Raw genomic sequence first — 72,089 nt, forward strand, 5'->3', positions numbered from 1 at the left:
GGAAGTGATGAGAAAATTTGTCCTTTTTTCCTTTGCGAAACTATGAAAAAATGTGCAAAACGGTGAAAAATTAGCGAAACTCATGTGCCGAACGTCTTTTTTGCACCCATGACTTTTTCTGACGCACCCACACACTCTTTTGATTCAACCGTGCCTATTTTGCCGCACCCGCGTCTTTTTTTTTTACACGACCCAGAATTTTTGTGGCGGAAAATCGCAGAAGTTTTGCAACACAATTCGCCAATGCGAAATTTGCTGTGAATCCATGCCAAAAAATTCGCTCATCACTAGTGGCAATATGTGGCTACCCATGTAACCTCAGTGCCAGAGGTCAATACTCCTATTTAATGTTGGGGAAGCAGTATGACTGCCTCTAAAACTAAGGGTATTTTGTGAAAGGTGCAGGATTTGCATGGGAGTGGGCAAGGTTGTGGATCATGTGCATGGTCTGACATGCAAGGGATATTCTTTTCATTGGGGGCCAATTCTACTGGTCCCAGTTACCAGTAAGCTAATAACTGGGTCCTCCATGATAACTGATACAGCGCTGTTGGCCTATATGCACCAATAAATTAGGGATGCACTGAATCCATTATTTTAGGGTTTGGCCAAACACTTAATCCTTCTCCAAAGATTCAGCTAAATACTTAACCCCTGAAATTGCATGGTTAAAAATTTCAACTTCCATGTTTATAGGACAAAGAGTCACATGATTTTAAGAATTCAGATTTGGATTCGGTGCATCCCTACAATAAAGTTATCATCATGGTAAATTACACATTTGAAGGATTTGAATTGAAGGAGTTACTTGATTTATTAAAAGGAGCAGTAACATTAAAAACAAATTCTTTTGTATTAATACACCAGCTATATTAACTTTGTGTGCGTAATAATATTTTGGGTTTTTTGTTTTTTTTTGTTTAAAAGTAGTCTTGGTTTTTATTTCCACCCACTACAACCCCAAGAAAAAGTTGGGGCACTGTGTAAAATGTAAATAAAGACAGAATAGGATGACATGCAAAACATATACGTTTAATTGCAAATTGTTCAAAGGCAACATATTTCATGTTTAACCTGTGAAATGCTATAGTTTTCTGAAAAATATTTGCTCATTTTGAGAATTTCAGGATCATCTGGCACCATTTATGGTGAATGATATATACAGGTTTCAAGATAACACATGCTGGCATCCAGTCAACATCTTTTTCAGGGAAGGCCTTGCTTATTTTAGCAAGACAATGCCAATGCTAATCTGGCCTGCCTGCAGTGCAGAACTGTTACCCACTGAAAACATTTGGTGCATTATCAAATGGAAAAAATATGACAAAAGAAGACCCCCAACTGCTTTCTTATATCAGGCAAGAATGGGACATTGCTTTCAAAACTACAGCAACTGGTCTTCTTGTTCCCAAACGGTTGGTGATGCAACACATTGGGAAACCCATGTGCCAACTTGAACACTTGTTGCTGGCATCAAATTTAAAATAAGCCAATATTTTTCAGAAGACAGCCAATGTGTACAAATGTTTGCTGCAAACACACTACAAGGTAGTAGCTGTTTTTCCACCTAGCATTACAGCAGGTGGTCTATATCCGTTGCTTTTTTCTCCCCCCCCTCTGCACACAACCCTAACCTATTTAATTCACTACCAAAATTCCAGTTGTTATATTTATGGGTTTGCCTAAAAACATTAGTTTCCCCCCAGAAAAAAAAATTGAACAATGGCTGTGCAAAGTTCCATGACAATAACTAGAAAACCAGAGTATATTTGGGCCTCCCTAATAAGGTTGTGCACAAGTTACGAAACATTGGCTCATCTGAACTAGAGAAAAAAAGTTTGCCATGATGTAAGCTGGTGAGCAGGGTTTCTATTTGCAATGAAATTAAATTAATCTCAGTTGGTTTGTACTCACGTGGGGTAATGTACTATCATCTTTACATAATTAAAGTGATGCACAACCTCTGTATTTGCTTTGACCACCCATTATTGTGTTGGGTTGAAAACCCCAACATACTGTTCTTCGACTTTGGCTTATTCTTCCGCTTCTTCTTATTATTATTCTTAGCGCCCCCCATTTTCTAAATGCTACTCCTCCTACAGTTATAGGGGTACAACACCCAAACCCCCCACACATCTTCGCCCTATAGCGGAGCAGGTTGCTTGTGCTTTTCTAAGCGATCCCGCCCCCATCTTTTTGTGGCGCCGCTCCGAACCCCTCAATTTTCCCATTGACTTTGACAGGGAAGATTTTCAAACTGCTGCCACACTTACAGCTTTGAAGCTACACCCCCCAAACTTGAATAACATAATAATGGGGTCACCCTGAATGAAACAGCAACATTTGTTGCATGACCCAAAGTGGGAGGGGCCAACAACAGTCAATCAAATTTCACCTGTTGACTTTAATGGGGAAATTGAAACTGCTGCCAATCTTACAGCTTTGAGGCTACACTCCCCAAACTTGAATCACACAGTCTTGGGCTCAGCCTGAATGAAAATATGATGATTGCTGGATGCCCAAAAGTGGGCGGAGCTGTGAACAGCCAATCAGATTTTACCTATTGATTTGGCGGAAATTCAACCTGCTGCCAGTCTCACAGTAATAACACCAGGGTCCCCAAACTTTTTACACTTGGTCACTAGGGGACTGCAGTTATGGATTTGAAAAGTGGGCGGAGTCACCAACAGCCAATCAAATTTCACCTATTGATTTTTATTGGTTTGATGCCAGAGTTCCCAAACTTTGCACAGTCAGTCACTGGGTGACTACGCATTCAAGTTTTTTTTTTTTTTTAAAAACCACAAAGTGGGAGGGGCCAACAACAGCCACTCAAATTTTACCTGTTAACTTTTATGGGAAAATTGAAACCGCTGCCAATCTTACAGCTTTGAGGCCACACTCCCCAAACTTGAATCACATAGTCATGGGCTCAGCCTGAATGAAAATATGATGATTGTTGGATGCCCAAAGGTGGTAACGCATTTAAGGTTTTTTGTATTTTTGTAAGTGGGTGGAGCCACCAACAGCCAATCATATTTTACCTATTGACTTTACATGGGGAAATTCAACCTGCTGCCATTCTCACAGTATTAACACCAGGGTCACCAAACTTTTCACAGTTGGTCACTAGGGGACTGCAGTTTTCGTTTTGAAAAGGTGGACGGGGCCACCAACAGCCAATCAGATTTCACCTATTGAATTTTATTGGTTTGATGCCAGGGTTCGCAAACTTTGCACAGTCAGTCACTGGGTGACTTCATACTCAAGGTTAGAAAAAGTGGGCGGGGCCGCCAAAAGCCAATCACATTTCTTTCATTGTTTTCAGTGGGGAAATTGTAACTGCTGCCATTCTCACAAGTTTAATGTCAGAGTCCCCAAACTTTGCACAGTTTATCACTGGGTGACTATGTTCCAAGTTTAGAAAAGGGGGCGGGGCCAACAACAACCAATCAGATTTCACCTATAGACTTCATATGTTTAAATTTAAACTGCTGCCATTCTTTAAATATTAATACTAAGGTCTCCAAACTTTGCAGAGCTAGTCACCTGGTAACTGAGGTTCAGAGTTATAAAAAGTGGGTGGAGCCACCAACAGCCAATCAGATTTTAACTATTGATTTTCAATGGAGAAATTCAACCTGCTGCCATTCTCACAGTATTAACACCAGGGTCAGGTTTTAAAAAGTGGGTGGGGCCACCAACAGCCAATCAGACTTCACCTATTGAATTTTTTTTTGTTTAAATTTAAAATTCTGCTTTTCTCACACTATTTATGTCAGGGTTCCCAAACTTTGCACAGTCAGTGACTGGATGACTACATATTCAGGGTTAGAACAAGTGGGAGGAGCCACCAACAGCAAATCCATTTCCACCCATTAGATTTGATTGGTTTATATTTAAACTGATGCCATTATTTAAATATTAATTCCAGGGTTGTTAAAGTTTCCAGAGTTAGTCAATGGGTATTTGCCGTTTCAAGTTAGAAAACAGTGGGTGGAGCCAATAAACAGCCAATAACATTTCACCTATTTACTATGGTAATGGTACAATGGGGAAGTGTAAAATGCTGTCAGTCTCACAATTTTATGCCTGAGTCCCCAAAATTTGCAAAGTTGGTCACTGGGGTACTGCAGTTCAAAAATAGGAAAAGTGGGTTGGGCCACTAACAGCCAATCAGATTTCATCCATTGAATTTTATTGGTTTAAATTTAAAATGCTGTCATTCTCACACTATTTATGCCAGGGTGCCCACTGTTTGTCACTGGGTGACTTCGACTCAAGGTTAGAAAAAGTGGGCGGAGCCGCCGAACCACCAATCACAATTCACTTATTGACTTTTATTGGTTTAAATTTTAATTGCTGCCGTTCTTTAACTATTAATCCTAGGGCCCCTAAACTTCGCAGAGTTAGTCACTGGGTTACAGGTTAGAAAAAGGGGGTGGAGCCACCAACCGCCAATCAGATGTTGTTGACGTTCAGTGGGGAAATTTAAGTTGCTGCCATTCAGACACTATTAAAACCAGGGTCCCCAAACTTTGCACAGTGGTTTTTACTGTATAACTGTGCTCCAAGGTTAGAGAAAGTGGGCAAAGCCCATTCAGTGACTTCATGTTTTTCAACCCAACATGAAGTTTGCTCAATCTTCCCTTTCTAGTTATTATTACTCTTAGCACCCCCCATTTTCTAAACACTCCTCCTCCTACAGTTTTAGGGGTACAACACCCAAACTCCCCACACTTCACCCTATAGCGGAGCAGGTTGCTTGTGCTTTTCTAAGTGATCCCGCCCCCCGTCTTTTTGTGGCGCCGCTCCAAACCCCCCAATTTTCCCATTGACTTTGACAGGGAAGATTTTCAAACTGCTGGCACTGTTACAGCTTTGAAGCTACACCCCCCAAACTTAAATAACATAATCATGGTGTCACCCCGAATGAAACAGCGACATTTGTTGGATGACCCCAAAACGGGAGGGGCCAACACAACAGCAAATCAAATTTCACCCATTGACTTTTATGGGAAAATTGAAACTGCTGCCAATCTTACAAGCTTTGATGCTACACTCCCCAAACTTGAATCAAACAGCAATGGGATCAGCCTAAATGAAAATATGATGATTGTTGGATGCCCAAAAGTGGGCGGAGCTGTGAACAGCCAATCAGATTTTACCTATTGATTTGGCAGAAATTCAACCTGCTGCCTTTCTCACAGTAATAACACCGGGGTCCCCAAACTTTTTACTCTTGGTCACTAGGAGACTGCAGTTTTAGTTGTTAAGTGGGTGGAGCCACCAGCAGCCAAATCAAATGTCACCTATTGATTTTTATTGGTTTGATGCCAGAGTTCCCAAACTTTACACAGTCAGTCATTGGGTGACTACGCATTCAAGTTTTTTTTTGTTTTTTTTTTAAACTGCAAAGTGGGAGGGGCCAACAACAGCCAATCAAATTTTACCCATTGACTTTTATGGGAAAATTGAAACTGCTGCCAATCTTACAGATTTGAGGCCACACTCCCCAAACTTGTATCACATAGTCATGGGGTCAGCCTGAATGAAAATATGATGATTGTTGGATGCCCAAGTGGGCAGAGTTGTGAACAGCCAATCAGATTTTTCCTATTGACTTGGCGGAAATTCAACATGAAAATTGAAACTGCTGCCAATCTTACAGCTTTGAGGCTACACTCCCTAAACTTGTATCACATAGTCATGGGGTCAGCCTGAATGAAAATGATTGTTGGATGCCCAAAAGTGGGCAGAGCTGTGAACAGCCAATCAGATTTTACCTATTGACTTTCAATGGAGAAAAGTCAACCTGCTGCCATTCTTACAGTATGAACACCAGGGTCCCCAAACTTTTCACAGCTGGTCACTAGGGGGCTGCAGTTTTAGTTTTTTAAAAGAGTGAGCAGAGCCACCAACAGATCAGATTCCATTCAGTGAAAACTGTCAGTGACCACGTTTTTCAACCCAACATGAAGTTTGTTCTCAAACTTCCCTTTCTAGTTTACATTGCAGCTGTATTGTAAATTGCTCACTGTACTGTGGCAGAAATGCCTTTATAAGTTAACACAAAAGCACACTATTATAAAGCTAACAAGAAACCTCTCCTTGACTTGTGCACACTGAGCTGAGAGGATGCTGGAACTGGGCATAAATATGTACCGAGTGTTGTATAGGTCAGAGCTATCTACTTCATATTACTATTTTGTTCTTTTGAACCTCTTACATAGATATTATATTAAACAACCAAGACCAAAAGTCAGTCAAGCATAAATGCTTTTGTTGCAGTTTATATTAACATGGAAAATCAGATCAGAAACAAACTGAAAATATTAAAAACCAGCTGTCTTCTAGACAGCATCTTTATTAAAAAGATATGTAGCAGCATTCATTTTAAAGTTAAAAAAAAATAAAATGGCAACAATCTATGCCAGATACTTTAAAAAAAGAAATTGCACTTTGATGAGCCCATCTGAAGTCCAGCTACAGTCTCCCTAATATGGTAGGACAATCTGTTGTTTCTCTTGGCCCTGAGCAGTTGATCTCCATCAAGAAGCATCCTCCATAGCAGCATTGTGATCATGTGATCTTTTTCATGTTCCCCCTATAGCCTCTCTTCCAAATCACTGTGTAAAAGTGGCATCTCAAGTTCATAAAAGCTTATAGTTTCCATTTAAAGACAAAAGTGATGGAATCACAGTCAGAGAAACGTTAGTCTGCTGGATCAGATTTCTGTTTCTTGTTACTCTGGGGAGGAGTCAGAACACCACTTGGTATTGGCGAGGCCCTATTCTGCTCCTCTAACAAAGCCCGGTTGATGTGAACCTTTTCCTAAAGGAAGAAAAAAACAAAACATCATTGATTTTACTTTTTTTAAGCATCAGCATTACTGGGCCTACTGCCTGCCCCCCTCTTTACAAATTCATGTCAGTACTACTTGACTATTTTAGTCTATCAACAGGACAAGCCACCATTATTACTTTTGAATATTTCTGCCTCTACACTATTTAAGCAATGTATTTGTAAAAGGAGAAGGAAAGTTAATCACTTGGGGGTGCCAAAATATTAGGCATCGCCCCCACCCACCCAGTGACTAATCACTAACCTGAAACCCCCGGCCGGTGCTCCCGTTAGGAGAAAACTGCACCACCAGGGGTGTATGTGAGCAGAGCGTTCCTCTTTCTCCTTCGGTTTTTGCACATGTGCAGTAGCATGAAAATTTTTTATTTTTTTTTGCCCTGGGATCGCTTCTAAAAGAGAGGGAAACAAGAGGTTCGCTTACCTGCATTTACCCCGACCGGTGCAGTGCTCTCCTAACAGGAGCACTGGCCGGGGTTGCAGGTAAGTGATTACAATCACTGGGGGGTACCTAACGTTTTGGCACCCCCTAATGATTTAACCAGTGATTTAGCCTTTCCTTCTCCTTTAATGAAAATTTAGGGCAGGAACTAGCATTCAACTGAGAATGAACAAACACACTGCCAAATGGTGATGAGAAAAAAGTGGTTATCCTGGTATTACTTTAATAATATGGCATATATTCGAAGCTTTATGCAGTCAGTAAGACAGAAATCTTACCATTAGTTCCAAACAACCAGTGTGCATCTGTATATTGTGTACATCTTCAATATCAACACCTTTAAAAAATTTTAACTTAGATTTTCCACCATCTTTAATGGCCATTGCAAAAGGAACAAGCCATTTTATGCAGCCTTGTAACTCTGTTAGCTTAAACCCTAAAAAACATAAAATGATAAATAAAATATATGATTATAAAAATACATGACTAATCTAAAAAGCAAACTAGTGTTCAGGGACTGTTTTACCACAGCCCAATGACATAAGGAGTGTGAAAAATGACATGAATTCAGCCGAAAGAAGCTCCAAACACTCCGAAAAATGACATGTGATGCATATATCTATAAATCCATCAATAACACATCTATAAACATGAAAGGGTGATAACTTAGAAGCTAAACAGCTTTTAAGGGCTAAAGTCAAAAGCTTTTACTTAAAACACCACAGTATAAAGCTGGATAGTACAAGCCAGATTATATATTAAATAATATGTTGTATTATGTTTATGTACAGTTTTCTTATGTGACGGAAAGATATTTTTTTCACATACCTGAAACTTTTTCCACTAGTTCAGGACAAGAAAAATGATACAAGGCAGAAGCTGCAAGAACTCCATATGGATACTCAAGGCAACAAATATCAAGCACACACAAATCCAGCAGCTAGAAGAGACAGAAGAGAATTTATACTTTTAATCACTGTAAGAGGCATTTCACATATACTCTACAAAAACATATGGGGGGGGGGGGGGGAAGTAATTTTTTTTTTTTTTTTTTAATAGCTTACCTGCACTATCTGTATATAAACTTCCTGAGGGAACTGTGGGAGCAGGAAGTGCTGCAGTTCCCTTATATATGCAACTTGCAAGAAGACATTAAACCAAGAAACCACAGTCATTGGACTTAAGCACCAATCAAGATCCTTCAGGGGGGCGGAGAGGGGAAAAAAAAAAATACACATTTAAATACCCATCTCAAAAAATCATACATGTATGAAAGCGAATATACAGAATATGTGAGACCTGGTGTTTTCTTTAATTCAGATCATAGCTTAAAAGGGAACTCTACCCAAACACAACTTAAACTTTTTGAAAAGTAAATATAATTTCATGCAACTTTGCAATATACATCAATTAAAGCCTTATGATTTTTATGTAAAAATATGGTTTGGAACAGTTACCTAAGCCTGGCCCCCTGTTCTACTGCTGATCTGGCCGACTACTTTGAGACCCCCCAAAAAAATAAATAAAATAAAGTGTAAGTCTACTTTCCTCTGCATCCTCCAAATACCACAATTCCCTGCACATGCAATAGCAAAAAAGAAGGAAACATCACTGTGCAGTGCATTGTGGGTTATGTAGTTCCTGCATGCTCCCTGTAAGCTGTGAGGAAGCTCAATGAACTATTCTGCAGCTGGATTTCAGCATATAAAAATGGATTTTATTCATACTTTTTGAAGGAACAAATTACAGTGATAGGTATATTAGTGGTTTCTGTGGTGTGTGGAACTAAGGTATTTCCTGTATGCATACACTGTGGATGGCAGGTCCAGGTGCAATTATGCCCACTGTCGTCATGTTAAATATACCACTGGTCAGCTTCCACAGCAACTCTGCAGAAATGTACACTGCTCAAAAAAATTAAGGGAACACAAAAATAAGACATCCTAGATCTGAACCAATGAAATATTCTTATTAAATAGTTACATAGTTGAATGTGCTGACAACAAAATCACACAAAAATGATCAATGGAAATCAAATTTATCAACCCATGGAGGTATTTGGAGTCACACTCAAAATTAAAGTGGAAAAAAACACTACAGACTACTGATTCAACTTTGATGTAATGTCTTTAAAACAAGTCAAAATGAGGCTCAGTAGTGTGTGTGGCCTCCACGTGCCTATATAACCTCCCTCCAATGCCTGGGCATGCTCCTGGTGAGGTGGCGGATGGTCTCCTGAGGGATCTCCTCCCAGACCTGGACTAAAGCATCCGCCAACTCCCGGACAGTCTGTGGTGCAAAGTGGCGTTGGTGGATGGAGCGAAACATGATGTCCCAGATGTGCTTAATTGGATTCAGGTCTGGGGAACGGGCGGGCCAGTCCATAGCATCAATGCCTCGTCTTGCAGGAACTGCTGACAAACTCCAGCCACATGAGGTCTAGTCTTCCAGTCTAGTTTCTTGTCTTGCATTAGGAGGAACCCAGGGCCAACCGCACCAGCTTATGGTCTCACAAGGGGTCTAAGGATCTCATCTCGGTACCTAATGGCAGTCAGGCTACCTCTGGCAAGCACATGGAGGGCTGTGCAGCCCCCCAAAGAAATGCCACCCCACATCATTACTGACTCACTGCCAAACCGGTCATGCTGATGATGTTGCAGGCAGCAGAACATTCTCCACGGCATCTCCAGACTCTGTCACATCTATCACATGTGCTCAGTGTGAACCTGCTTTCATCTGTGAAGAGCACAGGGCCCCAGTGGCGCATTTGCCAATCTTGGTGTTCTATAGCAAATGCTAAAGGTCCTGCACGGTGTTAAGGCTGTAAGCCCAACCCCCACCTGTGGAAGTCGGGTCCTCATACCACCCACATGAAGTCGGTTTCTGACCATTTAAGCATGTACATTTGTGACCCGCTGGAGGTAATTTTGCAGGGCTCTGGCAGTGCTCCTCCTGTTCCTCCTTGCACAAAGTCGGAGGTAGCGGTCCTGCTGCTGGGTTGTTGCCCTCCTACGGCCTCCTCCACGTCTCCTGATGTACTGGCCTGTCTCCTGGTAGCGCCTCCATGCTCTGGACACTACGTTGACAAACACAGCAAACCTTCTTGCCACAGCTCGCATTGATGTGCCATCCTGGATGAGCTGCACTACCCGAGTCATTTGTGTGGGTGCATGCCGAGGCATTGTAGGGAGGTCATACAGGCACGTGGCCACACACACTACTGAGCCTCATTTTGACTTGTTTTAAGGATATTACATCACAGTTGAATCAGCCTATAGTGTTTTTTTTCCACTTTTGAGTGTGACTCCAAATCCAGACCTCCATGGGTTGATAAATTTGATTTCCATTGATAATATATGTGCGATTTTATTGTCAGCACATTCAACTATGTAAAGAGTGAAGTATTTAATAAAAATATTTCATTCATTCAGATCTAGGATGTCTTCTTTTTGTGTTCCCTTTATTTTTTTTGAGCAATGTATTATTCCTAAAACCCATAAGGCTTTACCTTCATTATTATCAGCTCCATACTTGTAATCTCATCTTCTGTACAGGCGCCATCTGTGATAAATGCAAACTGATGCAGCTTTGGAGGGTATATTTCCTGCAATAAAGTAAAGAACTCACTTTATGGTAAGTTGACCATTATAGCTCTACCCAAAAAGAAAGTAAAAAACTTTACCAACCTCCAGCTTAGCAGCAATGAACAAAGATGTGATTCCAATAAGTTGCAGTCTACTTTTAATTACATTTTTTTGAGTTGCCATAAACCGATCAAAGAAATCTTGTCCTAGGTAAAATGTTTCTCTGTGAAGTTTGTACACTTCACAAACCTGAGGGGGGGAGAATACAATTAATATTTTATATATGCAAAACAGCTGCACTTGCTTTTAAATTTAAAAATGCCAGAGTATATGAAATAAAAAAAATGTGCAAGTCCTGCAAGTGCTTGTGGGAGTATAAATTTACATTATAAGGCTTATTCAGAAATGACTGCAAAACTTTACACTGAAGATTAATATTTCAGCCAGACAATTCCTAATTGAACACTTCACAGTATTAAGTGCTTTTACCTCATTTGTGTCTAATTTTGGTACTGTATGATGTGGCCATATGCCTCTAGAGGTAGCACTACCAGAAAAAAAAATGGCACTATTAAGTTAAGGAAGTGCTTCCAAAAAGACTACTGGTGTATCTAGTACCTCTTCCCTTGCCAGCTCTCCAGGGTGTGTTTTTTTCAAAGAAAGTAATGCCGTGGCAAAAAGATAACCTATGACATCTTTTCCTTGAAGGAAAACCTCCACCTGCAGAGACCATCTCAAAATTTACCAGTTCAAGCTGTAGGGGCAGTCATCAGTGCCTCTCAGTACCCCCAAACCAGGTAGTTATTTTTGAATTCCTGATTTGGTGGCAAGTTTTGGTTGAATAAAAAAAAAAAAAAAAAAAAAAAAAAAAAAAAGATTTACTACCAAATAAAGCCTCCTGTAGGCTGATAGTGTGCATAGAGGCTACCCAATAGCCAATCTTAGCCCTTATTTGGCAACTTTTATGATGCTTGTGTTGCTCTCCAAGTCTTTTTACATTTGACTGTGGCTCATGAGTAAGAAATGTTGGGGACCCCTGCTGTAGGGTATTGTTTGGGTCATTCATCCTGCTGTGACTTTGAAGCCGCCCTTCATTTTATTTCACTCAATTTTTAGTCTTGCCAGCAAGCTCCAGTTATTTAGGAATGGATTTAAAATTTTGAAATGCACAGTTATACACAATCACTGTACATATGCTAAACCCTCTTATCCAAGAATACCAGCTAAACAGTACTGCTGTGAAAGAACTGTTTGGTTGGTATTCTTTGGCTGGGTTTTGCGTATGTGCAGTGATTGTGTATAACTGTGCATATTTTTTAACTGGCAAAGTTTGCCATGGAGCAGTAACCCATAGCAAACAAGAGGTTTGCTTTTAAACAGGTGACCAGTTGATGCTACCTACTGATTGACTGCTATAGGTGATTAGGTGTAGCAAGTGTTGTACCCCATATTACATAATCTTTGGTGTATTATATCAACTAGACTAATCTAAAATACAATCCCAAGCAGATCATTCTGGAATCAATCAAGATCTCCACTCCAGCTTTCATGATTAGAGGAAGAGGAATATTCAGAAATTCTCACCACCTTACAAGGTCTTATCACATTGTCACTGCAGGACCTTTGCACTCTACTCCAATAAGCAGCGCCATTTAAATCAATGGTCTTGCTTAAACTATTGAAGGTGACTTTTTCAAGTAAGGTAGAGTTTTGAAGGCTAGTTAAAAAAAGGGAAAAAGGAAAAAACAGTACTCACTTCCATAAGCCAATCAAGGAGAATAGCCCTCATATTAGGTTGCAACTGAGGGTGTTTTTGAAAAAAATTCTTGTCCCTCAGGTAAGTTCGGTCTTTGTTCAACATGTTTCTCCAGACATCATCTTGATTCGCCCATCTGCAAAGTAAGATTGTACTTAATACAGAGCTAGAACATCTGAATTGTATGATTAAGAACAGTCATTAAAAGCAGAGGACATAAAAAACATGTTATAATGTAGAAAGTTGTATCCTTGGACCATTGCCAATGAACTCCCCCCCCCCCCCCCCCCCCAACCACTTTTCTTGCCATTTTTTTTTTTTTAAATATAAAAGGCAATTTATTTAAAACCAGAAAAAAAATTCTGATTTGTCTCAAGAGATCAAAATCCCAGGTTAATATTCCTAAAATGAATAGACCCCCATTATTATAAATTTAGAAGTAATTTTTTTTTTCTCATTTTGGTGAGATTAATGACTAAGTGCACAAGACTGATGGAAAGAATATGCACGGTTTTAAGATACATTTAGGGCCTTTCCTGGTCCTTTATCATGTCTCTTATGAGAAACAGTCACCTTACAATGTATTCACAGCACACAAGTCATTAAGGGAAGTTTACAAGTGCTTAAAATAACTTCCATATAAACATTATAGAAATGATATTGACTGACAGAAGCTTGATAAAGCGTACCCCTTCCTGCTGTTGGCCTTTAACAAGCAGGTGCCAGCCAGCCAGGCTTTTAGTTTTCAGAGATCAGTTCTGATCAAATCGTATCAGAGGGCAATTTCTCAAAATACAAAACCAATGGCCAACACATGTATCAACTGGATGACTAAGGACAGTAAGCCCCCAGGTCATATTACATGCAACTATGATGCAGAATCTTTACTTGGAAAAAGTCTGATACCTGCTGTGACATAGATAAGGTCTTCTTTATTCTCCAGTAATAAGATTCACTGTAATGAATGCTGTTTGCATCACACAGGAACAGGCCAGTCATTTCTTTAAATGAAAAACTTGCAGCATTCTTATTATGGGACACTAATAGCCAAAACTGTAAATGCTATGGGACAAAGGATGGGTTTGGTTCTGACAAAAAAAGCTGTTGTACGTGGATAAACAATAGCCGACTGATGCTACCAGCCCCAAAATATTTGCTAGCTCTAGTTTCATAAGGGGTAGTAAAAATACAGTTTATAATTCTGCAAACCAACACCAGAATCAATGCATCACAGAAATGTCTGCCACAGGAAACTATTTATAGTGAATATAAGTACTAGCAAAGACACCTGGGCCATGTAAATGTCCTTCCTTATACTGTATTGTAGATCGCAACTACTATTGCCAAACTGCCCTTGTACTAAATGTCTGTCTGAAAAGTAAAGTGTTACAGATTCAATTGTGCTATAACACCACCAACGGAACAGTCAAGTTACACAAGGCATGTACCCAAGACGTGGAAGAGGAGAAACGCTGACTGGACTGAACCGGAGAGAAGCAAAGTGCGGGTAGCTGGTAGGGTTTTGTTCGTGTTCCTCTTTTTCAGGTGTAGGGATCAATTTGTGGGGGCTTTTGCATATCATTTCATTGCTCCATGGTCCCTAATGATAGAACAAGAAGTGTATAAAGGCAGAAAAACTACCAGACTATTATGATTAACACAACAAATAAACAGTAATGCATGTCTTTTAAATAACTCTTTATTGATGTACTGGGATATAATTACATTTTCAGATGAAATTTGTCAAATAAAGTACAAAAGTATTCCAAAGCTAAAAAATCAGAGTCACTGGTTATTTGGTTAAACAACAATTACCAAGAAGTGGTACACAAAAACAAACTATAGATACATTTAAATTGAAAGATACCACCTTAGATTATTTAATGCCCTTTAATAGCTGACAAATTCTAAATTCTTCCTATGTAGTGAAAGCCACAAACCGAGAAGCTGTAATTATGTTTAAAAAAAAAAAAAAATGCAATATGTAGTTTATAAAAAAAAAAAAAAAAATGCAGAATCATGCACATCTATTATGCAAAGCAAGGCAACTGTATGAAACCAAAACCTGGCAAAAAAAAAAAAAAAAAAGACTTCAAATGTCCTGAACTCTTATGAAACTTCTAGGGCTGATTGTGTATTTAATAAATGCCTAAGTTTAGACTTTAGGGCTGTATGTATTAAATGTGACATTAACAAAAAGCTTGATTTTACTGCATCTTACTCTTAAATGGCTTTTACATAAAACAGATTATAAGTCAACTTAGTCACCAACTAGAGTTTAATGATGAAATCATAGCTTGATCTTTATCAGTTGTACTAAACAACTAGATGTCTATGACTTCTTCCCTCATTAGTACTGAATAGGGGGCCTATGCAATAATATCAGTTTGTTAGCAACAGTGATGATACACAAATTTATGAGAGAGAATAATATGAAAAGCAGCAAGTGGTAAAGGCCCTTATGTTAATTACCCTGTCTTGATATTGTTTTTTCTTTGTCATTTCCAAGCAATCCAAGGTCTCATCTGGATCTTGCAAGTACTAAAAAGGAATAGAAGAAACAAGTTGAGAATGCCAGAGCAGAGTTAGTCACACACACAGTGTCCAAAACTGCACATGGCCCTTTGTATGAACTTACAATAGCCACATCTGCCTTTCTCTTTCTGGAGCGCACAGAACAGCTTGCCCTCTCCTCTCCCTTTGTGCCTTTTTCAACTGGAGGATTGCTAGAAAAAGAATATTATTAGAAATAATAATATCAGGGAATGTAAAGTTTCACCTCTCTGACATGTGCTGGTAGGTTAGCCATCTTTGTACACTTACCTTATCACGGGCATTTCAGGACTTTTTTTGAATGAAGGTTAACCTTTCTTACCCTGAAATTCAAGAAAGTGAAGGTTAAATTTAAGGCAAAACCCGGATTTAATTGAGAAAATGTTAGTAATGTGTTCCCCTGCCCCCACTAATGCTTTGGCGCCGGGAAGAAGGTGGAGGAAGGGAGGGTGGAGATGCAAAACAAGGCCTGAGACTTCCCTGCTTGTTACTGTAGATAATGTATAGCAGCACCCACAAAGTGTCACCCCGTACCCCGAGATCTTGTGCATGCAGCAGTCACAGCCAAGTGAAAGTAGGCTGAGAAGATGGCCGCACAACTTGTACTTAGTGGGGGGAAGGGACTAGACGTGCTTCCATCCCCCCCTAAGTCTTAAAAGAAGCAATTATAGTCGATTAATACACTCACAACAGTATCCCTCATTACAATACCTTCCGTAGACACAATATTTAACCCCTTTTGTACAGGCTATGAACTTTTGCAAAGCCGTAAAGCACGGATGTCCAACATGCAGCCCTCCGGCTGCTGCTTTAAAGTTGAACCCCTGAAACTTTGCCTGCCCAGAATCTTGTTGGGCAATCGGGAAAAGCGTGAAATGGACGTGTCCGTTGTGGGCCTTTAGGTGCATCGGTAAGTAGGTCAGAGACTTACCCACACACTGGATCCAATGGCGAAATGCTCGAAGATGGACAGAAGCAGATGGGAAGAGGCGAAGGCTAAAAGTTCTGTATGGGACAAGAGTATAAATATATAGCAGCGAGGGATGAATAGCAGGATATTGGGGAGACTTTGGCAATAACTTAGCCGTAAGTTAGGTGCATAAATAGATATATATTAGGTTCTTGTTGGGTAAAAGGAATAAATAGGACTAGCAATATACAGCTCGTTGCTGTAAGGCGACTTTGTGCTGTGCTTGGGGGTCTGTACAATGTGCAGCGAGATAACAGGGAGAGGGGGCCTGGGTGCACGCCGAGCCTGCAGCTGCTCCTGGCTCCGGATGGCCGCACTGAGCTGGCGGGTTCAGCCTTTATATGACAAGCGGCGGCACATTCAAACTGCAGCAGGCGCGCTAGCTTCCCTCTTTCGCCAACATCACCCCCAGGCTGCCACTTGGAAATGACCTCGTCTCCCCTCAAACTGAGGCCAAGTAAAAAGTTACAGATGCAGACCAAAGCCGGCCTCCCCACCACCTCCCGGGCCGGTTATAAACACAAGCAGTGCAGACACCGGCAAGAGGGGGCGGGGAGAAGCAAGTTTGGGGGCGTGTGGAAAGAACTAAGGGGCGGGCATCCGGAAGTCGGAAGAGCCACGTGGTTTGCTGAAGCTGGATGTAAACAAGAGGTTCCTGGGAACTGGGGGGACCGGCTTTTGGTAAGAAAACCTCTATTTTGAAACGTTATGGGTTTCTTTAGCGGACTAGCTGTGTTTGAATATCTCTTCTACGCAATTCCTCTGCTGAATCCCACACGCCGCTTATATTTATTGCCCTAATAATATCGCGATGCCTTTTAATAAGGACATTCTAAAGTCATGCATGTTTGTTAGATGTCCACTGTCCGACATAATGCTCGCATGTGATGTTATTAGTGTGCTCAGTTAAACTGAGGTTCTTTCTGTAGGTTATTCTGTGGCATGTCCAGGTGCCTTTGTTATCTGACAGCTTCATTACAGGAGTTTAGTATTGTTCTTGTTGTCAGTTACCCTCTCCCTTTCATTCCATCTAGAAAGGGCATCTGTTATGTATTATATACACTGCATTATATGTTGTTTAGCAGTCGGGGGAAGGTATGTGGGTATACAAACTACATTTTACAGATTATTACATTAGCCATATAATAAGGTTCTATGTGAGACGTGAGCATAATGGAGCCAGTGTCCCATGTGCAGCAGCTACTAAGCAGCAGTTACTCATTTTTTTAATGCAAGGCTACCTAATTGATGTATACTTGCAGTACCTTTTATTATTACCCTTATGAGAAATGCAAAAAATAAGCCTCAGACTTACGGCAAACACAAAGACTTATTTAAAACAAAATAAAGGTGACCAGGCCATTGAAGATGTTTTAATAGTCTATGGACAGATTATTTTCTTTTTTTTTTCTTTTTTAAAGCAATGACAAAGCAAATAGTATACAAACCCCTCAAAAAAACATAACAGCGCTGTATTCTGTTTGCTCTTCTGCAGTGGTATTAGGATGGGTTGTAATGAATCCATTGCAATGGAGTTGACATACTTGTTGATACGTGACCGCATATGATAGTAGAAATGAAGCACCACAGGTGTGTGTGTATATATTCAGTTTTAGCAGACACCTACAAAACAGTAAACACTGGAGTTACTGCACAGTCTGGTTCTGTTTAGTCTGTCAGGGTTGACATCAACAAAGTAAAAAGAACAGAAGCAGAAAAAAGGTTCTCTAAACTGCCATTTTGTCTGACACATTATTTTGTCACTGTAGTTTCTGGTAGGAATCATAATGGGACGCTCATTTATAAATCTCTTGAGTGGTGCAAGTTGCAAACTTGGCCATGCTATTTAGAGCTTTGACCTTCTTGCACCAACCACACCAAAGTTAATATGCCAACAAAACTACAGTGCAAAGTTAAAGGACATTGAAGAAATTTACTGGGAGTGATAATATGTTAGACATCAGGGCAGGCACTCCTCTTTGGTAGAAAATGCACCAGCCCAGTGAATAAACTAAGCAACTAAATTCACTGTGACCTGAGTAACTTATTGCTGCTCTAAATTTAGCTTTTCTTCAATGAAGTTTTGATGTTTAATTCACAGCAACAACAACTCATGAATGTTGTGCAAAATGCCTGCTAGACAAAATCTGCAGCTATTATATTGAAATACATTTAGCTACTAGGCATTTGTGAAGACCAGTAGCAAATGCATTTAGTGATTTCCCCTTGCATGAGCAGCATAGCAGAATAGAATACAACTGGAAAGCATGTTGGAGAATGCCCACAGAGATGCAAATGCATTTTTTGTTGAGATTCTGGGCCAGCATTGATGCTGTACTAATTTGAAGTGCATGCATTGGACCCTGGAGTTCAGGGTTCAGACAAAGAACAATGGGTAAAAACTTTGATGATTGCGCCAATTTAGCATCTTGCCAGAGTTTATTATTGACACATTGGATGTGTATTTCTGCATATATCATTGGCTGCTTGGATTTGAACAGATCTTAAATACACAGACTCCAGAGAGATTGGTATTACACATACTACCAAAATGTTGTGTTTCACTGTGTGCAAGCGCAGAAAAGCTGCACCTGTTTGCCTTTGTATAACATAAAGGAACCGTAACAACAAAAAATTAAAGTTTTAAAGTAATTAAAATATAATGTACTGTTGCCCTGCACTGGTAAAACTGATCTGTTTACTTCAGAAACACTAATATAGTTTATGTTAGCAAGCTGCTGTGTAGCAATGGAGGCAATTCAAGGGCTAAATGGCACAGATTAGCTCTGTTGAACACCATAATTTTCTACATATCTTATTTGCTATGTAACCTGTCCCTTTTCTCCTTTCAGTGGCTGCCCCTTTGGCGACACAGCAGCTTATAAACTATAGCAGTTTTTCGGAAGCAAACACACCAGTTTTACAAGTGCAGTATATTATAATATATTATATTTTAATTACTTTAAAATACTTTAATTTGTTATTGTTACTGTTCCTTTCAGTGCATCGTGGCATACTGTTATCACACTGGCAAGTAGACTGCTGGGCAACACTGGGACTCTTCCGGATCTGGCTCAATCAAGTAAATGGTCAACACAACATCAATGCATGCTGTGGCCTTTTGTAACTAAATGTGCAATTTGGAACTTTCCATAGGCACTATTTACATCAGTCAACAATTATGTTAGTGCATTTAAACTGGAATGTACACTTTAATCACATATTTATTTTGTAAGTGCAGGTGGGACTGTGTCACCTGTCAATAAAACAATGAGTTTGTCATAATCCTATGTTGATTTTTTTTTTTAATTGACATTTTCTAAAATAGTTTACTTGCCCTGTGGCTCAGTAAGGTGATATCTAAATCAGTAATAACAAACTGGCTGAACATATGTGTGTATGCATGTAGAAACAGGCAATGCTAAAGTGCACAGTTGCACATAATATTGCATTTTCATGCCTGTGAAGAAAAATCATTAGTAATTAAACGCCCACCTTTAAAAAAAAAAAAAAAAGTCCTACCACTGTGGTAGAGCTTTGGTAAATAAACCTTTTTCAAAATATAATGCATTAAAGGACAATGAAAGGTTAATATAAATTAAAAGTAAGTCTAAAGTCTAAATTCTTTTTAAGTACTTACTGCATATCTAAATTCCCAGATCCCTGCTTGCTTCTCTGAGATATGGTGCTGGCAGCCTACAGCAGTGTGAAGACTACAGTGACATCACTGAAATCGCTCTGTCCTTCCTGTAGGTGCCAGCGGCAGCCTTCCTATTCTCTGAGCATGTGTGTAACTTGATCCTGTCTCCTGTTCTGAGCTACACATGCCCACCAGCCAATCAGAAGCGGATCTGGCAGAGGGGAGGGGAGGGGGGGAGGGAATGAAACACATGTGCAGTATGAAGCAAGGAGGGAAAGGAAGGGAAAATACCTTTTTAGAGATGGCTGCCTGTTCTAGAAAATGTGAAGTAAGTGTGACTGAGTAAATATTTGATTAGGTGAGCCAAAAGTGTGGCGTTTTTACTAAACAATTGGGCAGTGTGGGCAGTGTGCTTTTTAAATTTTGACTTGCATTCTCCTTTAACAAAAATGGCTATTTTACTTAAATCTGATTACTCTGTTTTTGAATTTATGCTATCTCCTTGGAAGGATGGGGTTGCTGGTCACTTCCTCTACTACAAAGGTCTAGAATTTGTCAGTGTGGAGTGAGAATCAGCACAGTGGTGCTCAATTATTAACAGTGGGTAAATTTGCCCAGTTTGTCCTATTTTGTAAACTAGGTACTGGTGCACATTTTTAAACGCTAGGCAAATTTGCACCTGGGCAGTAACCCATACCAACCAATCAACAATTGAGTTGGTATAGGTTAGAAGCATGTTTGCAATAATTAATTAGATATACACCTGCCACCTTAATGGCCAAATGATCGACAGGCATAGGAGCCTTTGGACAGAGGGTTGCACTAATGATCCGATGCGGGAAAATGAAACCTGCCCAATCAACACCTGGCCAGTTTTCGGCCAGATATCGTTTGGAGAGGCCCATCAGGGCTCTTATCAGGGGACCTTGTATGGCTACCTTTAGAGTGAGTCAAGCTTTGGGAACACTGATGGGGAAAAGTAACTGGTTTAAACAGGTTATAAAATCTATAAGTTTGTTATTTTAATTGTAAAAAAGCAATGAAGAAGTGGATAATGTGTTTTTTTAACAAAGAATGTTTATATTTGTAGACCATGAAGTTCTTACAACTCTTTGGAACGGTCAAGCCTATTGTAATAGGCATGGTGCACGTAAAGGCTTTGCCTGGTAAGTAGATTCTTTAGAATAAATTAAGGCCCTGCATATTTCTAATGACGCTTTTCTCATTTAAAATTAGGTACTCCAGGCAGCAGATTGCCAGTGGCACAAATCATAGAAGAAGCCTGTCATGAAGCTGAGATTTATAAAAATGCTGGAATAGTAAGGTTTTGTTTTCTTGCTGTCCTAAATGTTCTGCCCACAGCAGAATTATACTTCAGTTACTGTAAAATGTTTTTAAAGTTATTTTTTTCTGTTGACTCCCTTAGTCCTCGCAAAAATAGGGTCCACTTCAGTGAGACAGATCTCAGTTTTAGAAACCGTTCTGCTGCATTTTCACTTATTATTTTTTTTTAATACGTATTGTTAAGTGTCATTTACACACAGTGGCCACAGTCTCATTGCACCCCCGCCTAATGGTTTAAAATTTAGTGGTGAGTACAACTTCCCATTTCTTGCTATAGTTTATACAGGAGCAGTGGCCAGCTACATGTTGTAGCTCCCACCCTTCCCAGCTACAGTCAGGTGATCCCAATGGGCCAATAAAGGGGAACCATTTTGGGGTTTAAACCTTGAAAGCAAGTGAGTTGCAGGTAAAACTCAGTCCTTTGTAAAATGTATAATGAAGCAGTAGAATTCTTAATGAATCGGTTAAAAGTGAGTGTAGGACTGGCCAGACCGGGGAAGACTTTGACATAGTTGGGCAGCTTGAAGTATTCAAACAATCATCCCTGTTTTGCTTAAAGGAAATGTAACACTATTTTTTTTTTAAGTAAAAAAGCTATTCTACCCTGAACCAAACTGCCCTATCCTGCAAACCACTTAGTATTTTAAATGGGGTCACAGCCTCATTGCACTCCCACCTAATAGTTTAAATTTAGTGGTGAGCAGAACTTCCCCCTTCTTACTCACAGTGGAACACTGAAAACAACTGGTTTGTGTCCAGGACTTTTGATACCTGTGACTTTAAAAGATCATATGAATCATTTGCAAAACCTGTAATAAATGTTCTGTTTCGGTAGGATGGTATAATGGTGGAGAACATGCATGATATCCCTTACACCTTTAATACTGGACCAGAAATCACTGCAACAATGGCCACAATTTGTACTGCTGTGAAACAAGCTTGCCCCCACCTTCCACTTGGAGTTCAGATCCTGTCCTGTGCCAACAACCAGGCTTTGGCGGTTGCTCTGGCAGCAGGTGAGCATTAAAAGTTTTCTCTATCAGTAATAATAGACTGCATAGTCCTTGCAAGGTACTGCTACAACACGGTTTCTTAACTTAACGGTTAGGACCCAAAAATGGGTCCTCATATAGCCAGTCTCAGTGATTTAAAGGATACTGTCATGATTTTTACAGTGTAGTTTCAAATGCTATGTTACACTTTGGACATTGAAAAACTGTAGGCCAGCCGCCCTTTTCCGCCCACAACCTAACTGCGCCCCACTTCCGTCTACAGAAGCGGGCAATTATACACGCACGCCTGCCTTGCCCCTCTGTGTCGTCAGAGATGGGTGGGTCGGGCGCGGGTATATTAATAGCCACAGAGCAAGGGGTCGAGAGGGCGGGTGCGGGTTGAATTTTTGTCGACCCGCACATCACTAACACACACATTTAAACATTTATCAGTGTTAGGCAGTTTCCATTAGGGTTGTGGTTTGTTCGCTGGAGGTTACTGGCATCTAATATATTGTGTTACAATATCTGATTTAATTAAATAAAAAGCACATTGAGTGACACATATGGAGCTATGAAAGATGTTCCTCTATCTGTCACCACTCCATTTGTCCCAGATGTGGAATTTTTCATTTGATATTATCAGAAGCTGTGACAGATAAGTGGGTGAACCCATGTTTTTTTACTTAAAGCAGCATCAGTGTTTAAGCCCTCACTAACGAAAACCACCACCTTTTTATTTATCCCTTATGGTAAACTCACAATTGTTGTTTTGTTGACATAACACCTGAAAATACCTTTGCATGGCACCTTAGATGATTCAAATCATGTTATTGTACAAAAATGCAAAAAGAAAGGCATTTTTTCACAAAAACGTGATTCAAGTAAGGTGCCATGCAAATGTATTTTCTGTTACTTTGTCAAATGTGAGAAGCTCAATTTCACAAAGGCAAAAAAATGGCCCTTGTGTTCTGATCCTTAGAGTAATGACAGACGGGGCATCTGTCATTGCCTTTAAAGGGGACCTGTCACCCAGACATAAAAAGCTGTATAATAAAAGTCCTTTTCAAATTAAACATGAAACCCAAATTCATGTTTATATTAACACATCCAAACCCATTATAAAGGCATTTGAAAATCCCAGCTGTCAATCATATATTGCCTGCCCCACATCTATGCCTTAGGCAGACAATAACTTTACCTTTCCGTTCAGCACTACCTAGATGTCACTGCACATCTCACTTTCCCCCTCCCTCCTCATCATCTAATTGTAGCCAGTTCAAGGGCATGGGCATCTGATCCCCCGTTCTGGCACATAAACAGGATTTTGGCATGATACAAAATAGGGCTGGGCGATATACCGTTTAATACCGAATACCGGTGTTTTTTTTGAAAACTATATTCATTTTTCAGATACCGCAATACCGGGGTGTCAGGGTACTCACCCGTGCGGCCCGGTCTCGCGCGCCTCCTTGCGTGCGCACGCGCGTCCCGTTGTCCGCAGGTCGTTGTGCATGCGTGTCCAGGTGCGCGTGCGTCAAAGCGCACGTACATGTCAAAGCGTGCACGTCCACGACGCGCTGACGGCGCTGGTTCTGCACATGTGTGTGGGATATTTAAAGTTATCAAACGCCTCCTCCTGTGCTATGTTGTCTGCGGCCTTGCCTGGGAAACTAAGCCTGCCTAATTTACCTTACGACTTTCTGTTGCCGATCCTTTGCTTGCCTGACTCTGATTTTCAATACTGCAGTAATTATTTTTGGTCATACCGCCCAGCTCTAATACAAAGCTTGCCTTCATAACAGTGTCCACAAAATGGTGCCTGCCTGCTTGCTTTGATTGAGTAATTCCAAGATGGAAGGAAACAAGATTTATATTACTTACATAGAGTAAGTAAAGTTTATTGTGCTCAACTAACAATATAGAAAAGTTGGCCATTTCTATGAGACAGTTTCTGCACCAACACAAGCTATTCGCCTGCAGCAGTGGTAGAAGGTTAGAAACATAGAGTTCCTATCAGTTTAGACAGTTGATTCCTTCAGGAAAGGCCAGGCTCATGTTACCTGCTCATTGTTCTGGTCATAGGCCTTCGTGCTTACTGCTTTCACTTGTATTGTTTGCCAAACCATAGTTTGATCATGGCCATGATAATCACAATAAGCTGTATAAAGCTTTGCATTTCTTTCTACTCAGGCTTAGATTTTATCCGAGCAGAAGGCTATGTGTTCTCTCATGTTGCTGATGAAGGTTTTGTAAATGCTTGCGCTGGAGATCTACTGAGGTACCGTAAAGCCATTGGAGCTGAACATATTCAGATTTTTGCAGATATTAAAAAGAAACATAGGTGAGTACATGCTGCAACTGTCATTCTCTAATGACTCAGCCTCAAGTAAATTGGCTGGAGATGTAAAGTGAACATATTTCCTAATTTGTTACTGTCACTGGTTAGTGGAGAACATGCATTTTGTTATTGTGCAGCAGTTTAAGGGCAAAGACACATGGAGCTACTTAGTAGCAGCTACTTTTCATGGCTACTAAACACCAGAAATACCCTGCCATAGACAATACTGAGAATTGCCTCTGCTAAAACACACGACGAGACAATTATCAATAAATGATCAGCATTGTCTTTTTTTGTAGCCATGAAAAGTAGCTGCTACTAGTAGCTCTATGTATTTTCACCCTAATGGACTTGGGGGAGCCATAAAACCTGCTTTGATGAGGTTTTTAAGTTTCAAGTTTATTGTCATATACAAATAACAATGAAGCATCATTACTGTAATGAAATTTTTTTGACTTTACATAGACAAACAAAAAAAAAAAAATACAAATATTAAATATAATAAAAGTGTGCAATAAAGGTACAAGTATTTACAATAATACACCAATACAATTTTATTGGTGAGCCTATGTACACATCTGATTTGCATTTAAATGAGAAGGAAAGGCTGTTTGGCATTTTACTGCCAATAGATTAGCCACTTTAGTGCCACCTAGAACACTTTATTTATTCAGCAGAAAGCATTACCATACCTGAGTAAACAGCCCTAGATGCTCCCTCTTTTTGTTGAAGATAGCAGCTGCAATTTTGGTTTGGTCTCAGTAGCTTCCATGCTGTAGCTCTAGTGGTTGGTAGCTCAGATTACACATTCTTATGGGAGGGGAAGCAAAAAAAGGGAGAGAGAAGAGAGCTGCACAGACTTGAACCTCGGGAAAGGAAGTCTCATACCGAAGATCATGGAGACAAGTAATCCTGTGTTTCTTTTGATAGAGGACTCGGTGCAGCTTTTCTGTGAGTGCTATTGGCTGTATTACATAGACCTTTCTGAAAAAGCTTACTTAATTTTTACCTCTCCTTTAATGCATCGTATGTTTGTACTGTTTCTTGTGCTGGGAGCATCTATGTGCTGAAAAAGACACAGTTCACACATACATAAAACCACAAGCACAACACGCACACCTAAATGTGTTGTTAAATCAGTCACAATTTGTGGAATGTAGGCACATATCATGCAGTGTAATTCTGCTGTAAACGCTGCATTTCTAGTAATATTTCTGACATTTTCTGTGTATTGTTGCACCATTTTAACCTCAAAAGGCATACATTTCATGAAAACAGAGCTCCTAAATACTAAACATATATAGGTATTTATATGCACAATTAGTAATAAACTAATAAAAGTAAAGTTTCATGTTACTACACTTAGGGGCTGATTTACTAACCCACGAATCCGACCCGAATTGGAAAAGTTCCGACTTGAAAACGAACATTTTGCGACTTTTTCGTATGTTTTGCGATTTTTTCGGATTCTGTACGAATTTTTCGTTACCAATACGATTTTTGCGTAAAAACGCGAGTTTTTCGTATCCATTACGAAAGTTGCGTAAAAAGTTGCGCATTTTGCGTAGCGTTAAAACTTACGCGAAAAGTTGCGCATTTTTCGTAGCGTTAAAACTTACAAAAAAAAACGCTACGAAAAATGCGCAACTTTTCGCGTAAGTTTTAACGCTACGCAAAATGCGCAACTTTTTACGCAACTTTCGTAAAGGATAGGAAAACTCGCGTTTTTACGCAAAAATCGTATTGGATCCAAAAAATTGGTAAAGAATCCGAAAAAAACGCAAAGTACCGATCATTACGAAAAAAAACGCAATCGGACTCCATTCGACCCGTTCGTGGGTAAGTAAATCAGCCCCATAATCTTACAAATTCTTATCTTTATACACAATGAAATCTTTTTACACTACAGTATTTTGTCTTCTGAAATCTAATTGATTGTACATTATGAGTTATTGGCTTGCAGCATTGTTTGTGTTTATATTTTAAATATGATCAGATACATTGTACATTAGTTTACTTTACAAATAGTTGCACCATAGCTGGGAATTTCTTTATATCAAGGGTAATGGCACATGGGCATTTATGGGTGCATTTAGTGCCAAGTTTATTTTTTGCTAAATATTGCATTTCATTTTATCTAGTTATGACTGTTCTATACGTACAAGGGTTTGCTATAGGAATACTGGAATTTTAATTGTCAAAAATGCAGGGAGGGGTAGGCTAGTAGTAGGGGTAGTTTACCATTAAATTAGCACGTAGACAATGATATTGTGATACTATATGCAACTGATCTTCAATATTTTTTATGTTTTTTTTAGATATTTTTAGCTTTTTGTTCAGCTCAGATTGGTATTTTAGCAGCTATATGGTTGCTAGGGTCGTATTTATCCTAGCAACTAGGCAGTGGTAAGAACTAGGGATAGGAATATGAATAGGAGAGGAACTGAATATAAAGATAAGTAATAAAAAATGACAATAAGAAAGACAGACAAGAAAGTCAAATAATTAAAAAACTATAAAAATATAAATAATCAAGGCTAGTTGCAAAGTTGCTAGGAGTAGGACATCCTATAACATGCTAAAAGTTAACTTTAAGGTGAACCACCCCTTTAATGGTGCTCCTCCAGCAGAATCTTGCATTGAAATTCATTTTTCAAATGAGTAAACTGATTTTTTTTCTATATTTAATTTTGAAATTTGACATGGGACTAGACATGGTTCTAATTTCCCAGGTGCCCTCAGCCACGTGACTTGTGCTCTGATAAACTTTAGCCTCTCTTTACTGCTTTCCTTACTGCTGCACTGTTGGAGTGTTGTCATCCGTCATCCCCCAGCTTACCAGCAGAACAATGGGAAGGTAACAACATGCCAGGTCACTGATACCTGCATTGATAAAAAAAAAAGAAAAAAAAGAAGCAAGGTAGGAAAGAGACTATCAAGAGACACAATAGATTATCTGAAAGCAGTTGCACTAAAAAAGTCTAAGTAAAAAATCTATTCTACCCTGCCCCAATAATTGCCCAATCCTGCAAACCATTTATTATTTTGAATGCTGTAGTACAAAGTACCTGTTAAAAGTTGGCTTCCGGTCATTTGAAGAAAGGTGATACGGCGATGCAGGGGAAGTATCAGGGGATAGCATCCACTATGCGACAATCGATTGATCGGTCCTAGCCTTCCTTCTGTATAGGAAGGAGTTAGGCTAGGCTCTTGTCTGTTAGCAAAGGATTCAAATTTCTTCATACCTACCAAAACCCTTGAAATGTATCATATGTCTATTGTCTTTATCTGTCTTTCTTTCAGTTCCCATGCTGTGACAGCAGACATGTCTGTGTCAGAGACTGCAAAGGCAGCAGAGTTTTTCCTAGCTGATGGTTTGATATTAACTGGAACTTCAACTGGGCAAGAGGCAGATCAGAGGGATCTGAAAGGTGAAGCTGCTTGTTTGCACATCTAAAATGTTCTATATGTTAATAATAATTTTTAATTATTTAACCAACTTTTAAATTGGTATTCACTTCTTGCAGTTTTTGAATAATTTGCATTTTCATTCTTTTTGGTTATGTTACCAAAACACTCATTTAGTATTGTTAAATGAGCAGGGAATTGTAATTAAGCACATTCAAGAAACATAGTATGTCAGCAGCAATGTTTCCTCTTAATTTCTTTATTTCTTTTTTTTTTTTTTATTTTGTGTGCACATTTTAAATCTGTGTGCTCAGGTCAGAATAAATACAAAATTGAGTGTTTTACATTTTTTTGTGTGCTGTGGCCTCAAAATGTGTGTGGGGACAGCTTAGAACAAGGCTGTCCAACTGGCAGGCCACGTACCCCCCTCTGTGTGGCCCCCTTCACCTGTCTGGCTGCTGTAACTGTTCACCTTTTGTGTAAACCTTAAATGGTATCAGTACAGAGATTAACTGGCCCCCTGCATTGCTCACACCTCAGATTCAGTCTTATAACCCCTGTACTGTTCACACATTTAGTGTGTGCCATACTCTGCCTGCCCTATGCTGCCTGTGTGTGCCATACCCTGTCCGCACTATGCTGCCTGTGGGTTGTAATACTAAGGTGTGTATTATATGCTGGGGGTTGCTGTGCTATCCACAAGGGAGGCATATGGATTTAAGGGTATGTCTTAATATGAAATAATATAATATTCTTTCACATAAGAATGAAGGGTGATGTCCCTACAGTGAGCACCAACAATTTGGGTTTTTACTGCGCTACCACCATTAGTGTGGGTATGGTCTTAAAAGCTCTTGTGATAACATGGGTGTGGTTTGAAAAGGAGGAGTGGTCAAAACGGGCTTCCATTATCGGCCCTCGACCATGTAGGTCAGAAAAATTCTGGCTCTCGGTACCACAGAACTTGGACAGTACTGGCTTAGAGGGAACATTTGTGCCAGGAGAAAATTTCCTGCTTGCATGCATAATGGCGGTGGTAAAATGTCACCAAAAAGAATAAGGGGGCATTTATCAACATTTGGATTTTTGTGGTTTTAATGTTTTCTTGAAATCATATCTAAACTCAATTCCACAAGATCACAAATATCTGAATCGAAAAAACAAATGAAAAAGACTCAGGAAAAAGTGCGAAAACCACAACTTTTTGTATTTTCGCACAAATGAATGGGTTAAAAAAAAACCCCTTAAACCATGAAGCAAAGAAAAATCTTCTAGTTTTAAAAAACGACGCATGCCATTGACTTTTACACAATCTCAACAGCGTATTTTTGCTTTTGGATTTGTTGCGGTTTTGTCACAAAATAAATGGCAAGAAATTGTTTTTTTTCCATGACAAAATAATTTAATTTTTTATTGAATCATGAGAAAAAATCGGACATAAGTAAATGCCCTCCCAAATTTATGGAGATGTTTCCCATTCTTTGGGGCAGAGCTCCTAATTCCATTTCAGGTTCTAACCTTAAGGTGGCAGCTTACAGTGACATTCTTGACTATTGTATGCTTCCTACATGGCATTAGTTTGAGAAAGGCTCTTTCCTGTTTCAGCACAATAATGACACATCCACAAAACCTGTGGGAGAACTTGACTGCCTGCACAGAGCTCTGACCTTAAACCAACTGACCTCAAACCAACATGGAGCTGGCCACTGCTTCTGCCTTCTGTATAAACTATTGCTGCATGTTGTAGCTCCTGTCATTTCCCAACAACAGGCAGGAGTCATTTAGTACCTGCATGTTGCAGGTCTGCACTGTCAGCATGCAAATAAAACAGCATTTCCTTAGTTCAGATAAAGTCATGGCTAGGGGATGTCTTGTTGTTTGTGTTTTGTCCCGATCTGCTGCTTCGTAGGCAAATAGGGCACAGTTAGGAGCCATTCTAAGACAGCTGTAACTGGCGATAAGAGAAGGGTACATGATCAGGATGCACACAATCCATGGTCAGTTCAAGTATTTTGACCAAACAAATCTATAAGCAAGACTTGTAATTTTAAGGACAACTGATGACAAATATCTTTTTTTTTTTTTTTTTTAAAAATGAAGTGGATATATATTTGTATGTGTGTATGTATATATATATTACATATATATGTAATGTTTTTTTTTCTCTTTCCATAGAATGTGGACAGTCGGTAAGAATTCCAGTGCTTATCGGATCTGGAGTGACTCTAGGAAACATGGAGAAATACATTGATGCAAATGGCTTTATAATTGGTTCTTATTTTAAAAAAGATGGTCACTGGAGCAATAGTGTCGTCTATGACAAAGTATCTTCATTTATGGATAAGGTGAAGAAGCTAAGAAAGTAAATCTGTATAGTGTTTCAAGCTTACTATGAATTTGAGCAATTAGTTAAACACTCAGAAGTTACTTGTGTGCCTTGCAAGTGAATCAGCAATCAAAACTACCTGATTACAGAATATAAAATAGTTTTCTATGCAAAACTTATTTTTCAGAACCATTTCTGGTTAATTATTTATATGAATAATAAAGTCAAACACTTTCTTAATTTTGATACATGACTCCCCTCCTAATTAGTGGAATTGGTATTTAAGCCATACCCTTACTTCTACTGGTACAAAATTAAGCATTAATAAACATTTATCTTCCTCACAAATTGCCAGTAGAATTTATCATGCTAAAGGCATCACTGATAGTTATACAGTCAGAGCCGCCATCAGGGGGGACAATCGGCCCGGGCCCGGGCATTTTAAGCTTTAAAGGGGGCCCAGCCGTGCTAGAGTTTTCTTAGCTCAGGCCCCCTTTAATCAAGTCCGGGCCCTGCTTCCTCCGGCTCCGGTAGTGTCCTCCGCTATGTGCCTCGGCTCCCCGCTACTTCTGCGCTTTTATAAGGTTGCGCCCATGCGTACTGACGTCACACGCACAGGGCGCAACCTTATAAAAGCGCAGAAGTACCAGGGAGCTGCGGCACATAGCGAAGGCAGGAGGCAAGGTGGGAACTGGAAGATGCTTGGGGGGGGGGCCCTGGGGGAAGCTGAAGGATGCTTGGGGGGGGCCCTGGGGGAAGCAGGAGGATGCTGGGGGGGGCCAAAGGATGCTTGGGGGGGCCCTGGAGGAAGCAGCAGGAGGATGCTAGGGGGGGCTGGGGGGAGCCGGAGGATGCTTGGGGGGCCTGGGAAGAAACAGGAGGATGCTGGGGAGGAGCCGAAGAATGCGGAAGGAAGCAGCAGGGAGCAGGCCATAGTATGAGTAACTTGGGGGAGGACCACCAATGTTTTAGGGGCCCTGGGCTGGCTAGCAATGATTTAGGGGGTACCTGCCCTGGCACCAATACAAAACGTAACTCCTGGACACCAATGTTTTAGGGGGGCCCTGGCTACCAATGTCTGTATGTCCTTTGTATTGATGGGAGGGGTCACTGGGGGAGGGGCCATTGGGGGTGTGGGAGGAGGGGGGGGGCAGAAAACTTTGTTGTGAGGGACCCCGTAATTTCTGATGGCGGCCCTGTATACAGTATTTGAAAATGCTAACAATACATGCCAATGCGTGTAAATATGTAGTTTTTAGACTTGTAAAGAATATAATTTTTCCTCTGACATGGTTGCGTACCTTGATTCCTTATCACATGGTTAAAATCAACATCAAGATCTTGTAAAATCATTGCATTGGTCACATGGGAACTATTATTCAGTGCCTAATTTAAATACATTTAGCAATAGCTCCCTCAAAGCATATGCATGACAAGTGTATAACCTATAAATTGCCACAAGGTGGCACAGATTCAGAAAAGTGAAACATGGTTTTGTGTTGTGATGTATATTCTGTGTTTTACTTTTGGTTGGGAGAGCAGAAACTGAGGACGAGTGTCCCTTGGGCTGTGACTGTACCAGGGGCCACAGACATGTATTTTGTCTTCACTTCCTGTAACCCCAACTGTATGGGATAACAGTGTATGTCATCTGGAAACCCATTATCCAGGAAGCTCTGAAATGGGAATGGCATGTTCTAGTTAGCCCTAGTTAAACAGAGAATTCTTTTTTATTTTTTTTTGTCATATCCTTCACTGTAATAATAAAACAGTACCTTGGACTTTATGGTAACTAAGCTGCATACATTTAAATTGGTAGCAAAACAATACTATTGGGTTTTTTTTTTTGTTTTTTTTTGTAATATTTATTAGTAGCCTTAAAGTATGGTAATCCAAATTATGGAAAGATCCCCTAGGATCCCCACAGAGACTGAAAAGTTAGGGTGTTGGTGAAAATATACAAGGGCGCATTTGTGAGCGCAAGTGCAGTGTGCAAAACACAATTTTAGACACAAGTTGACATGTTATTTTACCCACATTGCAGCAGTTTCCCCCCATTTTTCTAACGTAATTGCTTCTACGATGTGGAGAGGCGCCTAACTGAATTGCAGTTAGTGTGTCAAAACACATGCAGTTGCACTTACAGCTTGAAGTGAATCAGATGCACTGAACAGTTTAATGGTTTGGATTACATAACTTCCCAATCTCAGCATCAACATTACCTTTGCATGTGATTATTTAGGTGCAAATACAATGCGCTTATTGACACTGCCTGCATGGTGGTAGTAGCTCCAGGGTTCCCCAACATGAATAGCTGTAGCTCGGTATGATTTAGTACAGAAAGCAAGATGGACACAGCAGCGCTAAACACAACAATGTTGAAGTTCAAGGAGCAGCTTTGGACGCAGGTACCTTTAACAAATGGCATATGGAATATTTTAGCACAATCACAAGGCTGTATACTGCGGCCCGCGACACTGTGGGTAAATCTGAAATCTAGGCTGTGCGCACACCTCCCCTAACTAATCCGATTACCTAACAAGCAGCCTGTGCATCTCCACATTGTCCAGTGTCTCCCCGCACTTTCATTAAAGTCTCCCTGCTTTATTCAGTCAGTCTCCTACCGGCCAATAGGACGTCCAGATATGATGTCACAAGCTCCGCCCACTCGCGGCACAAGCTCCGCCCCCACATTCCCTTTGTATTTGGCAAGGTGCCTTCAGCAGATAGAATGCGGCTGCGCGATCCTCATCTGGTCTTTTGCCACCTGCCATCTGCTGCCTTGGTCCCTAAACTTGCTGCCCATGCCTGCATCATACTACCAGAGCCTGCCCTAAAAGTGGTGAGCCTAACTGTGGGGATAATGATTTTTAACGCTGTGGGTCACAGTGTCAGTCCCTGCTGGTGGTTAATATTAGGGGTGTCTGTAGTAATTTATGATGGGGTGAATTTTGGGCTTAATAGGTCACAGTACCAATTTATACTGGGGTATTATTTCAGTGTACCAGTTGTGATTCCTATCCCATTCAATGCTGGAGGTCAGTGTTCAATTTGATACAGGAAATCAGGGTACCCATTGTTGCTAAGCCTTATTGTACCATTTTATGTGGGTTTAATGTGCCTTTTAATGAGTGCTGTAAAAGATTTCCTTCTGTATAAATGTTGAGGATTATTCTGGCCTATATCAATCTATTGTGGTAATAAACAAGTGCAAATTTTTTTTGTAGTCTTGTATGCATGTATGTATGTATAACTTTATTTAGAAAGCGCTACAAGGGTACACAGGGCTGTACATTTTTACAACAGAGAAACTTACACACAGGGAGGACAAGTATTATAATAAATACAATAAATAAGTGTAAAGACACAGTGCCATGTGGTATAATTTACAGTGGAAGGAGGTCTCTGTCCCGTAGAGCTTACAATCTAAGTGCATGTATAAATATTTTGAGGTCCCACTGATCACTGAATCTCCTGTATTAGAGCACTATGCTAATCTGCACATACTTAAGGCACATACTGCCAGTGGTACACCTGTTCAGTTTCTGGTCTTTGAGGTTGTAGCAGTGCTGTGCTAGTGTATGTACCAGGCATTCTCTTACTGCTTTGTCAGCATATGTACCTACAGTAGGTACACTGGTGCTGACCTTGTAATATAGGTCCCCAGTTTGTGAATAAATGCTCCCAAAATACATTAATTTAGCTCTATGTGCCATGTTGACAATTCTTACAATTTATTTATTGATTTTCTATTTTACACTATGAAATGGGGAGCTTGTACTCTGAGACAGGAGAAAAACACATTCTTACCTGTGGTCTAGCTCCCAGCTCCCAGTTTCTACAGATGCCAGCATGTGTGTTGTCTAAAAATGGGTGTGGCAAAGGGGTGTGTCTTTATAAGAGGGTGTGGCTTTCACATACATGGGCGTAGTCAACATTTGACTATCGGCCCTCCACCACGTAGGTCAGAGAAATTCCGGCCCTTGGTCCCACAGAAGTTGGACAGCACTGATCTATATAAATATATTACAATGGACTAAGTGGACAATAATATACTGGGGAACATAACCATATATTTCTAATTCCTCTCTGCAGGAAGGGACTGGAAAAAAACAGTTAATACCTGTATTTAAAAAAAAAAATCATCTTTTGGGAGAGAACAATTTTCATTTCGGATGCAATCTGCAGTAACACTTAACATGCACTAGTGTTTCCATAATAACAACCTGTAATATAATTATGATTACAGAGGTTGTGGTGCTACCTAGAATTATATAATTACTGAAAGGTTTCTATTATGAAAGACAATTATACCAACACTTGGAAGATAGTATTTAAAATAAATCTACTAATTTTATATTCAAGTCATTGAATGCTTTCCTATACACTAAATGTGGTGTTTTTGCACAGAGAGCAACAAGTAGAATTACAGTGAAATTAGATGTGTATGAAAAAGCAAATTCTCTGCAGTACCTTTATTTTAACCAACCATCAATACTATGAGATCTAAATAATTCAGTGTTACATAGTACTTATTTTAATGTGGTTATTGTATACAGAGATGTACTGTTAGCCATAAGGGCTGATTCACTAAAGTGCGATAAAACGTGCGCTATTTGTAGCGTGTGTTAAAAATTTTTATCGCGTCTAAATTTTTACGACTTAGCGCACGATTCACTATAAGCATACTTGCACTAATTTACACGCAATATTGCATGCGTTATTTAACTCGCAAAGACTATTTTCGTTCGGTATTTGCCGGTACATGCGCTAATTAACGTATAGTTGCCGCAAATAGATAGTAGCCGCATATGAATTGTCGCCACAAATATATGGTAGCATATAAATGGTAGCATATAAATAGTAGCTGCTTATAAATAGTAACTGCTAGTGATAAGCGAATCTGTTCCGTTTATCTTTATGTCGTGCGCGACTATTTATATGCGGCTACAGTTGCTGAAATGTTTCGCCAGGCATGGATTCGCGGCGAATTTTAAAGCAGCAAATTTTTTCATGCGTTTTGCCATTGGCGGATTGTTTTGCGAAACCCATTGAAAAAATTTGCCGTGGAAAAATTCGCCGCACGTCCAAAAATTCACCGCAAATCCATGCCTGGCGAAACAATAAACGCACGTCATGTTAGCCATACATGCCAATACTTTCGTAAAATTACTGTATTAAAAATGACCATTTCCCTGCAAACTGTAGGCTGCGTCACTCTAGGGCCAACACATACTTGAATAAATAGCACTGCAAAGTCCATATTTTATTGCCAAAAGCTCATGTAGGGACCCATAGGGTTAAGCTCCCTATGGTGTTATCCCCTACCTTTTTCCTTATCTGTGCTGTAATAGGGCAGAGCCCTCTACACTCAGATTACAGTTATTAGGCTACCCCCTATAGGTTTAGCCAGGTTGACCACTCCCCTTGTGCAGACTATATAGTGTCTGGCACAAGGAAGTGTCTTCCTCTTTGGCTGCTGGTGTCTAAGGCTGCTAGTCACTGAGCCTGAGGCATTGGCCCCAGTAAGGAGAACTGCTAATTTGTAAGTCGGGGACCGGGCCCCGTGAATGAGATAAAGCCAGCACAGTCAGTCATATGTAATAGCACCCTCTAGGAGTGGTGAGCATAGATAGCTTATTTAGTAAGGGCAGCAATAGCCCCATCAAAGGAGACTGTAAGGGTTTAGTCTAACCCAGGCTCTGTATGCCTTGCTGTAGGGACCACAGTTAAGACACAGGATTCAGGCAGTTCCTCACCCTGAACCATAGTTGGCTGGAAGGGATCCGTTCCAGTAAAGGGCATCCATTCCTGGCATACAGCTAATACTCTGCATATCCTCCAAGTGGGCTATACTGTTACCTTAAGTGTCACATCTGCTGCTGTTCTCTGTGACCAAGTTCTATACTGCTGTGACTGTGAGTATATACCCTGCTGCACTATTCCATATGTGCCTTGTCCAAATAAAGTATTATTCAGTTAACTGCAAGAGCTCCTGGCGTCCTATCACTTATTATATTGCATAACACCAGTGTGGGTTGTAGTTCAGCAACACCATATAGCCCCTGACATAGCTCCCATATAGCGGAGGCCCATTCCTGGGAAAGGGGGTTGCTGTAACACGTGCTCTAATTGTCCAACTAGCCTGGTATAATACCCCTATTAAGCCAAACAAGTGTTACACTCATTTACTGTACTTTTCTATAATTATCGCCTGCCTCAAGTAGGTGTTATTTTTCGCATAGCCTAATGCGATATTTAGCGCGCCTAAGTAATTGTGAATCATGTGTTAGTATTCTTTTCAGTTCGCTATTTAACGCATGCGGTTGCGCGAAAAATAACGCATGCGATACGTGACTTAACGCACGCAGTAATACTGTTGTGAATCGCGCGCTAATTTTCGCGTCTTATTTAACGCAAAAAAGTGTGCGCTAAAATTTATCGCACTTTAGTGAATCAGCCCTATAGTTTAAAAAGAACAGTTTCTGTGATAAGGTGATGCATTTAAAGGGGTAAATGGGTTTATTGAAAAAAATGCAAGCTTTACTAATTTACAAATAAAACTTACATTACATATAAATAGACATTACATATAAATAGACACATAGCAAGTTTTATACCTTTTATTATATATCCTTATTAATATATAATACCTGATAAGGATATGTCGTTTGGAAACTGTCAAAGCAGTTTTAGCCAGTAAATCACCTTACCACATAAGACCTTAATTTTTTTTTCTTTGGTGTTTATGCTTTATCATTATGGTGCTAGTAAACTGGCAACATGTGAAATGAGGAGTGCGTCACTCCGTCAATGACTCTTTTTCTATGTAGGGTTGATTGTCAACAGAGTAAGTGGTACAAACCACAACAGTTAGGGCACACCACAGATCACAGTCACTTTTGCCCTCTTCCCTTATATTGTCTTTCAATATTTCTCATCTTGCTTTCATTTGCTACCATGTGAATGGTGCTTTGTTGGTACAGATACATCTAAGAATGCTCCAAATGAAGTACCCAAATGTTATCTTTTAACACTATCACATTCTTTTACATTGTAATATGTTACTATATCCTACCAGAATAAAACTTCACACATATAGCCAGCAGATGGCCTTAGTCAGCAAGTTTAAGCTTCATTTTGTTTAAGAACAACATCTTTAGAAACATCATTAGAAATAGATAATTGAGCCCATCCAGTTAACTTTTTTGCAAAAAAAATATAAACAGACCTATATTGCTTTCAATAGCAATTTAAAAAATGTTAAAATAGAAAGCATTATTGTGGCATTCTGTTTGAAAATTATAATTATGAGAAGGTGAACTGCTCCTTTAAATTAAAAAAAATCTGTAGTGCTCACCAATGCAGGGCTGTTTTTGGTCCCTGGGCCGCCCGAGGCGCCTCCTCCAAAGCTGGTCCCCACTTGCCCCCTGTACCTGTCATTGAACACACATAGGATGTGTGGAGGCGCTGGGCCCTCATGCATGTGTGATGCTTTGATTACATATTTAACACACTTTGGACACATTTAGAAATAAATACTTGTCTATACAGCCCAAAGGAAAAAAAATAAATGAAGTCTCCCTCCACACTCCAAAACTTACATATGAATGTAAAAAAAATATATATATAAAATATGTAAAAATATGGATCTTTAGTAGGATGATATAAGAACATACAGCAGCATCAGACACCTTTCGCTTTTCGGATGCATCCTCCCTTAATCTTAGGTATGCCGGAGACTTTTTGTGTTTTTTGCTCTGAGCCCTGGCCTGCATAAAATACATTGTGATTTTAATATATTACAGTGTCATAGACAGTACAAGCTGTATATATTATACCCTATATAACATCCAGGCCAGTCCCTAAGCTCACATTTTATTCATTCAGAATTTCAGAAATGTTTGGGTCATCCCAAAAGGGTGTTTAAACATGCACTTCCCATGCAGTGCAGGTTTATGTACTGCAATGCATATGTTAGTTTATCTTATTCTGCTCTGAGTTGCAGAAATTAGAATATAGACATAGTAAGTAACCAAACACATAAAGTGTTGCAAACAAGTAACAAGCTTATTACACTGAAAAGAAACAAGGCAACAGCATTCAGTATAAGTGTACTAATAACAGGTAGGCAAAGTGAGTAAAGCTCCGGGTCATTAGGTGAACAAACACAGGAGTGTCCCTGTATAAGACCACAATTCCACATCGCCGCCCAAGCACCCAACCGGAGCCACGTCTATGTATGAATCATCATTTGGAGTGAAGGCAAAGGAGGCACAGCTAACTAAACTAAACAGCTAAAAACAGCAGAATAAGTGGGGACAATAAGGGAAAGAAAACAGAAAGCTTTTATTGTCAGTGCATGATCAAATAGTTACATAGTTACATAGTTACATAGTTACATAGGGTTGAAAAAAGACCATTGTCCATCAAGTTCAACCCATCCAAGTAAACCCAGCACACTTAACCCACACCTACCAATCTATACACTCACATACATACACTATATATACAACCACTAGTACTAACTGTAGATATTAGTATCACAATAGCCTTGGATATTCTGATGTAAATGTAAATAAGAACTCTCACCCCTCCTGCTGGATTTACTGGCGCCGCAATTTGCCGAAGTCGCCAAAGTTTCCTCTCAAGGCAACTTCGGTGACTTCGGCAAATCGCAGCGCTGCGTATGCCAGCCCACCAGCAATTTACATTCTAGCCGGTGGGATGGCATTGCAGGGAGATTAGTCACCCGTGACTAATCTCCCTGTGTGTCACTACCTTAAAGTTTTGCCTTAAAAAAAGTTTCATTTGTTTGTGGCATATTTCAGCTTTTAAAAGATTTCATGATGGTGACTGTAATTACTTTTAAAATATCAAAGAGGCTTAGTTTGGTGTGGAGTTGGCCCACTTAAACATGTATGTACTATCTAACCAATGTAAATATATTTCAGCGCAATATCTGCCTTTCCAGACTAGTACCAGTAGTAGTACACTGTACTCTCTTACCCAGAATGGGCCTTCACTAAGTGGAAGAGGAAGGTGAGGGTGTTGTGAAACTACACCTCTCGTGCTGCTATGCAGAAGAAAAAAACAGAGGGCACCAGAGGTTCTTGCAAACAACAAAATAATAAGTGTTTATTTAACATCCACAGGGTCACTCACAATACAGCTTCTCAGAGGCCAGTGGTACAGGCAACACCACATACAGAGTGTCATACAGACTGACACTCCCCTGCGGGTAGACTTGGCAGGAATCTCACTTCACCTCTGCCACACCCCGTAGTGGATCCCCAGGGAATTCTCTATCCTAATTCCCTATTCACTTGGATCCCTACACTACAGGCAATGTGGCATGGGAGAGATACCTCCAAAACTGCAAGTCCTATATAGGAGCTCAGAACTGCTCTTTCTAGCTCAACTCTAACTGCCTTACACCTGCCACTATCTAATGCCTCATTCACGGGGCCTTCTACAGCTGGGCCTGGGCCCATGCCCTGGGCTCACAGCACACACCCACCCTGTTCCTCAGGTGGAAGCAACAGGAGGAAGGTGCCACTCCTTTCCCAGCACTATGCCAAAGTGAGGCAGGATGTGGTCACATTCCCTTCTGCCCAGCATCTAAGGGAACTGAACCTGTAAGGATTTAAAGCCATAGGGGCCATTTAACCCTATGGGTCCCTACAATGTTATAAGTGATTTCATTAACTGTACCTGGTCTCAGTGGCTTTTGCAGGCTTATTGCAATGCTCATTACCCATTTTCTGAAAAGATTTACTGGCATGCCTGGGGTTAATGCAGAGATCATTAACCATTTGGTAGAGTAATTTTACTTTTATTTTAGATCTCCACCCTGAATGTGTACTGACTAATAAACTACAATTTATTCAGTGTCACTTATTACAAATGCAAGGGACCAAGTCACTTATTTCCCCACTGGTGGAAAAATTCTGGTAAAGAAACTGCTGTGCATGACATTGCCTTAGCTTCTCCAAACAAAAACTTCACCCTCCACCTATGACTAAAATCTACAGTTTGTATAGAAATGAATATACAGTATATACACTGCTCAAAAAAATAAAGGGAACACTTAAACAACACAATGTAACTCCAAGTCAATCACACTTCTGTGAAATCAAACTGTCCACTTAGGTAGCAACACTGATTGACAATCAATTTCACATACTGATGTGCAAATAGAATAGACAACAGGGGGAAATTATAAGCAATTAGCAAGACATCCCCAATAAAGGAGTGGTTCTGCAGGTGGTGACCACAGACCACTTCTCAGTTCCTATGCTTTCTGGCTGATGTTTTGGTCACTTTTGAATGCTGGCGGTGCTATCACTCTAGTAGTAGCATGAGACGGAGTCTACAACCCACACAACTGGCTCAGGTAGTGCAGCTCATCCCCGATGGCACATCAATGCGAGCTGTGGCAAGAAGGCTTGCTGTGTCTGTCAGCGTACTGTCCAGAGCATGGAGGCACTACCAGGAGACAGGCCAGTATATCAGGAGACATGGAGGAGGCCGTAGGAGGGCAACAACCCAGCAGCAGGACGGCAAGGAGGAACAAGAGGAGCACAGCCAGAGCCCTGCAAAATGACCTCCAGCGGGCAACACATGTGCATGTATTTGCTCAAACGGTCAGAAACAGACTCCATGAGGGTGGTATGAGGGCCCAACATCCACAGGTGGGGGTTGTGCTTAAAGCCCAACACCGTGCAGGACGTTTGGCATTTGCCAGAGAACACCAAGATTGGCAAATTCGCCACTGGCGCCCTGTGTTCTTCACAGATGAAAGCAGGTTCACACTGAGCACATGTGACAGACGTGACAGAGTCTGGAGACACCATGGAGAACGTTCTGCTGCCTGCAACATCCTCCAGCATGACCGGGTTGGCAGTGGGTCAGTAATGGCGTGGGGTGCATTTCTTTGGGGGGCCACACAGCCCTCCATGTGCTTGCCAGAGGTAGCCTGACTGCCATTAGGTACCGAGATGAGATCCTCAGACCCCTTGTGAGACCATATGCTGGTTCGGTTGGCCCTGGGTTCCTCCTAATGCAAGACAATGCTAGACCTCATGTGGCTGGAGTGTGTCAGCAGTTTCTGCAAGATGAAGGCATTGATGCTATGGACTGGCCCGCCCATTCCCCAGACCTGAATCCAATTGAGCACATCTGGGACATCATGTCTCGCTCCATCCACCAACGCCACGTTGCACCACAGAGCAGAAGTTGGTGGATGCTTTAGTCCAGGTCTGGGAGGAGATCCCTCAGGTGACCATCCGCCACCTCATCAGGAGCATGCCCAGGCATTGTAGGGAGGTCATACAGGCACGTGGGGGCCACACACACTACTGAGCCTCATTTTGACTTGTTTTAAGGACATTACATCAAAGTTGGATCAGCCAGTAGTGTTTTTTTCCACTTTAATTTTGAGTGTGACTCCAAATACCTCCATGGGTTGATAAATTTGATTTCCATTGATAATTTTTTGTGTGATTTTGCTGTCAGCACAACTATGTAAACAACAAAGTATTTAATACGAATATTTCATTCATTCAGATCTAGGATGTTTTATTTTTGTGTTCTCTTTATTTTTTGAGCAGTGTACTGTAGTTGATGCACGCAAGTGCAGCATAGCTAAGTCTGTATGCATATATATGGCCACTGGGGTTCATGGGGGGGTTGAGCTTGACGAACTTCAGTGTTTTTTCCATACCCCCCAACTGTCCCGCTTTAAGCGGGACAGTCCCGCTTTCTATAGCGCATCCCGCTGTCCCGGATAGTTCCCTGAATGTCCCGCATTTTCGTAATAGATTACGGAAATGCAGGACATTCATAGAAGGATCCGCAACAGCGGGATGAGAAGGTTTAAGATGAGCGCTCCGACTCCTTGCGCTGCTTCTCTCCTGTGGCTCCTTCTCCGGCGGTCCCAGGCCCTTTTATAAGGTTGCGCCCATGCGTAATGACGTCACATGTACACACGGGGCGCAACCTTATAAAAGGGCCTGGGACCGCCGGAGAAGGAGCCACATAAGGAGAGAAGCAGCTTGTATGGGGCACTGTCTATGGGGGGCTCTGTGTTTGGGGGGCACTGTGTATGGGGGGATCTGTGTATGGGGGCGCACTGTGTATGGGGGGGCTCTGTGTTTGGGGGGCACTGTGTATGGGGCACTGTGTATGGGGGGGCTCTGTGTTTGGGGGGCACTGTGTATGGGGGTACTGTCTATGGGGTCCTGGGGGGCACTGTGTATGGGGGGTACTGTCTCCCCTGTGTGGGGGGGCAAAACTGGTAGATAGTTATAACCCACTTTAAAATTTATTATAACATTTGTCCTCCCTGTGTGTAATTCTGTATATTGTAAGATTGTACAGCACTGCGTACCCTTGTGGCGCTTTATAAATAAAGTTATACATACATACATACATACATACATAACTGACTGCCTTCTCTCTATATTTGTATTTTATATGTAGGAGTTGCTATTTTGTTTTCCTTAGGTAGTACAGTATTAGGGTATAGCACATTTGCATCTGATCCCACCATTTCAACTATATAAAAGGAGTATTTTTAGAAAAAAATGGGGTGTGTTAATTGGGGCTTGGTCACAAAAGTGGGCGCACGCTGCGCGCTCCAAATCTTTTTGTCCCTCTTTTTGTTTTTCAAATGTTGGGAGGTATGTTTTTCAACCAAACATAATCATGTAAATTGGCATGATTCTTATATAAACCGATTCAGTCTTTATAATTATATATATATCGTAAACACTGAACTATTTATAGTTCTTAAGAAAGTGGGCAGTATCACTTACAGCACTTTACTGACTATGCTATTTATATCTTCCCTAACAAACTCCACACATGCGCAACAGCAAACTAAATTTACCTGCGGGAGACAAACGAGAAGCAAAATATACACAAAATCAAATATGAATTTATCGCGGGTACGCCCCCTGCTGGATACAAGGTTACATACGTTTAATAAGCTAATGTTTTACTGCACCCAACTACAATTCCTTCAGGGAGTCAAGGCGACAGTATTCCAAAGGCCTATAAGGAAAGGAAACTACTGCCTTTAAAATTGCTCGGACTTTCAGAAGGAAAAGAAAGCCACCCTGAGTGATGTAATGCTTTGCCAATTGCATCTCGTCCGGTTTGTTGCTGTCAAGCCAATAGAATTTACGCTGCTTTTTCGCCACGCCCCTAACCTGCTTCCACAGTATCCAAACTGAGGAGAGGGGATTTACTGTCGCTGGCCGGCGTGAGCTTGGGTCACATTGGGCTGGAATTTTGGTGTTGACATAGAAACTTCGGGAAGGTAAGGAATGGGGGCGGAAGGGCAGCAAAGAGAAAGAAGCCGGGGGTAAGGTCGGACATGCCCAGCGTGTAGCTGTATGACAGATCAGCGTGCTATAGGGAGCCTGACCTAAAAGGGGGAGAATTCTGGACCACTGCTGTCACTCCCCCCCAGCTACTGGTTGTGTCAGATTTCTAAGGGCAGACGCACACAGTAATGTTTTGTAAGTCTGCTCTCTTATTGTATTTCGTGTTTATATCTTGTCAGCTGGGCAGAATAGTTTACCCATGGCTTGAAATCAATAGTTTTTCTAATCTCGGCAAGATTTCAGCACCGTGCCTAAACTGTCTCCAAAGCTTACTCGGTAGCCTCGTCGCATTTGCCTAGTTTTAGGGCGATTCCTATACTTTCTACAGGGCCAACTGCAAAGTGTTTCTGGGAATTCTTTTAAATGGTGTCAAAGGTAATGAGCAGCAGATTTGATCTGCATGTAGCCAATGTTTTGCAAAATCCACATTTTTAATCCTTGGGTGGAACTCCAGCTGTGCCAGCTCATCCTTAGACAAAGTTAATAATTAAAAGGCAGTATAAACTACTTTTTTTTTTACTGATACTACTCCCATTGCCCCCAAATGCCTTTGTCTGGATTCAAGGTGCTTAAAAGAGAAGGAAAGGTAAAAACTAAGTAAGCTTTATCAGAAAGGTCTATGGAAATACAGCCATAAGCACTTACAGAAATGCTGTGCTGAGTCCTCTGTCAAAAGATTTGTTGTCTCTGGTTTCCTGTGCCAGAGACACACAGCTCTCTCCTCTCTCCCCTCTCCTGCTTCCTCCTCCCTCAAGAATGCTAAGAACTCACTCCCCCCCTTAGGAATGTGGATCTGAGCCAATCGGTAGGACCCTTCCTCATAGTATTACAAACTGAGCATGTACACGGGTCTTGGCCTCGGTGCAGGAGTGAGGCATTATGGGAACTTTCTTTACAGAGCTCAGCGTTTTTTTCCCTATGAGGCTTCTGATCATCTGAACGGGAGAAATATTGGGAGACTTAAGCGCTTTTTTGAGAGAACTGAAGGTATGCCTGCAGCTTGAGATTAACTCTTTATTAGCCTTTCCTTCTCCTTTAAAGATAAAGATGCTTTAGACCTCTAAGGTTTCCTTATGGGAATGCTGCTGTATATTTATGTTAGCGTATTGCAGACTGAAAGATGCATGTGGTCCATGATAATCTTCCACCTTTAGTAACCTGCCCACCCTGTAAGTTCCAAGGCTAGTTATGGTGAAATCAGATTGAATGCTTATTTAAAGCACATTATACTCTTTAACAATGTAGTTGACAGACCCCATACTGGAGTAGTAGCACAACTAGAAGGTAAGGGCCCCATAGCTTCCCCCAAGCTTCAAGAGAAAATAACCAAATCCATGCAGTGCAAGTTATTGTTTTGTGTACACATGTACACATTGCTTGGTGTTTGGGTTCCCTGCTAGACCTTTCATACAATCATGCCTCTCAGCAGCACCAGATGCTCAAACAAAAAATATTTATATTTTGTTAAAGGGACAGTATCCTCATGTATTCCCTTTTATCCACAATATAATCTGGTTTACAGATTAAAGTTACATTTTTTAATTTCTATGTATTCTAATTTAAACTCCAGTCTGTATGGTCCATTTAAAAGAGAATTATACCACTTTTTTGACAGAAGTGCAGTGCATAGGCCTTGTGCTGAACATACTTTTTGCCTGTTGTTTTAATCAATAAATATCCATGGTTTTTGTTGTTTCTTGCACTAAACAGAGAAAATGAAGGTATAGTACTTTCATTTGGAAATTTTTCAGAGAAATTATGGGGGCCCTATTGGGTGTATATTGACCAGTGGTGTTTAGTTGTATATTACTCATCACATTTTATGTGGTTTTTACAAGATCCAGTGGAAGTAGCAGCAACTGGTAATCTGAGAGTACTAGACACGTCTGCCTGGTTCTTTGAACTTTAGCCAGCGAGAAGCTTTTGGCAAAGTGGAAGTGAGTGTATTCTGACATGAGCATGCCTGGTAAATTTTTATTACAACAATGACAAGACTATGATAAAGCTAATGCCACATGGGCCCAGCTCTTTCGCTGGCATCAGCCTCCTACCTTGCTTGGCCCCAGAACAATTGTGTCTGCCCAGGTGCAGGTACATGGGGCACATATCTGCTTTGAAATGCAAACTGTAGCATTTTTTGCCGATATCCCCCGCATGTGCCTGCACCTGGGACACAACGCTTCTGGATGCAGGCAAGGTAGGAAGCTTATGCAGAGGGGCTGATTCTCAGCCTGCTTTTTCCACTGGCTGTTATATTTTGGTTTGATGTATAACTGTTTATAATTAATTTAAATATGAGGGCAGGTAAGAAAATATAGTACAATGTCAGTTCTTTAACATTAAAAGGAAACAATTTAAGTATGCTGTATTGCAGTATTAGAGCATCAGCGTAGGACTCTAATTTATATATTTTTTTATTCCTGAATGTTTAACAAAAGACTTTTTTTCTCTTAGAGCCTGAAAGATGCCTGTGCAAGTTGATGATATTATGAAACTCCTCTGCCATGTTTCTGACCATCAGAAAATGAAAGCAACAATAAAGCATTCTGCAAGAGGAGCCCTTGTAGCCGCCGCAGGGGCCTTTTTAGGAGGTTTAGTTGGAGGTCCTCCGGGAATAGCCGTAGGTAATCTGAATTCCTAACTAGGGTGGCACATTGTGGCCATTTTCTTAATTTTTTTATATAACCCACAGATTTTTTCTGTGTGTGTGTGTATACACACAAACACACATTCTCTAAAAGCTATAGTAGCAAAATGCACTATGAACATTGTTTTGGATGCTTTGTTATTGTGTTTTTGTGGAACCAGACATTGACTGATACAATAAAGGAGGAAAATATTTACATAAAGTGATCTGTTTTAGGCATCCTGCACATGAGTATTGTGTGTCTGATACTGTATTTCTTTACCTATTTTTAGTTCATCTGCATGCAATAAATCTGTTAGACCCATGATTCTATAGGCAGTTGTTTTGCTGGTGTATTTCAACATGTCATTGAGCTTTTTCAGGCTAAAAACCATGTGTCGCAACTGATAGCTGCCATTTAAGTCTCTATAAAGCACCTCAATGGAAATAACCACAACAGAAGTTATAAAATTGATGCTTTTGTGGACATTCCTCCACCTGTTTATCACACTCTGATTTTGCGCTCCCCCCCGCCCCCAGTGAATTAGCATTTTCTTGCCTTTTAAAGATAGAGGGCAAAAAGATGAAATTTTTTGGAACAGTGGATTTGCATTGGATCCTTTCACTCAGTGAAGCATAAAATGGCTTATAACAAACATGTTTTTTCATTGCAATGTGCATCTGAATGCTCATTTTTAAATGCAGGGCAAATTTGCACCTGGGCAGTAACCCATAGCAATTCAGTCAGTGATTAGCTATTTCTGAGCCAGTGGCATGTAGAACAATGAAATGAAACATTTGATTGGTTGCCATGGGTAACTGCCCAGGAGCAAATTTGGCCACTGTTTTATAAATTATCCCTACTGTCACTAAATCATTACTGCTTCTGTATAAAATGTGTAACATATAGAGGTGTTTTTCAAACAGCTCCCAACAGCTGGTAACTATAATATAGCTGTTAATACAGCAATATAATATAGAATACATCAAAGTGCCCCTGCAGCACATCACAAATCACATACAGTGGTGTATGTAGTTTTGCAATAGTGGGCATTTTTAACTTTTTTCTGCCACACTGTTTGTCCTGCCATCTTTCATTCTGAAGTCACATCGGCACGCACATCAACTTTGTCCTTGTGCAAGCACATGGGTCTTCTGGTTTAAAGTGTGATTGCCATTGACTTGGAGCATATGCATAAGGGTATGGACATGTGAAGCTGTCCTTCGGCTTCTCTACCCCTGGTGTAGAGTCTGTTTTATTGAAATTATTAAAAGGGACCTGTCACTCGTACATAAAAAGCTGTAAGAGAAATATTCTCTATTGTCACAATTGTTTTACTAGCCTATGATTAAGTGCCCCTGTATGACATGAAAGCGTAACACATTTTTGCACTATGCCTGTTACAAATGTATTTAAAAATCCAAGCTGTCAATCATATATTGCCTGCCTCCCCTCTGTGCCTCAAGCATAGAGGTGGGGCAGTAAATTACTTATAAGTAATGTTTATTTTGCTCAACAAACATGATAGAAAAGGATTTGGAATTATTTCTTAGGGTGACCGGTCCCCTTTAATTTAATCAGGCTGGTAGCATCTCCAGTCATATGGAGCACTTCTACAAATAAAAAAAAAAATGATGCCATGGCTGCAGTCAGATTTACAGAAATGTGTGGCATCAGCTGAAAATTCTAACTAAACAAGTAAAACATTTGCTTTTTCAGGCATATGATTATTTTCTTATGGAAACAGACAAAGTAACAGGAACCAATATGTTTCTGCATAGGCCTCTGTTGTGGAAGGGCACATCAATAGGTGTTTTCCTATGACTCACTGTTTACAAAGCAAAAAATAAAAAGTGCTTTGACAAACTTGATTTATACACAAGTGCTGTTTACTAACAATACCTCTGCTTTCCTAGGTATTCCAGGCCCCCTTGGTTATTATGGGACCCCATATTACTAAGTTAGCAGGGTCCCCGCTAGTCACCTGGGTTCTTCCCTGTTTTGCAGACTTGAATGTTTATCCTTTAATAATTTGTAAAGCATAAAATATTTTTTTGCACTACACTAATACTACTATATCACTCCTATAATAAAGCTGCTTTTATATACAAATCAAATAACTAAGATAATGAATACATTTGTTTACAGGAGGTGCAGTGGGAGGAGCAATGGGAGCATGGATGACAAGTGGACAGTTCAAGCCTATACCTCAGATTATCATGGAACTTCCACCTGTGCAACAACAAAGGCTATGTGATGATATTTACACTATTGTCAGAACTCTGGACTGGACCGATGCAACTCAACTCATCATGCTTGTGATGGGCAATGATTCCTTAAAACAGAAGGTGGTAGCAGCTCTTATTAACTATATGACAAAGGAACTGCAAGCTGAAATTCAGTATGGGGATTAGATAATTGCATGGTTGCCTTTTTACTGGACCTACTGCAAGGCTGGTTATGTATCCAGTGCCTAGGGAAATTCCTTGAGGTGAAGAAAATAAAACAGCAATGAGTGTGGTGAATTGAAGTAGAATATAGCCTGTATGTTAAACCTTACATGCATTACTATGGGCTGAACCAGTGAATCATTGTTGCTCAGTTGATATAAACTCCCTGTGATGTGGGAATAAATAATAATTATAAATGTTATTTATTGATTTTCATTTAGAAATTGAATTGCAGTGATATGAATATGGCTCGCATCTGGCTGATTTTGGTTAGAATCGCTGATGGCACAAGGCCTTATAATCTGATATTATTCTTATTTGATTAAGATCCTGCTAAGGAGAAAATGCAGAATAGGTTGCAGATGTCTGGGCCTCGATGCAAACTTGAGCCTCATGATCCACAATAGTTTTCTTTTTCATAAAACCTGTACCTGTATAATGAATTGTAAAAAAAAAAAAAATATCGGGTTTCATGTGATTATTTATTTGGCAATAGTCGGTATTATATTCTCTTAACCTGTTTTATGTCTTGGTACAGTAACAATAGAATTACTAGGGAACACCAAGTTGTTAGGCGTCTCCCAGTAGTTCTAGTTGTTCCTACCCTGGGTTGATAGTCCTAAAAAACTGCAGTGGCCTAAGGTAATTTTGTTTCGGTGTTTCAAGCATGTACCTATTTACACTGGTTGTATGCACAAGGAAACTGGTAAAGACATTGTATACTGTATGCAGAGATTGGCCTGTGCATGCCCATTAGTAAACATTTAAATAGGTGGTCCAGGTCTGGCTGCACTCTGTACCTTATGGTAGGTAAAAAAAATATTGCGTACAGTAGCAACAAGGAGATGGGGTCCCCTATGTGTCCCCCTTTTCCTCAATTGCCTGCCCCTTATGAGTGCAGCACTGCCAAACACAGGCAGCACTGTATTCATGGGGCAAACACAAGGCTCTGCTCTCTGTTTCGAAACACAATTGTTTTTAACTGCTGGGCAGGGGGCAAAGTACAAATTACATGGTGGACTGTGCCATGTGGTGTTTTTTGCAGTTGGCACCCATGCAGGTAGTACATGACAACTAGGCTGCCATACAAAACTGATTAATGCATTCCCATTGCCATGTTTTACAGGTATCTCATTCTGTGAAAATGCATATAATTTAAAAAAAAAAGTTTTTGATACAGTATTATCAGTAAATCTTTCCCTTTTTGCAAACTTTCAATGTATGGTATAAGGAAAATATTACGTTACTTCAGCTTTTTGGTTCTACTGCTATATTGTTTACTCATATTACTGGCATTTATACTGTACAGTAGATACCTGTGGAGTAGCTATATATTGTTGGAATACAACAGACAGAGATTGTACCAGTCCATCTAAAGGTGGCCATACGCGTTAAGATCCGCTCGAATCGGTCTAAGGGACCAATATCGGCAGCTAAAATCGACCCGTGTATGGCCACCTTAAATATTACTTCCTTCAAGGGAGGGTTCATTGTTGCTAGGCAATATTATATCATATTGACCTGTAACCCTATGTGCTTTCTTCTTCCTGTTCCTGTGTGTTCTCTCTATGTAAAGTTTTCTGTTGCAGACAAGTTATGTTGAAGTTACTGCTCACACAGGTGGCCTATCTGCCCTCTTTTACAAAGAATAGGCACATGCAGTTTAGATCAGCACTCTGCTAACATGAATGAGGTAGGAACAATGTATATAGCAAACAAGTTGTTTCAGTTGTCCCAGGTATGTATATTTAGGTGTCTTTTGCCATTTAAAGATCTTATTAAAGACAAAATGAATAATAATAATAATGTCATGAAATAGATAACATTTAAATGTAAATCTTAGTACCTTTGCAATATAAATTTAAATAAATCAAAAACATTTAGTAATTTTAAAGTTATTTTTAAATCTAATTGTTATTGAAGCACAAAAAAAGTAGAACCCAATTCTTGGCTATTTAGTCTTAAAAAACGTTTTTGGTGGTGTCTGTATACCACCTGTTAATATAATGAAATAAGAAAATAATCACCAGGCAGATCAAAACAGTAGTATAAAGTCCATTGTGATATTTATTACAGCAGTGATAGCACACTACCTTTTACAACATGATAAACAAAAGCATTCTGGAATATATATTCCCTTGTGATTCACAAAAACCTCCCAACCACCTCTTTAAGCGACAGTGCCCAAAGGTCACCTATTATGTATGTATGTATATTTTTATTTATATAGTGCTACTTATGAATGCGCATGATTCACTTTATTGCCGGTAGGAAGGTATTTCAGAGAGATTAGTCACCCTTGGTAGCTGAAATTTAACTGCGGGAGACTGACCTCCACATGTCAGTGGCAATGTGTAAAATCCACACACAATCACAATTATGCAGATAACCGATTATTTCTGTAACTGAATACTATAGTATTTTAATTAGCTTATATGAATCTGCTATGTAAACCTATGCCTTTTCTCCTTTTTTCAGACTGCATGGCTGTACCAGTGTCTACACAGCAGTTTGTTTATATATATATATATATATATATATTTGTCGATATCTGGCCAATTTCAGGCCAGATATCGGTCGGACAGGCTCCTCGTTTCTGTGCCTACACGGGCCGATAAGCTGCCGAATCAGACCAATATAATAATAATATCAGACCGATATTGGCAGCTACAAACGGCCCATGTATGGGGACCTTAAAGGAACAGTAACACCAAAAAATGAAAGAGCTTTAAAGTAATAAAAATATAATGCACTGTTGCCCTGCACTGGTAAAACTGGTGTGTTTGCTACAGTAACACTACTATAATTTATATAATAAGCTGCTGTGTAGCCACGGGGGCAGCCATTCAAGCTGGAAAAAAGGAGAAAAGGCACAGGTTACATAGCAGATAACAGATAAGTTGTAGAATACAATAGTGTTTTATCTGTTATCTATGTGCCTGTGCCTTTTCTCCTTTTTTCCAGCTTGAATGGCTGCCCCCGTGGCTACCCAGCAGCTTATTTATATAAATTATAGTAGACTTTCTGAAGTAAACACACAACTTTTACCAGTGCAGGGCAGCAGCACATTATATTTTAGTTACTTTTATACACTTTCATTTTTTGGTGTTACTGTTCCTTTAAAGCAACAGTACATTATAGTTTAATGACTGTAAAAGACTCACATTTTGGGTTGTTGGTGTTCTTTATAAAGCGTAAATTTGACTGTGTATAGACTTGACACATTGCCATTGATTTGTTTGTAAGCCTTATCTCTAAGTGAGAACCTAATCTTTCTTACATTTACTCAAGAAGTTTGCTTTGCAAGATGATAGGAACTTCATTTGGCACAGGAAGGGGTCATTAATGATGATTTGTTAGTCATGAGGTATTTATTCACATGATTATTCCAAAGTTCATAAAAGAGCTCCAATGGGGTACTTGGAGTGGCAGCTTTTTACCTGCTGACTAAATTAAAATACTCTTTATAGTAGAAGACAGTATTATCGAAGAATAATCTGTTAGTGTAATATATTTAACCAGGCTGGTAAGTAAGAATGGAGACTCCGCCTGTTCCCCCTCTTTTAGTACTGTGTTAAACAAAGAAGGTTAAGGTTTCTTCTAAAGGCCATAAAACTTTATCTGTTATAAAATGTTACATTTTAACGAATCTTTCATTTACGACAGAATGAAACTCAGCTTACGGATTTCCCCAAGCTTTAGTACATGGCGAGTCAAAGGCAAATGTAAAATGTCACCACAAAAAAGTTCCTAAGTGACACCAAATAGCAGCAGAATCTGACCGACTGTACTCATGAGTCTTCTGTTTCCGTAACTGGCATAACTACTGTATAGAGGAAGCAGCCCCGCCGTCCTCCCACCCCAGCTGCTCTCCTACTTGAAAGCAAGTGGATGGCGCCCAAGCTGGCGGGAAGTGGGGGGTGATTGTTGTGTGCACTGGGTCCCTCCGAAGATTGGGTGTACTTAAAGATGATTTCCTTTTTCTGTGTAATAGTACAACATTACCTTGTATTTGATCCCAACTAAGATATGATTAATCCTTATTGGAGGCAAACAATCCTACTGAGCTTAATTAAAGGGGTGCTACACTTTAACTTTTAGTATGTTATAGAATGGCCAATTCTAAGCAACTTTTCAGTTGGTCTTCATTTTTGATTTGTTATACTTTTTTAATTATTTGCGTTCTTCTTCAAACTCTTTACAGATTTCAAATGGGGGTCACTGACCCCGGCAGCCATAAAACTATTGCCCTGTGAGGCTACAGTTTTATTGTTATTGTTACTTTTTGTCACTTTCTTTTCTATTCAGTCCTTCCCCTATTCATATTCCAGTCTCACAATTACAATTTTACAATGTGATACACAATTACAAAGTACAATAGTAAAGTGCTGTGAGTGCAATGTAATACAGAGTTACAGAGTACAGATATATATTAGAATATATGAACAGTGCAATATTGCAAATACCTCTGTACTCATAGCTGTATTGTGTAGCAAAATTGTCTTGATATTCTTTCTGGAGAATTTGTATAAAGCTGTCATTGGTATAGTGTTTAGTTGAGATTGTAGAATATTGTTGACTTTAGATATCAGGGGGTATTGGATATCAGGGTGCAGAATACAAGTTTTGTGATAGGTTTCTTTAATCCATCACAGCCCCACCCCAGACCCAGACAAGCCTGCCATGACCCTTCCTGATTTTAGTACAGGTATGGGACCTGTTATCCCGAATGTTCAGGAACCACCTACGCTGCTTCAAATGAAAGTTCCGTTCCTCTAATGTTAATGTGTGCAATGTGTATCTGCCAACTATTTCATGTTCAGAACATCCTCTGATTTGTTACCTTTAGGGCTTTATCCTACAATTTCAGTCTGAATGTTAGTTTTAGGTCAATGCCTTTAATCGTCTGATCAATATCTGAATGTTCGTCAGAAGGAGACAATCTGAACGTGTATGGCCCCCTTTATTTTAAATTTTCCGTCCACTTTACCAGTTTAGTTTCACGTCTCTGCACTCTCGCCAGCTCATTAATATCCTTATTAAGGACTGGAGCCCAAAACTGCACTGCATACTCAAGATGAGGCCTTACCAGAGACCTATAAAGAGGCAAAATTACATGTTTTCATCATTTGACTCCATGCCCTTTTTTATACAAGACAGCACTTTGTATGCTTAAGTATTCACAGAATGACACTGCCCAATTTTCCAATTTTATCAAATCGGTCTGCAAAGTGGCATCATCCTGCAGGGAACTTAGTTCCATAGTTTTGCACAAATTAGTGTCATCAGCAAAAACAGAAACAGTACTTTCAATGCCCACCTCCAGGTCATTAACAAACAAGTTAAAAAGCAAAGAACTAAGGACAGACAAATACATTCCGGTCAATATTCCTTTAATTAATCATTAACCTTTAGAATAGCTTTTGGTCAACATATTGAGCAGAATAGTATGCCTGTGTATTGTGCAGCAATCTTATGGGCAGATTAATGGGCTTTTCTTCTAATGGCAGCACTGCAACAGGCATGAGTACATCAGCTGAGTTACATACAAACATATCAGATATCAATATATTATGCACAAGGACCATAAATAACATGTAGATTTTTTTTTTTTAAAAAATGATAGTGATATTACTTTGTTACATGGTGCACTGAAACTTGTGTTTTATTTTAACACACCTATCCTGTGTTGTAAAATTTAAGGATAATAGATCTGTGACCTATATGGTCATGGAATGCAACACTTACGTCTTATATGCTTTTATTTTGCACCAGGAGTGGCATTCTTTATAGTGATTAATGACACTTTGGGGCACATGTACTAATCCACGAACGTCCGAAAAGCGCCCGAATGCGTTTTTTTCGCAATGATCGGTATCTTGCATTTTTTTTCATAAATTGTCACAACTTTTTGTAGCCGTTACGACTTTTTCGTAAATTGTCGCAACTTTTTCGTAGCGTTACGACTTGCGCGAATTGTTGCGACTTTTTCATATCCATCGCGCCGAGTATGAAAGTTTCGGATTCATTCAAGCTTCAGTATCGTGACTTTCCTTGGGCCAGGTTGGAGCTGCAGAGTGCCATTGAGTCCTATGGGAGACTTTCCTTGGGCCAGGTTGGAGCTGCAGAGTGCCATTGAGCCCTATGGGAGACTTTCCTTGGGCCGGGTTGGAGCTGCAGAGTGCCATTGAGCCCTATGGGAGACTTTCCTTGGGCCGGGTTGGAGCTGCAGAGTGCCATTGAGCCCTATGGGAGACTTTCCTTGGGCCAGGTTGGAGCTGCAGAGTGCCATTGAGTCCTATGGGAGGCTTCCAAAATCATGCAAAGTCTGAAAGTTTTGCCCGCTGTTTACGAGTGCTCAATACGAAAAAGTTGCGACAATATACAAGCAAATCGTAACGGCCACGAAAAAGTTGCGACAATTCGCGCAAGTCGTAACGGCTACGAAAAAGTTGGCACAATTTACGAAAAAGTCGTAACAGCGACGAAAAAAAAACGCAAAAAATACAAAAAGTCGCAAAATGTTCGTTTCCAATCCGAATTTTTCCCATTCAGATTTGTGGATTAGTAAATCAGCCCCTTTGTGAACTATATAGATTTTTTTTTTTTATATTTACTGATACAAGCAATAGTTCTCTCAATTTCATCTGACAGGAAAAGTTGCAATTATCTTGGAACCAGCAGGGTTGGTGGTTATGCTCTCTACTGACCATGGTGAGAGCCAACTAGAGATGAGTACAGTTCAGAGCTTGAGTTTTATTACATAAATGTCAATAACAAATAATAAGACTATTTTGCAAAGTGGCTTGTTACAAGACATTTTGATACAATCCTTGAACTTCGGGGGTATACTTTACTTCCCCTTTAATGGTGTGTTTATTGCTACAGAAAGATCCTTTTAATTTATATTTGCATAATGAATTCATAGATGTGAACAGAAATCTAATGAAGAGTTACTGATGGAGTCTTGTCACATGCCCCCATACATTCTTTGTTTGTCCACATTTGAATGCATTTTAATGTTAAGTGGGCTTTAAGGTAATTATTAGGGATGAGCAAAATAATTTGTGCTGTGAATTACATCCCACATACATCATTGCTTAATGATGTAAATGCAACAGCAGTTTTTCTGAAAATACACTGGTGTAAATACTCTTTTGACATCTTTTTACACATGCTTTTGTAAACATGTCCTATAACATATATAGGGCCTGATTCACTAAAGGGCGATAAAACGTGCGCTATTTTTATTGTGCGCTAAAATTTTTACCGCGTCTTAATTTTGGCGATTTTTCGCACGATTCACTATAAGCATACTCGCGCTTTTTTACGCGCGATATTGCATGCGTTATTTAACTCGCGAAAAGACTATTTCAATGCGGTATTTGCCGGTACATGCGCTAAATTACGTGAATAATCGCCGCATATGAATGGTAGCATAGAAATAGTGTATAAAAATTGTTGCCGCATATAAATGATGTATATAAATATTAGCCACATATAAATAGTAGCATATAAATGGTATCATATAAATAGTAGATGCTTATAAATAGTAGCCACTAGTGATGAGCAAATGTGTTCTGGTTATCTTTAGTGAAAATTAGCAAATCTTTCGAAAGATCCACGAAACGGCAAAAATGTTGTGCGGGCAAAAAAATTGTTGCTGTGACTATTATTTTTTGACACTTGATCAATTTTTGCATGGCGAATTTTTTCATGCGTTTTGCCATTGGCAAAAAAAAATCCACCGCGAAAAAATTCAACGCACGTCCAAAACTTCGCTGCGAATCCATGCCTGGCGAAACATTTCATCACTTGTAGCCAAATAGAAATAGTTGCGCAAAGGAACGCACGCCATGTTAGCCATACACGCCAATACTTGCAGAAAATTACTGTATTAAAAATGAACATTTCGCTGCAAACTGGCGGCTGCGTCACTCTAGGGGAAACACATACTTGAATAAATAACACTGTAAGTCCATATTTTATTGCAAAAAATCATTTACTGTACTTTTGTATAATTTTTCGCCTGCCTGTAGTAGGTGTTAATTTTCGCATAGCCGAATGCGATATTTAGCGCGCAAAAGTTATAGTGAATCATGCGATCGTATTCTTTTCAGCGCGGAAATTAACGCAAAACGGTAAAACTAGTGCGAGAAATACCGCATGCGAAAATGGCGATTTTTCGCACGCGATAATACTATGGTGAATCGCGCGCAAATTATTTTGCGTTTTTTAACGCGAAAAAGCGTGCGATCATTTTTATCGCCCTTTAGTGAATCAGGCCCATAGTGTATATTTAAGCTAAGCAAAGGGTTCAGTATGACAGTAAAAATAATAAATAAGAGGGGTCATTACGGCCCCTAGGCAATAAAAGATTTGAGAGTGTGCAGAGTGACATCAAAGCTGACATTCCAGCAAGAGTGTACAGGGATAATTGATAAGCCACAAAGTACAATTTCCAGTAAATAGCTCTTCTGGTTAGAACCAAAAGTCACCAGTTCCAGAACTGCAGTATCTATACCTCACTTCCCAGCAAAGTACTGGGAGATCCCGTAATTCCCATAATAATTACTAGGGATGGGCAAAATAATTTGGCGGAAAAATTCTGCGAGCAACAATAAAATTTGCTGCACGCAGTTTCCTTTGAGCCGGGCGTCGCTTTCTATTGCGCGTGTAAGGTCATTTTACTTGTTGACCTTTTGATAAATGTGCAGATCTCTACTGTAAAGGTACTTGCCCAAGGTATGTGGTATATGAACATAGGAATAGATACATTGTGTGTTCACAATATAGGGAGTAACCATGGCATTCTTTTGAGAAAACTGCAAATATGGGAGGACTGTGGTGGCAGGACAACAAGTATAGTTTTACAGGATACTGAAATCAACACTTTATAATAGTGTTGCTCTACCTGCACTTTTTAACCTTATTATTACAGCCTTTCACAGTTCTCAACTTTTTAGACATTTGCTTCCTATGTACATATGTCTATGAGGATTTTCATTCATCCAGGTAATAATATACAACTGGACATTTCTTGAAAAACATTTCACCTTTCATATGAGTGGCATCTTGTGTTCAACTGAGCTGAAAGTGTGATGCAGGCACAGTAGTACCAAAACTGAATCACACTTTTTCAGGCAACACCTGGATATGAGATAACTGAATAAGTTCAAAACAACCATTGTGATTGGATAAACCGAAGAAGCTGAGTGTTGAAATGTTTTTCAGTAAAGTTCAGTTGCTTCAGACGTAATTCTACTAGATACTTTTCTACGTATGGGTATATTGCTGCCATCTAGCGGTTAAATAATAAAAGGCACTGCACACTCTTCATTATTTCTACATCTTGCCCAGAATACTGACAGTTATTTTAAATCATTTGCAGGTTGAATAACTCTGTTTTAAATTTTACATTGGATTTCAGTCAAGCTTAACTGGGGTGTAAACACCTCTTTTTTTGGGGGGGGTTTGAATTCCTACATACTGAAAAGTTGTTCTTTTGCAGCTTGGTCGTTTGTATCTGATAAATGGAATCTTTATAATTTATAGTTCTGTACTTGCTCCTTGTGTGCTTATGCCTATTTCTAACTATTTGTCCGCTATTTGGAGAATGAAATGTAAGTCTTTTCTTACCCCACCACATCTTTATCTGTAGCTGTTGCTGAGATGGAATAAGTAGAAGAGAAGGAAAAAGCTATGTTTATTTTCTCTACAGTACAGTGAAATTAGAGAAGTGGGTATTGCCACTTGAATACGTATAAAAAAGTTATAAAAGTCACATAGGAAGTCATAGAAGATCTAGAAGTCATTAAAAGGCATATATTTCATAAAAGTCATCATATAAGAAAAGCATGAGTATTTTAACTAATATAAGAAGTCATATGTCATGTAAAAAGTCATGAAATTATGACAAATGACTTCTTATACAAGTTATCTAACGTATATGACTAATATGACTTCTATGAATTCCTTATAACTTTTATATCATATAGGACCTCTTATATGAATATTATGACTTCATATATTACTATGATATATATTTTTTATATGATCGGCCCCCTTGAACTTTTCCACATTTTGTCACATTACAGCCACAAACATGAATCAATTTTATTGGAATTCCACGTGAAAGACCAATACAAAGTGGTGTACACGTGAGAAGTGGAACGAAAATCATACATGATTCCAAATATTTTTTACAAATAAATAACTGCAAAGTGGGGTGTGCGTAATTATTCAGCCCCCTTTGGTCTGAGTGCAGTCAGTTGCCCATAGACATTGCCTGATGAGTGCTAATGACTAAATAGAGTGCACCTGTGTGTAATCTAATGTCAGTACAAATACAGCTGCTCTGTGACGGCCTCAGAGGTTGTCTAAGAGAATACTGGGAGCAACAACACCATGAAGTCCAAAGAACACACCAGACAGGTCAGGGATAAAGTTATTGAGAAATTTAAAGTAGGCTTAGGCTACAAAAAGATTTCCAAAGCCTTGAACATCCCATGGAGCACTGTTCAAGCGATCATTCAGAAATGGAAGGAGTATGGCACAACTGTAAACCTACCAAGACAAGGGCGTCCAGCTAAACTCACAGGCCGAACAAGGAGAGCGCTGATCAGAAATGCAGCCAAGAGGCCCATGGTGACTCTGGACAAGCTGCAGAGATCTACAGCTCAGGTGGGGGAATCTGTCCATAGGACAACTATTAGTCATGCTCTGAACAAAGTTGACCATTATGGAAGAGTGGCAAGAAGAAAGCCATTGTTAACAGAAATCCATAAGAAGTCCCGTTTGCAGTTTGCCACAAGCCATGTGGGGGACACAGCAAACATGTGGAAGAAGGTGCTCTGTTCAGATGAGACCAAAATGGAACTTTTTGGCCAAAATGCAAAACGCTATGTGTGGCGGAAAACTAACACTGCACATCACTCTGAACACACCATCCCCACTGTCAAATATGGTGGTGGCAGCATCATGCTCTGGGGATGCTTCTCTTCAGCAGGGACAGGGAAGCTGGTCAGAGTTGATGGGAAGATGGATGGAGCCAAATACAGGGCAATCTTGGAAGAAAACCTCTTGGAGTCTGCAAAAGACTTGAGACTGGGGGCGGAGGTTCACCTTCCAGCAGGACAACGACCCTAAACATAAAGCCAGGGCAACAATAGAATGGTTTAAAACAAAACATATCCATGTGTTAGAATGGCCCAGTCAAAGTCCAGATCTAAATCCAATCGAGAATCTGTGGCAAGATCTGAAAACTGCTGTTCACAAACGCTGTCCATCTAATCTGACTGAGCTGGAGCTGTTTTGCAAAGAAGAATGGGCAAGGATTTCAGTCTCTAGATGTGCAAAGCTGGTAGAGACATACCCTAAAAGCCTGGCAGCTGTAATTGCAGCAAAAGGTGATTCTACAAAGTATTGACTCAGGGGGCTGAATAATTACACACACCCCACTTTGCAGTTATTTATTTGTAAAAAATGTTTGGAATCATGTATGATTTTCGTTCCACTTCTCACGTGTACACCACTTTGTATTGGTCTTTCACGTGGAATTCCAATAAAATTGATTCATGTTTGTGGCTGTAATGTGACAAAATGTGGAAAAGTTCAAGGGGGCCGAATACTTTTGCAAGCCACTTGGAAGCCACTTCCTTTCTATGACTTTTCTGACATATGACTTAAATGAATTCTATTACTTAATTGACTACTTATACATAATTATAACATTTGATTTTCTTGTATAACTTATATGACATATATGACTTGGTGGATTCAATTGATACCTGCGTGGGGTTGAGTTGTATTTTTTTAGCAGAACTACTTTTGTTTCCTGTGTTGGATTATATAATTTCCCTGTGTGGGACTGTATGTGCCATATCCTCCCTTCCAGATTGCTTATCTCTGTTTGCCTAAACTGTGTGTTCTGCAATAACCTGTTCCCCTATAATACCCTATAAAGCCTGCTGGACTTGCTGTACTGATTTTGTGTGTGTATACCTTCTCTGAAGCCATAACAGTCATTTAATTCATATAAATCACATAAAAATGTATATGAGTCATAAAAGTAACATAAGACATCATACAAGTCATTACGGATGGACCAAAACCATCATTTTTGGATTTGGTCTAATACCAAATCTGATTTCTTTGGTGTATAAGCCACCATCTCAGTGCATTGTGCCTGAGTCTGAGCTTTCAGAATGAGCCAGCAGCCCATCTGGCACCTCCAATATTGCTTTACTAAATACCCCCATTGCAAACCTGTGTCCAATAGTGATGTGCAGGTTGACAAGGGACCCACGGATTTACCATTAGGTCAGGCGGGTTAAAGTTAAAATTTGAGCTACCTCTCAGGTTCAGGTTGGGTGTTAGACTGGGGTCTTTCTTATTTGTGCTATGTAGTAGCATCGCTCAGTCTTTGTACAAATATGCTTTTAATGATGTTTTGCTCTCTTCATTGTTTGATTTTAATTTATTTGAAGGAGGGCACCCCTTTTAGATATATCCGCATACACACTTATTTGGATTATATATATTCATATTATGAAGAGATTAGTGTGACCACTTATAACCCCCTTTAGTTTTATCTTTCCTTTATATTCAGATTGCTGAGGTCTGTTTTGATTTAATCTTTGTTTTAACATGTGATGGACATCTCACCCTAAAGACATGAGGAACATCTGTGGACCCGATAATGCAACATTTAAAGAAACAATTTTAGGGCTCTTGCACACGAGTGTTTGCTTCTGTGTTCCCCTGCTCTGGATCTATTTGCCCTTCAGCAGCCCTTTATTCCCTATCTGATTGTTCTGAAGATGCGTTCCACCTGCATTCGGCACTTGCCTGCACTAAAGTGAGAACAAAATAATAGGAAATACATGGCTACCTTCTCCATTTGTCTGACCATGGGATTGATTATTCTGTTGTTAGTAGCACTGTTCTGTTTGAATAGAATCTCATAGGGAATGTATGGTGAGGCTTGTTCCATTCCTAAGAACAGCCTTGCCACAGCACTTATTCCACACTGGAATTTTTCATGCCATTCTGGATCATCTGGATGTTCTGAAATAAAGCACTGAAATTGATACACTTTTCCTATCTTTTTTTTCCAGCCTCATCTACTGTGTTTTTATATATTCTACAAGATCAAGCAATCAGAGTTCTACAGGCTGTGTAACAATAAAAATCTATCCAGAAAATTAAAAAAAAAAATAAAATCCACACAAAACTGCAGTAAGGAAGGATAAGGAGATCAAGCTCTGTCTCTTTGATTGCTTAAAATGAACATTTTGTTCCCCATCCCATTGCTCACAAATTACTAGCAGAAATATTTGGCAACTTTATCAGATTTGGAAAGGGAAAATGGATATGAACAGTGAAACAGAATAATAATGTATGTTGTATTACAGCACAACTTCCTTTGATACAAAATAGCCCCTGGCATTTCAAGTACACAGAGGCCCTAACAGCTCCCCCGAAGCCCAATAAATAGTCTATGGCAGTGCTGTCCAACTGACCCCCCTCTGTGTGGCCCCCCACCTGTCTGGCTGCTTTGATGGCTTACTCTTGTGTAAGCTTTAAATGGTATCAGTACTGAGATTAACTGGCCCCCTGCATGGTTCTCACCTCAGATTCAGGCTGTAATCCCCCTGCATTGTTTAAAAATGTTCACACCTTTTAATGCCTACATTGTTCACCACCTGCATTGTTCACACCTCAGACTCAGGCTGTAATCACCCACATTGTTCTCCTGTTCACACCTCAGACCCACAAATAATCCCTGCACACTACAAAAAGAACATATACTGAGGTGGTACTGCAATTAAAAAGTTTCTTAATTTATAGTTATTGTGCAGACTGTAGGAGCAGTGCCAGCATTGTATCACTGTAGGGCAGGCAGAGTATGGCACACACAGGCAGGGTAGGGCAGGCACAGTATGGCACACACAGGCAGGGTAGGGAAGGCAGAGTATGGCAGGTTTTTGCTGTACTACAACCATTAATATGGGTATGGTCATGTGATAACAGGAGTGTGGTTTCAAGTGGGTGTGGTTTAAAAAGGGGAGTGGTCAAAACTGGTTTAAATTATCGGCCCTCTGTACCACAGAAGTTCGACAGCACTGGTCTATGGCATCTTACAGCAGCACCTCTGGCATTTGCCAGAATCCACAGATTGCCAGTCCAGGCTTGCTCCCAGAGCAAAGCACATCCTAGATTGAACTAAGAGGCTTTAACAGTGTTAGCAGTGAACAGTGATGGGGGGGGTGGGGGCTGCTCACTGTATATAAACTTGCCATGTTGATAGCCTTCCTGCAGACATTTGGGTGGATGTAGGATATAAAAACTGGTAACCCCAATAGCCATCTGTTGGAACTGATGAGCAAGGTGATCCTGCGAGCCACAGTATTCTAAACTCTGTTCCATGCTAGAAAATGCTCCTGCACTGTAACTATGACAGTACTGGTTTTTGTTACATTCCTTCTACTTTGTTTCCCTGGTAATTTTTACAATAACATGATTGAACCTTAACTTCAGGTTAATTTAGCACTTGATGATACCGAGTCTGCAAAGTCCTTTCATAATCTTCAGGAGGAAGCACAAATCCCTATAACACTACTGTTTTGGTATAACCAAATGTTTGCATTTCTTCCACTCACAAACACTTCATTTAGCTACACTTGAGGGCTCAATTATTGAGAGGGCTTGCCAACATCCAAACTTCACAGAAAGCAAATTTCATGGATTTATAACCAATTAATGGACCATTCATCTGACTCAGAATTCTCTTACATGACTCAATGGGCCACGGACTTATAGTTACAAGACAAGCAAGATATATAGGCTAAAATTTGGACTGCAATCCATAAGCTGTCTCCCAATATTAGAATTAATAGTAATGCAAACATGCAGTTATTCCTTCAGCTTCCTTCAAAAACAATGATGTTGCACCTACAGAGTGAATCGTAATTCAAAAACTATGTGTAATTCTTTAACTTTCCACATATGCTATGTTTCTTCTTTTTATATATATTTTTTCTCGTTTTGTTTTCTTTTTACTGTTATTGTAAAAATATATTTGATGTGTTTGAAGAATTCACATTATACAGTAAAATTGCTACCCATTTTATTGTTTGAAAAGTTTAAGGAGAAATTAAAAAAAAAAAAAAAAAGATTGAATACAAACAGAACAATGACAAATACAGTCTCCAATCTTGGCCCTTTCCTGGCTAAACCCACATGAAAGGCATGGTAACCCAACTCTCCTGCTTATACTACTAAATTTTGCTACAGATTGTTGAGAAACGACCCTCTTTCTTGAAGCATAGGACATTTAACACCATTGATAGGCAACCCCTCCCTTTCCCAGGCTTACTAAAGGATTCTTTAACAAATGAAGCACTGACAACTATCCCTTTATACAATCACAATTCTCCAGTGAGCTTGCTTCCCTAGAAAACTTACTACCTTCAACAACCAATAGCTTTCCCCAAAAATTCATGTATCATCAACTAACACACTGGTTCCACACCCATCCAGAAATAGAAAAATTACTTACAGACACTACCCCTTTTAATGATTTATGCTGGGCTAAAACTGTATCTTCCTATACCCTTTATCAGATTTATACTATTTGACTAGACCTAAAAGGTAAACAACTGCCTGTAAGGCACAGGAAACAAACTATACTGTACTCTCCTGATAGTACAAATGCCCCATTATACTACATATCATGTTTTCCTCTACCTCAGACAAATACTGGCAATGTAAACTCCAAAGAGGAGATATGAGTACAGCAATATACCCTTTGGCAGTATTTCAGACTATTTTTAAAGTCACTTGTCTAGACCTTTCCCAGATCTTATTCTGGCACTTCTTTCCATAACAGCAACAGCCGCACAGACAACTAATAAAGAGAAGGGATCTATTGCTTTCTAACAGCTGCTAAAAAAAGTAATACACAGGTACTGGAAAAGCAACACCCCCCCCCCCCCAACCTTATCATTTATAATGCGTATGGAGGAAATGTTCTCTTATGCAACCAAATCACGAGAAACTTTCAGAAAGGTTTGGTCAGCCTAGGTTTTTTTTTCAATCCACACCAGCCTACAATAACATCTTCTCAACAGGCACATCTATTCAGGCCTCTGCTTAGTCCTGGTGTTTACTCCCACAAATCTCTATATGCACAATACCTTCCTGACACAGTTTCGGGTGAAGACACTTGTTATGGCTACTAAACACCAGAAAACCCTGCCATAGACAATACTGAGAATTGCCTTTGCTAAAAACACATAGAGACAATTATCAGTAAATAATCAGCATTGTCTATTTTAGTAGCCACGACAAGTAGCTGGCTACTTCCAGCTCTGTGTGTCTTCACCCTTAGTTCACTCTAACCTTACCTACTTAGAACTGAAATGGATTCAGTTCGGTGTGATGCTGTAGCCTTCTTTTTCCCGTCACCTGTTCTCTTATCATTTGTGCCTACCTTTTTGGCCATATGACAATGTGGATTGTGTACTGACATGCTAATCTTGGACAATGCCAATCTATTATCTTTTTTGTACTGTAACTGTTTATCTGCTGAGTTTATAAATCAAAAACTAAATAAAGAATGTATGAAAAAAACGTATCTATGTTGTGCACAATTTTGGAGGAGTGCTATGGTAGTGTGTGCCCACAATTATGCTAGAATTTGGCAAAAAAACTCCTACATTGTTGGTAAAAAAATGCCAATTTCTATTTATCTCTTTTCGTCTAATCATAGGGCAGTTTTTTATCAGCCTGGTATGGCTCCTTTAGTATACAAACGTTAGGACAGGCCCTTGAAAGTGCTGCTATGTCATTAGAGTGAGGGTAATGATGTTACAGAGCAGTGACAGAGTGTTGGGGTTAGAGCCCAGGACCTCCTGGTTGTTGGCCGCTCTCCCTAAACATTGAGCCAGGAGAGCAGCTGGCAAGAGGTTATGGCTTATATGTTGTTCCACTCACCTGTATCCTGGGCTCGTTGACATCACCCCAGCGGCCTTATTGGTTAGGTGGAGTCGGGGCTGATTCTGCCCTATTTAAGCCCAGCCCTCCTCAGACACCTTGCCTGAACATTGGTCTAACATGAGCATTTGATCTATAAAGAAAAGTATAATGTTTTTAATGAATGATATTTAGCAAGTTGCCCATGTAAATAAAAGTAATTATACATTTGAATTTTAATGGTAGTTCCATTTTCATGAAAAAATTATTAATATGTAATAAAACAAATACTGCACTTTGCAATAAACATTTGATTCAGAATTATAAAGTTCTAGTAAGCCTTGATATTTCCAGAAATGTGTTAGGCATAAAAAAAAAAAAAAAAAAAGCTTACTGCCATTTCTGGAAAGGCAAGTAGAACAGTATAACCTATGGGGAACTTCAATCACCTTTGAACAAAAAGAGGTAGAAAATAAGGGGAACTGATATATATATATGCCTAGAAATAGAGGAAGACCAAGAATTCTGCTAAACCCAATACATTAGGCAGAAGATACCACAAGACAAAAAATAAATACTAATAGAGCAATGAGTAGGAAGTGATTGTTCCTATTTTATTATGCATAATATATAGAAAGGTTAGAATAGTCACGAAACAAAGCATTAACAACCATAGTTACAAATCTATCCTTAAGTTAGGTTTATTTTATGTTATTGTGTATCTTTCTCTTTTCTCTCTCCATTTAAAGTCTTAGTGGCAAAAATACCCCACTCTGCAGCTGGTCAACTAGAAAAATAATGCTGTACCCTGAGCAGGTGTTACCCAAATGGTTCACATAAATTTATGTCCTGGTTTACTTCACAAATAAGCACTAAGGGCTAAATTCCACGGGAGATTTTGATCAGATTTTGTGGGTCAGATTTTATTTGATGCAACACACACGCAACAGCATGAGATTTTGTAAGATCCTGCAAAATCTGATCTCCACAGCTGTAATGTGGCGCTTGTGGCCCTAAGGGGCATGTTTACTTCTTCGTTAAGCTTTAATTTTCATTGAACCTTTTTGCTGCCAAGCACGTATGGCATACATGCTTTCAGAATTAGTTGTTATCTGCCAAGCACGTATGCCATATGTGGTTTGGCAGATAAAGGTTTCTCTCTGCATGAGCTGCCTCTGCAGAGAGTTTGGAGAGATGACAGCCAGGAGCGGCAACGAGCCAAGGGGGCTGTCATGTCGGTCCTCGATGGCGATCGTTGCAGGACCACCCTTTAAGCAGCAGATGCGTCTGTTGCTTGTCCTGTTCCTTCCCCCCCAGCACCGCCCACTCACTTCCTGCTGCGGGAAGAACTCTGCAGATGGACCCCTCCATGCGATCAGAGCGTCCATCTACCTCCAGGACAGGTAAGTCGCCTTTATTTGGACTACTTAACACACTTACATACATTTACATGCATTTATACACACATGCAGCACACAATTTAGCACAGTTTTTTTTTTCATTTTGCACACTTTAGCACACTTATATACACTCATATACAAACTGTCACACAACTTCTAGATGTGTACACACATGTACACAAACACTCACAAACACTTTTTTTTTTACTTATTCATTTTCCCACTCTGTCTTTAGTTTTTTTTCCCTAAAAACTGTTTATTTTGACAGCGTGACTATTGGATCAGATATTCTGACCACTTATTATGCTGTTGTGTTATTTTGTTGTTTCATTGAATTGCACAATTTGTGTGGCTTTATTGCATTTTTATTCCTGTATTAGTATTCCTGATCTGTTTTTCAGCATAGCTTTGCCATGTGGTGTAGAAAATAACTTTACCTATTTTGAATTAATCAGAATGATGAATATATGGTTTTCTGGGGGTCTCTGTATAGTTAGGGGATCTTACACCACATAATACGCCGTTGGGGTCTCTGTATGCAAAAGCTGAGTTGGCAGGCGAGAAATCCATATGCGCTATTTTCATTTTGGGGTCCATACATACCTCAGACTTTGGTATATCTATGGATATTGGGCATCAAACTGTTCAGTAGACCTCAGGTGTTCCTATTTGGGGTGATTTGCAGATTGGTACTTTGGTGTAGAAAGGACTCTTTAACCATGTGGGATTTGTCCGAATGTGAACTTTCAAAAAATATATGGTTTTCTGGGGGTCTCTGTATAGTTTGGGGGTGTAACCGCACATAATACGCTGACAGGGGGCTCTGTATGCAAAAGCTGAGTTTGCAGGCGAGAAATCCATATGCGCTATTTTCATTTTGGGGTCAGTACATACCACAGACTTTGGTATATCTATGCATATTGGGCATCAAACTGTTCAGTAGACCTCTGGATATTTAGGGAGTTTTATATAGCTGCCTAATGTAGAAAATAAGATGCTGCATATTTTTTAAGGTGATTTTTGGAAATGTCATAAAAATCGGCAAACTTAGGAAAGCTTTGTGGCTTGGTACTTTGGAGTACAAAGACACGAGAACACATTTTGAATTCAGGAGAATGTGTACTTTCCAAAAATATATATCTTTCTGCAGTGAGCATACTTTTTCGTAGCTTTATCCCACATGAAAAGATGTAAATGTGTTGATTTTGCAGGAGCTGAAATGACAGAAATGATAGATCATATGGGGGTATGTTCATATTGGGGCCCCTACATGCCACATACTTAGGTAAACCTATATATATTTGGTGTCAAACTGTTCAGTGGACACCTGGCGTTTACATTTAGGGTGTTTTATCTTGGTACCTAATGCTATGTGGGTGATAAAGATGCTGCAAAGTGGAAGCTTTGAGGGGATTTTTGGAAATGTCATCAAAATTGCCAATTTTAGGAAAGCTTTCTGCTTAGTACTTTGGAGTAGAAAGACATGAGTACCCATTTTAGATTTGGGGAAATGTGTACTTTCCAAAAATATATGGCTTTCTGGGGTGAGCGTACTTTTTATTAGCTTTATCTCACATGAAATGATGTAAATGTGTTGATTTTGCAGGAGCTGAAATGACAGAAATGATAGATCATATGGGGTATGTTCACATTGGGGCCCCTACATGCCACATACTTAGGTAAACCTATACATATTGGGCATCAAACTGTTCAGTGGACCCCTGAAGTTCAAATATAGGTTGTTTTATTTGGTCATTTTATGACCTGTAGGAGATAAGATACTATAGACTGGAAATCTAAAGTATGCAACTTTCTGGAGCAGTGCTTTGGAAATTTGGTAGTGTACTGCTGGGAATTTTTGACCTATACAAGTAAGAAATCCCCATAAAACTATATATATTTGGTATTGGCGCGTTCAGAAGACATGGGACTTTCCAAATCAGTTGTATTTTTGTGCATAAAATAATGTTTGTTTCTGGTATATGTGTTAATATTATGGAAAATGTTTTTTTATTTTATTTTTTAGACATGTGGAAGCCTATATCTTGTTACAGAATTGGAAATACACAACAATTCTACCATATTTTGAAAGCTTAGGTTGTCTTGAAAAAAACAATATATTGTTTTTCTGGATAAACTAAAAGTCCCCCCAAGGAAACGCCCCCAAAGTGAAACAGCAAAATGTTCAAAAACTGTCTGGCAGTACAAGTTCCTCTCTGACCAAAACATCTGGCAGTGAAAGGGTCAATACATTATTCTCAGACATCTGCAACTATGTCCAACTTGTAGAATGTGCTTTGTCCTAACTAGGATATGCAAAGATTCCATGTCAGTGCTGTCAAACTTCTGTGGTGGAGAATTTCTCTAGCATACATAGTGGAGGGCAGCTAATGGAAGCTAGTTTTGACCACTCCCCCTTTTTAAACCAAACCCACTTCAAACCACAACCATGTTATCACAAGCATTTTTAAGACCATGCACACATTAATGGTGGTAGCGCAGCATAAACCCAAATGGTTGGTGCTCACTGCAGGGATATCAACCATCATCCATATGTGACAGATTTATATTATGTCATATTAAGACACACCCATAAATCCATATGCCTCCTTCTCCTTTGTGGATAGCACAGCAACCCCCAGCTCATACTTACACACCTCAGGGGCCATTTAATGGCTATATCCAGCTGCTAACAAACTTCCAGAACAAACCCCTGCCTGGATCACCTCCCACAGGCAGCATAGGGCAGGCAAAGTATGGCACACAGGTAGCATAGGGCAGGCAGAGTATGGCAAGCACAGGCAGCATAGTGCAGGCAGAGTATGGCACACACAGGCAGCCTTGGGCTGGAAGAGTATGGCACACACAGGCAGTACTCTACCTGCTCTACCCTCCCTGTGTGTAGCCATACTCTGCCTGCCCTATGCTGCCTTTGTGTGCCATACTGTCTGCCCTACCCTGCCTGTGTGTGTCATACTCTGCCTGTGTGTGCCATATTCTGCCTGCCTATAACTGTCTGTGTGTGCCATGCTCTGCCTGCCCTATGTGCCATACACACAGGCAGCATAGGGCAGGTAGTACATACAGTGACACAATCCTGACACCTGTCTGATGTGTGAACAGGTAAACAATGTGGGTGCTTACAGTCTGAGCCTGAGGTGTGAACACTGCAGGGGGTGAACAATGCAGAAACTAAAAGCATGTTTAAATAAATTTAAACGATACAGAGGGATTACAGCCTGAATCTGAGGTGTGAACCATGCAGGGGGTTAATCTCAGTATTTATACCATTTAAAGCTTTCACAAAAGGTAAGCCATCAAAGCAGCCAGCCAGGTGAGGGGCCACACAGAGGGGGTCGCGGGCTGCCAATTGGACCGCACTGTTCTATGTAGTTCAATCCTAAACAGTAGTATAAAACAGATACAAATTTGTAAACAGCACTGGATTGCACCTGTTGAAGTATCTGGGTTGTGATAATGTGTTGGATTATTGCCATATGTTTATCAGCATTACATTTTCATTAATAAAATTTTCACGTTCAAGAATGCAGATTAAGTAGCAAGTTCCAAACATCTTTATGAAACAGTAATACCAGAGTTGGTACAAGGTACATAAAAAGGGGAAAAAAAGATGGCAAAAGAGAAAAAGGGGAAACAGGAAGAGACAAGTGGGGATATGGGAACATTTTACTATGATAATAGGGCGCATTCACTTACCCTGATGCAGTGAGCAAAGTGCAATTTCTGATGCAGTCTCAATGTTTTTTTCCCCAGAATTCATGTGTAATTGTGTGTGAAATGTGAGCATTGTATCGGACCCAATTTTGCTGTGTCTTACTCACAATGCGTCTGGTGCAACTGTGCAGAGTACTTCGCTGTAAATCAGATGATGTGGCACTGAATATTTGCATCAATACCAGTGTTCTGGTGTACTGCCTGTGAATCAGATTCTTTTGCTGCAAGTGCATGGTGTCTATTGACACCGGGCCCTGAGGGAAACCTGGACCTACCGCCCAGTCACAAAGTGATGGTAGCTACAGGGTTCAGGAGCGTTTTTGGATGCAAGTACCTTTATTAAAAGTAGTTTTAACTGGAACTCACTGCAGGGAAAAGCACAATTTGCGCACTGCATCTGCAGACAATTTATAAGCTATTTGTATATTGGGCATCCATGAGAGAGTCCCACAGGAGACTCACCATTTTTCAGACCCTGCAGTAGCTTTTTGGACATCAAATAGTGTGAAACGCACATCTCCAAAGATGAATCAAAGGCTTCACAAAGATAATGTCAAAATAGTTTAATAGAAGGTTTTATGTGAATTTGGGGAGCAAATTATGAAACTTAGAAATGACTGGAATGTGCAACAGAAAAGTTTTAGTACTGATTATTTATTACAAACTGTTACTGAAAATACATGAATTGCTTAGTGTTATACAATAGTGAAGTAAAACATTAGTTGGATTTAAGGCACAGTATAAATCTCAAAGACATAATTGGTTGCCATTAATAATAAGATGTGTACAGAAATATACACCAAGGGATTAGATATCTACATAGACGGGCCTACCTGACCGACATCTGGCCTGAAATCGGAAAGATTTCTATTGGCAGGTTTGATTTTTCCTTGGATCGTGGACCACATCGGCTGGTTGATGCGGTCCCTGAACTGACGGGCGCCTATACCCGCCGTTCTAATTCGATTGTTTGGACCCAGGGCCAAAACAACCTATTTAGCCCGATATCGGCCACCTGTAGGGCGAGTAGAACTTACTGTTATGGAAACCTTAAGGCACAGTTAAACCCAAATGCCTATAACATTAGGTAATCACAGGGTTTCTGAGAGCTAAGTAGGTGTTGCAAGTATATTAAGCCAGACACGTTTAACCCAGGAGCACCTTTGACAACCCCTTGTTCTTACCAAGCATAGTGGTCAGTGAGGCACACGTCACTTGCCCTGAAATGGCAATTATTAACTTTGTGTCTGAATTATAATAAAACAGTTTATGTTTCAGTCATGACTGACACC

The 72,089-nt window shown here is 39.9% G+C and overlaps 4 protein-coding genes across 14 annotated transcripts in view; 2 read left to right on the top strand and 2 right to left on the bottom strand.

The window, feature by feature from the left end:
• Positions 1 to 6,261: 6,261 nt before the first annotated feature.
• ccne1 (cyclin E1) lies at positions 6,262 to 16,269 on the bottom strand. 2 transcript variants are annotated; one of them, NM_001016328.2, is given in 12 exon segments: positions 6,262 to 6,834; positions 7,582 to 7,739; positions 8,132 to 8,243; positions 8,368 to 8,502; positions 10,812 to 10,907; positions 10,990 to 11,136; positions 12,644 to 12,779; positions 14,092 to 14,243; positions 15,116 to 15,184; positions 15,282 to 15,369; positions 15,467 to 15,519; positions 16,128 to 16,269. In NM_001016328.2, coding segments are annotated over 11 exon segments (1,227 nt in total). In that variant the 5' UTR covers positions 15,481 to 15,519; positions 16,128 to 16,269; the 3' UTR covers positions 6,262 to 6,714.
• On the top strand, positions 15,872 to 30,463 carry LOC549154 (uncharacterized loc549154). Of its 5 annotated transcripts, none has more exons than XM_018093048.2 (8): positions 16,747 to 16,847; positions 19,169 to 19,248; positions 20,897 to 20,972; positions 21,043 to 21,125; positions 21,986 to 22,166; positions 24,336 to 24,486; positions 27,787 to 27,914; positions 30,067 to 30,463. In XM_018093048.2, the coding sequence occupies exons 3-8, from the start codon at positions 20,900 to 20,902 to the stop codon at positions 30,255 to 30,257; spliced, it is 807 nt and encodes a 268-aa protein (XP_017948537.1). In that variant the 5' UTR covers positions 16,747 to 16,847; positions 19,169 to 19,248; positions 20,897 to 20,899; the 3' UTR covers positions 30,258 to 30,463.
• A 12,772-nt stretch (positions 30,464 to 43,235) lies between these two features.
• On the top strand, positions 43,236 to 49,867 carry c19orf12 (chromosome 19 open reading frame 12). 6 transcript variants are annotated; one of them, XR_004222174.1, is made up of 4 exons: positions 43,236 to 43,541; positions 46,063 to 46,232; positions 48,384 to 48,707; positions 48,790 to 49,867. XR_004222174.1 is itself a non-coding variant. In XM_012960835.3 (4 exons), exons 3-4 carry the CDS (start codon positions 46,073 to 46,075, stop codon positions 48,647 to 48,649), a joined length of 426 nt encoding a protein of 141 aa, XP_012816289.2. In that variant the 5' UTR covers positions 43,236 to 43,541; positions 45,447 to 45,545; positions 46,065 to 46,072; the 3' UTR covers positions 48,650 to 49,867.
• Positions 49,868 to 71,435: 21,568 nt separating this feature from the next.
• The window catches only part of plekhf1 (pleckstrin homology and FYVE domain containing 1), a 13,942-nt gene continuing 13,288 nt past the window's right edge, over positions 71,436 to 72,089 (bottom strand). The window contains 1 exon segment of the mRNA NM_001016010.2: positions 71,436 to 72,089. This exon segment is cut by the window's right edge and continues 2,431 nt beyond it. The gene's annotated coding sequence lies outside the window, so the exon portion shown is untranslated.

Source organism: Xenopus tropicalis, chromosome 4 (genome assembly GCF_000004195.4).
Source record: "Xenopus tropicalis strain Nigerian chromosome 4, UCB_Xtro_10.0, whole genome shotgun sequence".
Lineage (NCBI taxonomy): Eukaryota > Metazoa > Chordata > Amphibia > Anura > Pipidae > Xenopus > Xenopus tropicalis.

Bases quoted from the DNA above. Each gene is read 5' to 3' on its own strand.
- ccne1 (XM_012961083.3), bottom strand. The intron at 11,137-12,643 runs GTGAGTACTGTT...TCCCCCCCTCAG, and splicing joins TCCTTGATTGGCTTATGGAA to GTTTGTGAAGTGTACAAACT. The intron at 8,503-10,811 runs GTAAAGCCTTAT...GCCCCCCTGAAG, and splicing joins TGGAGCTGATAATAATGAAG to GATCTTGATTGGTGCTTAAG.
- LOC549154 (XM_018093046.2), top strand. From the start codon at position 16,593: ATGACCTCGTCTCCCCTCAAACTGAGGCCAAGTAAAAAGTTACAGATG. The intron at 22,167-24,335 runs GTGAGCATTAAA...CTTTCTACTCAG, and splicing joins GGCGGTTGCTCTGGCAGCAG to GCTTAGATTTTATCCGAGCA. The intron at 24,487-27,786 runs GTGAGTACATGC...TCTTTCTTTCAG, and splicing joins GATATTAAAAAGAAACATAG to TTCCCATGCTGTGACAGCAG.
- c19orf12 (XM_012960835.3), top strand. From the start codon at position 46,073: ATGCCTGTGCAAGTTGATGATATTATGAAACTCCTCTGCCATGTTTCT. The intron at 46,233-48,383 runs GTAATCTGAATT...ATTTGTTTACAG, and splicing joins TCCTCCGGGAATAGCCGTAG to GAGGTGCAGTGGGAGGAGCA.